Source organism: Patiria miniata, unplaced genomic scaffold (genome assembly GCF_015706575.1).
Source record: "Patiria miniata isolate m_02_andy unplaced genomic scaffold, ASM1570657v1 HiC_scaffold_29, whole genome shotgun sequence".
In the NCBI taxonomy this organism is placed as follows: Eukaryota; Metazoa; Echinodermata; class Asteroidea; order Valvatida; family Asterinidae; genus Patiria; species Patiria miniata.
Genome location: NW_024037068.1, coordinates 9887808 through 9948755, shown reverse-complemented (window position 1 = coordinate 9948755; position 60948 = coordinate 9887808). Strand labels below are relative to the sequence as shown.

Here is a 60948-nt window from a genome sequence, read left to right as displayed (position 1 = left end):
ATTACCAAAAACAAATATAGGGGTCATGATGAATCAGAGGTCCAAAAGAGTGACCTTTTTTTGGTGCCCCTGTTACACCTGACCTGTAATTTGTCACGCAAGTTAAAGTATATCATTAAAAAATTGACTTCGAACTATTTTTTTTGTTTGTTTGGAAGATACGTCGCTTTTTAGTCAGGTGGCATATGGTCGGAATCGTGACCGACTGGTCCAAAGCACCAAACTTGGCAGATAGATTCTTATAGCCCTAAAGAAGATATTTAGAAGTGTTGACACCTGAAATTATTTTGGGAAGGCTTCCTTATTTGCATAAGTCGTAAATAGCCTCCGTGTAATATATTTATTCCCATATTTTGGTATTAATGTATTTTTTATGTTTAAAAGTATATTTTTGGATTCTAATTATCCTTGCTTCAATAATAGTTTCTAAATCATATAAGAGAATGGATAATTATGAGGAATTAAAAATAGCTACCCGCCCTAAAATTGTGCTCATTTAACTTTTCCCTTGATATCATTAAGTAGTCTTGCCAAACCTCGATATTGATGAGCATGCAATTCACAAAGTTACTTAGGCCCCTATTGGCACAGTAAAACTATATGGAAAATCATGTGAACAATGATAAAATCATAATATTTAGCCCAGAAAACAAAAAAAGGGGGGGGGGGGAAAGAAGGTGTCCGTAAATTGCGCTTAACCTTAGGCAAAGGGTTGCCTAACAAAACAAACAAAAAAGGGGGGAAAATGAGGTGTCCGTAAATTGCGCTATAAACCTTAGGCGAAGGGTTGCCTAACGTGGGGGTCTTGAACAAGTTCAAAGAAATCCCCCAAATAATAGATTATATGGTTGTTAATAATTATGTTTTTGTCAAAATGTTTTTTCTGGCCTATTATGAAGAAACCTGTAGAGAGAAGACAATGACAAGAAGTGTACACTTTTAGATTTCGGAGGAAACCCCCCAGACTAATATTCTGGGGAAAATCCACGGAATCAGGCAGGGTGGAAAACCCAATCCACATACTGGCCCAGGCGGGAATCGAACCCGGATCACTGTGGTGGAAGACGAGAAAAATGTACTATACCGTATAGACTCACAGACTACTAGACTCAGTCGACAGTCATAGACTCCAAATAATAATAAGATTGTATAGCGCCGCCATGCGGCGAAACTTCAGTAAAATTATTTGCATGGACTAAACTCCGAGTAGGAACCGCGAAAGGGAGTAGATTTTGCCCTTTTCTTGAGTTCGAAATGGATGCACCACCAACCATCGAGACGGTTATTCAGGCCATTTCGGCCCTCTACCACAATCCTGATGCCTCAGAGAAGGAAAGGGCGTCCCGGTGGCTGCAGGAATTCCAACGATCCGTGAGTTTTTATATCAGTTCCGTATGACATGATGAGCGTGCATTGAATGAGTGTACAATTAACATGTGCCAGTTTCCGGACAGTAGGAATTAATCTAGGCAGTGGCTTTTTGGTCGATATTTTATTTTTAGTAAACTTTATTTTCACGGCGATTTTCTCATATTGCCTCATATATAAATATGTGATATTGGTTGCGCCGGCTTTTTTTGTTTTAGGGTAGGCCCTAGCCCCAAAATGTGGCCATTTATTTACCTCCGTAAAATAAAGGCCACACTTGTAGTACTTCCACCATGTACAAAAACGAAGCAGGTCGTTTCGTACCCAAGTCGTTTCGTACCCAAGTCGTTTCGTACCCAGCAATTATGATGCACAAAGGAGATTAAGCCAGTCATGCAAACCCGCTCCTGTGACGTCATCAACGCGCAGCATCATTATCAAGTTCCCAGGGATTTAGATTACGTCCTACATAACTGGCTGTCTGTTTCACTGCCAATCATTCTGCCTCAGAATGTGTATTAAAACTGATGAAGTCTCGACCAATGCGGTGGCATTCACGCACAGTAGCTACCTAGCTACCGAATGTGGGCCCTCTAGCGGCGAAAAATCCTTTGGAAAACACATTTGGTTCCCGTTTTTATGAACGTAATCATCTTCCGATTCGCCCTTAAAGGTAGAGTCCATCATTTGTAATTTGTGCATTTTGTTCGTTTGAAGCAACAAAAAAGTTCAAAATCTAATGAAGGATACTGAGCAACTAACCTGATGAAGTTTCAGCTAAGCTTCAGCTGTACATTCTGAGAAAAACAGCATTCTAAGATCTCAATTTCAAATCAAAAGTTGCTGAATCATGTTTTTGAATTGTTTTGAATTGCAACTATACGCGACGTCGCACACTGATCCGACGAATTATAACAACCGCGCGCGCGTGTGCGTCGTTCGAATACTTGTGCGCGCTGCGCTGAATAACAAAACGAACTACTAATTTAAATTTTCCTACGGTGCTTCTTAAGAATCACCGTTGGAAATGCCTTCTTTCGTTGATTACTTCAAAATGACAGCTTCCCAGAAAGAACAATTCACAGGGAGTTTAGTCTCCTTACTATCTTTCAACCAAGTTAGTTTTTCAACAATAATTACGCCAGTTACTTTTCGGATGGCTGCAAATGATGGACTCTACCTTTAAAGATTGTTTTCCCTTTTTGAATTTTTAAAACTCATATTGAAAGAACATATTACACTGGAATAACACAATAAACCAATTTAAAATCTATTGTATTGGGATCTACAAATTTTTTTTTTTCATTTCAAAGGAAAAGCCTTATCCCTTTGAAAACCCGGGTAACTGGAGAATATATACATTAATAGATACATATTTTGTCCCTTTTATTTCAATAGAAAAGGATTTGGAACCCTTTGTCACGTGTGCAATGAATCTTGGGTACGAAACGACCTGGGTAACCAAACGACCTGGGTACGAAACAAATTGGGTACGAAACGACCGACACCGTACAAAAACATGTTGACCTTTGTCAAATTTTGATTTTCACATTTAGGCTTGGTTTGTAGTTTATTGTTGCTTTAGAAGCATACTCACCCTCTATGGGCTAATCAGAAAGTGCTGCCTTTTTCAGATGTCTATTTTTCGTGAAATTTCCATATTCGTTTGCACACGTTTGTGTATCAAAATCTCAACATGAAATTTCGCGTAAATTAAGACATCTGAAAAAGGCAGCACTTTCTGATTAGCCAATAAAGAGGGTGAGTATGCTTCTAAAGCAAAAATAAACTACAAACTAAGCCTAAATGTGAAAATCAACATTTGACAAAGTTCGACATGTTTTTGTACATGGTGGAAGTGTGGCCTTCATTTACGGAGGTAGTCCAGTAAATTGGCCAAATTTATGGGGCTATGTACATGTAGGCCCTAATCATGTAGTTTAGGCAGTCTACTTAACTTAGCAGTCTAGGCCCCTATGAGGCTATGTCATGATTAACAAACTTTCCATTCATAATCAAAACCCTGCCCTCTTTCGGAATGAGTTCCATACTCGACTGCCACCTATCGGCCGCAAAACACATCAATGCTCACCTTACCTTATGATTTCATTGAAGTCTGCAGACAAATCCAGGAAGCTCTGGAAATGTGAATAAATTTCATGAAGAATGTTTTTTTTAGAGCACATTTTGGTACTGTTGCCCGAATGCATCCGGCCGTATGCTTTCACAAGCTCTGTAGTACAGCAAGAACAGCAAACGTCCCCTGGATGCCTGAAACTGAATTAGCGAATTTGCTAATGATTTTGAGCGAGATTAACTTCTCATCCAGGACTAGCTTTAGAGTAACTCCAGCTGACATTCTCATGTCAGGAATTTAACATGTAACACTGGAGACAAACACTGGAGAACGTTGTTGGCGTGACGTCAGAGACTTTTGGTCTGGGAACCGACCACAGACACTGTCGTTATAGTGCATATCGCGGGCGGCGTCAGACGGGCACTCCTCATGTCCGGATCGTAAGTGCGATTCCAAATTATCCGCAGCGTTTATCATGTGGCCTCGTGATTGGCCCGTCTGACGCCACCCGCACCGCGCGCCCGACAACACAAAATATTGAGACTCGTTATACATGTTTGAGTGTAACTAAATTCCAACATGGCGAGGTAACTGCAATGCATGCTGGTAGCTTGACCTGCAGATCAACAGCTGTCAGTCACATGGCGCGCAGCAGGCTCGGTGGCTGTTGCTTGACTCTAGTAATGCTCGGTGTATAGTGCGCCCTCATGCTGCTGATGGCAGCCATGTTGAATGTGAGAACTTGATAACCCAAAAGCTGTGATGTCATGTTATGCAAATCGATCTTGCTGCTGCTGTATACTCACTGATGCTACCATCCTTCTCAAGATCAAAATATTTATTTAATCATTCAAGCTTCAGCCTTTCAGTTTGAAGTAAAGTGTAACTGGTACCAAACTGGGACCTTGAGGGCTGAAAAACATGCAAAACGAAATCAGGCCAACTTTACTCACTCTTTAGCCAGCAAAATTCTCCCAAATTTTCATTGGGCAAAGAAAAGGTTCTCAGTATTTCACCAACCAAGTTTGAAGACTCAACTTAATTTGTACAGGAGACTTTTCTTCAATATTTTGCACCTGAGAGGGAAGTCAAGTGACGAGGCTAAAGACTAAACTGGTACAATGTACATTGTGTACATGTCCAATTATGATCCTACTGTTTCAAAATACTGACCTCTTCATGCATTGTCATTAGTCTGGTGGCTGATTATGGAAAAATGTGTAGAAATAGAGACTAGTACCAGATATGGCAGATGTTTCTTTTGGCAAAGTTGATTGATGCAGTTGCTAGACTGGTTGTTTTAGGTGCCAGTCTATTTTCTTGTTTTGCATGTTTTCAATACCTTAAGTTTTGGGACTCTCAAACACAGTATTGAGAGTCTGAAATTTTTGGACTAAACTGGTACATGTACGTGTATCTAGAGAAAGCCGTGGGTTAAAAAAACCCCACAATTTTTCATGGACTTCCATGGTCCAAAGATTAGAGGTTCACATGTGCAGAGCCACACTCCCTACATGTACATGCAAATTTCATGCGACCTCGTGTGCCAGCCAATCGGAGCTCTGCTTTTAGAAGTTGTGACGTCATTTAGAGCAGAAAGCTGTTGATTGGTCAATGGCTGCCATTGCTTTTTGTTGTCATAATCTGCTTGAATATGTGGAGTGCTGTGGCCTCGTGGTTAAGGGCACTGGATTCGTGGTCTGTGGGTAAAGCTGCAGGTTGTGGGTTCGAGTCCAGCCGGGGTCATGGTGCGTGTGCCCTTGAGCAAGGCACTTTGTCACTCATTGCTTCTCTCCACCCAGAAGTAAATGGGTAGGCCTACCTGTGAGGGCAGAGATGGTTATTGTGATTGAATAAGCTTGCTTGCGCCTAACAGGCAGCATCCAGCTGTATACTCCCCAGGGAGCTGAGATGGTATTTAGAATGTTTAATTGGCCCAATGATCAGGGGTAATAATAATACTGTAAGCGCTGTGATTTAGTTTACTAATAAGAGCGTTCTTAAATGTCGATTATTGTTATATCATAGACGCTTGCTCGGGCATATCTACATGTAGATTCCATAGGCTAGGAGTTCCATGCTTTCTTTAAAAAAAAATGTGTACATTTGGTACACATGCAGAAGCAGTAGAAGATTGAGCCAGACTTTGAAGCAACGAAGGTCAAGTCTTGCCCCAATTTCCTGTCAGTAAATAGAGGCTCATAATTCAAGGAAATACTTGATTTGTAAACAACTAGGGACTGGCTTATCTTCTCCTGTAATCTTGCCAAACTCACTTGAGAGTTCTGAGTATTCCCAGCCCCAATTAAAAATTACTCCAAAATTTGTCTGCGTCTGTGACTAAGGAGTATTTCAGGAAGTGTTTTTTTTTTCTTTTTAATATTTTGATAACTTCTTTTTCAATTCACATGGGATCGGTAAGTTTTGTGTAATCACGGGCAAGTTGCACGCAATTATTGAGCTGCCAAATATTTTGAAAATGGAAGTTAGAGTTCTTCCATGTGTAAAACCCAAGATACATGTAGTTTCAGCAACACTTCACTATAAGATTATGGGAGTTTTTTCTTGTGGCCCTGAAACTTTGCTGTTAATTTTAGAATAAAAAATATCATCTATCATCATTCAATTTTAACACTGTTACATGTAAATGGGGAGTGACATTTCAAAGTAATGTATTAAAGCAAATAAGGCCAAGTAAAAAAATAAACCAGTTTATCGTCCCTGACTGCTTCCTTTTTCCTGCCGGCCTCCTTTTTTTCTTCTTTTTTTCTTCTCTTGGATGACCTTGCTACTAAGCTCCCATCTGAGGATTTGACTTATAAAATAGGTATATTACTAAATTACGAAAGTCAACAACTTTTTGACTAAAACACAAGCTTAAGCAGCAGCGTGAAATTGTCTCTTTTCCGTCATGAATCAAGTTGAACAAACAATGTAGGGCCTACTGTTTCTGTTTTTCGTTTTGTACTCCCCCCCCCCCCCATGCATCAAGTTGTCAAAAATTCAACATCGTTGCTGGAACCAGTAATTGACTGTCTTTGCTTTTGTTTTGTATTCTTGGTCACAGGTGCATTCCTGGCAGATCTCAGACCAGCTGTTGAGGATGAAGCAAGACGTGGAGGTGTGTTACTTTGCTGCACAGACAATGCGATCCAAGGTGTGTGTACATCCATGGGCTTTCACAAGCAGTGTGCTGAAGGGTAGAGGGGGTTAATGCCAGTAATGTTCATTTATGGGTAGTACTTGAACTAGGTGCCCTATTGAAGTAAAACACGGGTATCAGGGTACCCGTAAAAGAAACTCAACACCCAAAATTCAAATCCTGGAAGTTGTCGAAAGAGCTTTATACATTTACGATGTAAACTGCAACTTTTGCGAGCGTCATCTGTTACACGTTAAAATGCACATAAACGTGAAATATGTTTTAGTTTTCAATGTATCCCAGTTTTCGTGTTGAAAATTCCCCACAAGTGGCATTCAAAACCTTTCAATAAATTCAGAAAGCAAACCTGTATCTCAATTTTGTGTCTAATTATATTAACTGTTTACCTTTAGAGGGTGGAATTATTTGATCTGTTTATTAAATTACACTGACAAGATTGCCTCAGGATACAGGTTTTACATGTATGCACATTGTTGTTTATGAGACACTCTGTAAAAGAAAAAACGTGCGGGCTAGTGAAAATGCCTGCGGGCTAGTTAAGAGTCTGTTTCAGTAGCCCGGCTGGCTAGTGAACAAAAAAGTTAAGGTCGAACCCTGCTGAAAAGTCCTAAGTAATTTGTAAAGTTGGTTACGGATGTACTCTTTTCCATAATCTGGAACTGGTTCCTGACATCAGCGGTTGGGTACCATGTTCCAATGCACAGCCCTAGTCTGTGTGTGCTCCTCATCAAACAGGGTCACTGTGCTGTATCTTGGCGTAGAATAAATTTTGTTATTTTATGAGGAGTCATGGAAAATTGATGTTCCAAGTAAAAAGTCATGGAATCCTGCACAACCAATAAGTGATGATGCGTACTGTAGAATGCCATGGTCCAGTGGTTACGGTGTTTGACTCATGTATGAAGGTGCGTGGGTTTGAACCCTGCCAGGAACATGGTGTTTAATAGGCAAGACACTTAACTACAATTGCCTCTCTCCACCCAGGAGTATAAATGGGTACCTGTAAGGGTCGAGGACCGATTGAGCGCTGATATCGGCTGCCGCGTGGTCCCATGGCCTGATGAACGGGGTAATAGTTGTAAAGTGCTTTGAGATCGTTGATACGATGGAAAGCGCTACATAAGCACGTTATTATTATTATTTACTATGTGTTAATTCCTATATACTTCATGTGCTTTTAGTAGTGTTCAGCACTTTGTAGTACCATGAACTGCTACGGTAGGAAGGCAGTGACAGAATGCCTTAAGATTTTTGGGTGACATGCAAGACTGACCTAAAAAAAAGTGGGCGGATCGGATGGCTGTGAGGGGAGGTGCAGGCCATCTTGTTGATGGTAATGCACACTACACGGACCATTGTTTTCGATATGATGACTGTATTGTAAATACACCGGATGCCGAAACACATAGGAACTGGTGATGGAAAGCCCAAATTCACGAAATTTCATTCAAAGATTTCTGTGGGAACCTTGTTTATACATCAGTGAAAATGGCTGAATGCATTGCTGAATGAACTTGGTATACATTTTGTGTCCAGAAATGAAGAACTTTTTTTAAAATGAAGATAAAAAAGCCTACTTTCCAAAAGTGTCAAGTCAATCAGTTCTTCCCAAAACCATGTGCGACTCATACAAACAACCTTCCATAAAAAAAAATCTCACACTGGACACATGAAGTACTGATACTATATGTGATGCGATCAAGCTAAATGAGTCGTTTGTCGGCCCTTATCGATTTTTTTTTTTTTTTTTACATTATTGAATAGAGCTATCTTTCAGTTTATATTTGATGAAAACCCCATGTGAATACGACCTTCCGTTCAGAAGTAATGGAACTAAGAACACAGGCAGATCAGAAAGAAGAAAACAGAGAAATCAACGATTCAAAATTGAAGTGTTTATTAAGCAACGATAAACAGGCTTTATTTCAGGTTATTGAATATGAACTCCTTATCAAAAATGTCACATTTTAACTACTTCATCGTGAGCTTTTCTCATTAAAAAAAATAGTTGTCATGAAAGAGGACATATGTGACCTTCTGATTTTACGAAAAAGTGAATTTTGGAATGTCCATCTTAAAATCATAATTTCAGACAAACGACTCATTTATTGCATCTTGATCTTGCATCTTTTTTTTGCAGCTTGATTGCATCACATATTTCACCTGCGTTTTTGTTCTGATCATTCCCCAGATCCAATACTCTTTCCACGAGCTACCACCGGACTCCCACCAAGCCCTGAGGGACTCCCTCATCATCCACATTGAGAGCCTCAACGATCCCAACTACCAGATCATCCTGACCCAGCTATGCCTGGCCCTGTCCGACCTGGCACTGCAGATGGTTATGTGGAAGAACTCTCCAAATTATCTGATTCAGAGGTGCGTTGGTAGATCTTATATATTTTCATCTACTTCAAACCATATTTTTTAGGGTAACCCTGTCGGCCGCCATCATTCTAGGGGAGGCTGTGTAGAAGATTGACGTGAAGAAGATTGAAACTGAAGTTGGATCTGAACAAGTGTATTTCTCAGGCAATATCGTTTTCCGATTTTAATAGGATTTCCTATTTTTTTCTTCTTTAATTTCCTATTGTTTGCTCCATTTTCAGCATTCCATACTGCAGGACACTTTTGCTTATTTTTTGACCGAGGGTCAAATGCCATGCCTGATTTGTGAAAACCTGACAGAAGATTTTAGCAGTTTCTGAATATTTCAGTTCAAATTGTTGCAATCTCAAACTTTAGTGGAGTGCCATGGCCTCATGGTTAAGGGCATTGAATTCTTGGTCTGTGGGTAATTCTGCAGGTTGTGGGTTCGAGTCCTGGCGGGGTCATGGTGCATGTGCCCTTGAGCAAGGCACTTTGTCACTCATTGCTTCTCCCCAGCCAGGAGTAAATGGGTACCTGTGAGGGCAGAGATGGTTATTGTGATTGATTTAGCTTCCTTGCGCCTAACAGGCAGCATCGAGCTGTATACTCCCCAGGGAGCTGAGATGGTATTTGGAATGTTTAATTGGTCCAATGATCAGGGGTAATAATACTGTAAGCGCTGTGATTTAGTTTACTAATAAGAGCATTCTTAAGTGCCGATTACTATTATCATTATTTAATTCTTAACTTCTTCCAGGAGGTTCTTGTGTTATTTTATTTTTAGTTTACTTTTTGAGGAAATGGTTTAATTAATACTTGATCCTTGTTTGTAGGTTTGCTGCTGGTACCTCCCAGATTCCGATCCTCCTTGAGTTACTGACGGTCTTACCAGAAGAGGTCCATAGCCGGTCCCTACGTCTCGGCATGAACAGGAGAGAAGAATTCACTCACGAGTTGGCCCAGGTCGCTCCGACGGTCGTCCGAATCATGGTAAGTGTTTACCACAAATGATAAATGGTATTGTGTTGAGGTCCACTTGGGTAATCAGAACTAAAGGTTTAGAACGTACCCAGATGTAGGCTGGGTCATGTGCGTCAGTGCCAACTTCAACTTCGAAAATTAAAGGTCGGTGCACCATCAAAAAGCGGAGGGGGTGGGGGCGCTAAAATTATGTTTGGGGCGCTTTTTGCAGTCATACATTTCTTTATGCTAAAGGGCAGATGAACATGTAATTTATGTACAGAAAACAGCTTTTCTAACACAGTAACTCTAACAATTTAGTGCAATACTGGCTCACCATCATCTTTTTTAACACATCAGTGACCAGGGACTCTGAGGCAATTTGGCCTTGAGATTTTTGACCTGATTGATTGCTACAATGGGCAGGCTTGTCAGTTTGACAAGTATTGCATGTTACTGCTTTTGGTAGAGTTTCTGGCCAAGATATACCCTGGAGGGAAAGGGTAGTGGCACTTGTTTGTCTTTTTAATTACTTTTTCCTTTTTTAAGCATGGCGGGCAAACTTTTTAAGCTTGGCAGCAACTTTTGAAGCTTGGCGGGTGCCTCAGAAAGCTTGGCGGGGCACCAGGTTATTTTTACAGGTTGGAGAACACAGTGGGAGATCCCTATTGGTGGTGTAAATTGCACAGTGTTAGAATTTGAAGGATTCAGGAAGATTCTTGTCCACCTTTGATTTCTCAGGGAGCCTGCTGTGAGACGTCCATGGGAGATCACCGTCTTCTAGGCCGGATCTTCAAGTGTCTCTCTAGCTGGTTCTATCCCGGCATCTTACCCAGCAATGACGTGGCTGGCAGCTCGCTTGTCAACTTGCTCCTTGATGTCCTGGTGAGTTGCTCAAGCCTTTACACCCATTTGTTATCCCCAATCTTCCCAAGTCCTTCAAAAATTTACCTTGAGGTTTTGAAAGGTAGCGCAAGATTGAGGACGGTAGAGCTCTACAAATTGTTCTTAAAGGGAATGTACAACATTCGCTTTTGCTGCAGTGTTCAGAATAAATGGATTTGGAGGATTTAGAATGTTATAGCAAATACTGTTAAACTGACTTGTTTCACGTTTTGGGCTTGTACATGCTGGAAAAACCAAGAAAACCAATCCTGTTCTTGAAGACTGGTTCCCTGGCCCCACTTATGATGAAACAGAGCAGTTTATAGACTTTGGGGAATTGTATGGTCAGAGAATCAGTCTGGCAGGCTTGTACCTCTTCACAGGTGTATATCCATTGCAAAGAAAATGCGGAATAACTCAATATGAATAAGTAGGAGCAGTTTTTAAAAATAAGCCAGTTTTCTCCAACGCTGGTCGGCCGACCAGCGCTGGAAAAATAAAGTTTCTCTTGAAAATGTCAGCACACCAGGAGCCACGATTTTACAGGATGCTTCTGACCGTCATTCCCTAACAATCCAGTAAGATTTTTTGTGATAATTTGATCATTTCGTTTTTTGATGTTTGCAGATGTTGTATCTTCCCTTTAAATTAAACTTGATGTCCAAAGGGAGTTAGGGTTTATAGCTATTTCGCTTTCCCATCCCTGCGTGCCACAAGTAGGACCCTCAGTTTGTGATGAATTCTGTACTGCCTTCTGGCGAATAAGGAATTCCATGGGATACGTTCGCGCATTCGCAAAGCCAGTCAGGAACGCATGCTCGCAGACCAAATGTCCAGCGAACAGAACTGGGCACAGAAGTGGTAGAAATTTACTGGTTTTTTTGTTACAAACTTGACAAAATCCCTAATCACGAATGGTGAAGGGTGGCATTGACAAAAGTGACGCCACTTTTTTGAGTTGCATTCTTAGCAACAGAATCCAGATAAGAAACACTTTAAAAATTGTTGCATATCTTTTCTTTTTTTCCCCTCAAAAATGTATTATAATACCCACTGAACTAAAAGTTCAAAAAGATTAGTTATTTATGCAACCTTCTTTAAGATTTCGTGCAATTTTGTTGTTTTAAACGAAAAAAATATTGAACAAAGTGGAAACGATCCTATGTACCTTTAAATTCCAGCAATTGGGATCCGGGATGTCCATCCTTCCCACAGATCCTACTCTTCAAAAATGGCCTCTCTGTAGTAACCTCTCGGTGGTACAGCAAGATGTATCGAATAAATGCTAGTATTTTTGTCAAACTTATTTTTTTTCTGATTTTGTTTTTCATTTTTCCAGAAGAAGCCCGACACCCCTTCTATGCTGCACGAAGCAGCCAGCGACTGTATCTGCTCAGCGCTGTATGCCATGGAGGATATAGAGGAGCATCTATCCCTAGCGGAGACGCTCTACAGGGGTATCATGCAGCTACCTGAATCCTATGCACTGGTTGTCGCTGGTGAAGATGTGGATAAGTAAGCACTCCATTTGGTCAGTCATTCTTGATTCCCTCAGCATTTATGATGGCAGCCTTCGTGGCTCTCCCAAATCCACAAATACCCGTAGGCTTGAAACCAATGGTACATTTTTTGTACTTGTACATGTATGTAGTAAATCTTAGCAGGGTTATTAATCCTAAGCCTCCCTTTTCCTCGAACAGCACTAAGTATGCAGTACTTTAAGCCTTGTATGATAATACGCCAGGGAAAGGCAAGAACCAGATGTTGAATTAAAATCTCCCAACGAAATAATACCATCAAGAGTTTGGTTGTGGTACTCACTGCTACATCAGGTTTGAACCATTCCTGACGAGCTGGATTGTTGATTGGTAAGACATGTGCACTTGTATGCTGAAGGTCGTTGGTTGGTGTCCCACAGGAGTAAGCTCGTCCTTGTTTTTCTGGCAAGGCCCCCCACCCCACAGGACTGAGTATACAAAGCTTAGGCCAAAAAAAAAAGTCTCCGGTTTCTGGTATGGAGCTTGCCCATACTGATTTTTTTGCTTCAAATGTCGGCTGATTACTGCAAATGGTGCCCGACTAAACTTAGTGCAAATATATGGGAGTCCAGAGAGGCCACATAAAGCTTATTCTCGACCATAACCCAATCTAAAAACACGTTAAAATTGTGCAGCAGCAGGATTCCAGTCAAACCAGTGAGTTTGGCGGTTTTGAGACATCATCTCTCATTGAAAAAAAAATTTTTCATTTTGCCGACGCGCATGGCTACGGCGACACGCGCGCATACCAGAAACCGGAGACTTTTTTTTTTGGCCTAATGGAATTACACAGGTGAAGGTAAAAACCCCAATATTGAATTCATTGAAAAATCATAAGAGCCAGAAGCCAATACTAAGGATATACTTGAGGTTTGAAACCCCCCCCCCCTCCCAAATACTTAAATCACTCTGACTTGCTATTAACATGTGGAATCTAATGAAACCTATTCTGAAAATTTGCAGGGCGATCAACTACAGCAGGATATTCACAGAACTGGCTGAAGCGTTCATGGAAGTCATGGTGGAAACACCAAATCAGGTACGTACGTTATCAGATAGCGACAAAAAAAAAATCATCTGAAAGATTGCTGAATTGTTGCCTTTGAGAAAGTGAGTTTGCTTGTTTTCTTTGTTCGCACTCAAGTGAAGAAAACCCACAGAAAAATGATGGTAAACTGAGTAATGGCTAAAAAATAAAGGGCATCTTACATGTATGCTCTTCCACCGTATGAAAAAAACAAGTACAAAATTGTTCTTGAGAATCATATGGGGGACTTAGTTACAAATTGTTAAATGTCGGACAATATTTCTTGGTTGTGCCTTCTCAGGGTCTGGGAGATTTGAGCATTCTGGATGCTGTGCTGACCTGCGTAGGTCACTGCCAGTACGAGGTGGCGGAAATCACCTTCAACTTCTTCTACCGCCTCTCCGAGATCCTCTACAAGAGGCGACAGGACAAACTGAACGAGATCTACCGGCCCTACATCGAGCGGCTCGTCAATGCCTTGAGCACGCACTGCCAGATGGATTCAGATCATGTGAGTTTCGTCCAGAGATATTGCCGGTGTTGTCTTAATTGGTTGAATTGCACGCACCTCAGAGGACAGAATTTGAACATTGACAAGTCAGGTGTGAGGGTTATTGTCTGTAAGCTAAAAGAGATCAGATTTCATCGCAGTCCAAATTTCATATGACACCAGTTCTTACACGGCGCGTAAAGCCAATGCTGGTGTGAACTAGTGACCTTATTACAGGCATTCATGCTGCACATTTGCTTGCAATACTAACCACATTTACAACTAAGGCAAAATATGTCATGAATATTGCTTGGTTTGAAACTCTCTTCAGATTGATATTTTGTTATACTTCCGCATGCTTGTCAATTTTTTACTTTGATTTGTCTAAGCTGACATTTAAACTTCTTCGTATTCGCCTCGGTAGCCATTTTGAAAATTTCTACCTATATTTTTTCAAAGTGCAAATCTGCGATGGCCCTAAAGTTTCTCTAGGGCATGTTCTTACTGCATGCCAACTTTCATGCTTTAATCATCAAATGAGCAATTCTGTCGTATTTTGCACCAATCTGCCTGACTGTCCCTTTGTGTCGACCCTTATCGACCCTTTATTTCGTTACAGGAAGGTGTCCCAGACGAGAACGATGATTTTGGTGACTTCAGGATCAGGGTCTCAGAACTCATCAAAGATGTCATCTTCCTGGTCGGGTCAACCACCTGCTTCTCACAGGTACGCTGCCTTACGCGGGAGAGTGTTACATTACAGGGACAAAGGGAACCACAAAGCATTGTCCTCGGGCGTATAGAAATTCACAACTGTGTGCATGCATTGGTTCGTGTGTGTATAGCGGGAAGTACGTGCGACTGATTTTATTCTGTATCTGCATAAATCGGAAAGCGTCTCTGCGTGAGCGTCAGGCGCCGTCGGGAGAGTGTTACATTACAGGGACAAAGAGAACCACAAAGCATTGTCCTCGGGCGTATAGAAATTCACGACTGTGTGCATGCATTGGTTCGTGTGTGTATAGCGGGAAGTACGTGCAACTGGTTTTATTCTGAATCTGCATAAATCGGAAAGCGTCTCTGCGTGAGCGTCAGGCGCCGTCGGGAGAGTGTTACATTACAGGGACAAAGGGAACCACAAAGCATTGTCCTCGAGCGTATAGAAATTCACGACTGTGTGCATGCATTGGTTCGTGTGTGTATAGCGGGAAGTACGTGCAACTGATTTTATTCTGAATCTGCATAAATCGGAAAGCGTCTCTGCGTGAGCGTCGGGCGCCGTCGGCAGTGCGTTCCAGTGTCTCTCCCATTGGTCTCCCCCAACTCTCCCTTTGTGAACATTGAGGGGGTACTTTTGCGCAGAGTCCAGATTTGTTGATTTGTCACTTTCATATTTTTGATTTTATTTGTACAGATGTTCCGAAACTTAGCTAGTCAGGGCTCGACTGTCACGTGGTACGTCACGGAGGCCTCACTGTTTGTCATGTCGTCAGTTGCTAAGAATGTTTTGCCGTAAGTTTCATTCCATTTTTTTCTCAACGCAAATTATGGCCAATACACCAAATGTTCAGTTCTTCTACTGAAAAGTGCAAGAAATTTTTTAGTTTTTTTGAAATATCGTGTTTGAATCAAATCTTTGCGGGAAAAATTACTTTCAATTTTAGAATAATGTTAATCTCAATTAAAATAACCAAATTTGTGGATTACCACCTTTTGGTCATTAGGCCAAATTTACTGTAAGTCTTGGTCAAAAATTCAAACTTATAGTGCCTTGAACGTACTCAGTTATTGCGATATTAGCTAAAAAAGGCAACCTTTCTAGCGAAAAGTTTGGTTTAATGTTTATACAACGGTTACATGTCTTTGCAATTGCACTTCATCTAGTTTTTATCAAAAAATAACCCTTCATTTGTTGAAATGTTGACTGTATATTTCTGGTGGATGTTGTTTCAGTGATGAGAACGGCGTGGTTCCGCAAGTCATCCAAGCAATCCTTGCCCTACCAGATGAGACCCACGTTGCGGTCAAGCACACCAGCATCCAGATGCTGGGAGAATTATCGGAGTGGATCGATACTCACCCACAGACCATCGGTAAGGCCAAAAAAAAAAATAAGTCGGTCTCTGGTCAGCGCGCGTGTCGATTTTAATCATGCGCGTTGATCTTTTTTTTTTCCAAAATGTTCCGCGGTAGCTCCAACAGTGCCCTCTATTTCTGCACCTCCTCAATTTTTTTTTACCAAAGAGCACCAAGGAATGGGAAATTGCACCAAGGCAAATGATCGAAAGCACCAAGGCATATTATGGAGGACACCAATGTACATAAGGACACCAAAAAAGCAAAATAGTACCCCACCTTGTCTGTACAATCCAAGCTTGTAGAAAAAAAAAAAAGCCCCCCCCAAAAAAACGCTGCGTGGCCACGTCAATTCCAGAACTTTGGTCTGACCAGAGACCGAATATATTTTTTTTGGGCCTAAATCAGTGTTGATGAGATGACCTTTGTCCGTAAAAAGCATCCTTGGGCTAGTGTGGATGGAGTAAAAAAATCTAAATTTATTTTTAGGTTGGATAAGCAAGAAACAAAATGTGCTTTAGGGTGTCGCTTAACGACATGTACAATGGAACGTCGCTGTACCGAACACTGCTATACCGAACATTCGGCTATACCGAACATCTTCTTCGGCTCCCGATGTTTGTGTACAATACGTTCTGAATATTGTTGTTGAAAAATATAAACAGAAAGTGACAAGTGGCTAACATTTCCCCAAGGAATAGTGGGGGAAAGCCACCTTTCGCTGTGGGAAGTAAGCTCAAAAATGGTGAAATTACATAATTCAACTGTCGGCATGAGTTCAAAGTCATCTTTGAGTACTTACATGTACATGTACCAGGGCATGCTGGGTGAGGTTCTGAAGAGCGCTATTTATTTAAAAGTGAGTACCGGAGCATTGCCACTTTAAAATGGCTATACCGAACTATCGTTAGTACGAACAATTTGTGTGGATCCCGCGGTGTTCGTTATAGTGGCGTTCCACTGTACTGGTCTCGGTTCCCCAGGAAGAGAAATCCAGAGGCAACAGTTTAAGCTAGGAATAAACGCAAAACACCTTAGACAGGCTCTGGTATCTTGACGCTCTGTAACTCTTTTCACGCAGAGCCCATTCTCAACTTCCTAACCAACGGTCTGAGGAACAGCCAGCTGTCTTCGGTAGCAGCGACCGCCATCCAGAGCATCTGCAAGACCTGCCAGGACCACCTGGCCTCGCACCTGGAGGGCCTCCTGCAGATTGCCCAGGCTGTGGATGCCTTCAACCTGTCGCAAGAGGCTGCCATAGGGCTGATAGAAGGTAAGGGTCGGAGGTCACAGGTCAAAGGGTGGTCTGAGGTCATGGGTTGTAAGTCTACCACTTATGGTTCCGGTCCAATCACTGCCTCAATGTCTCATTCCAATACAGACTTAACCTGTAATCAGAATAAGAACCCATAACAGAGGTGCTACCAAGGTAACACTTGGGTAGTACATGCAACCTCGTTGCGCTTTCGACAAGTGGACAGCACGTGTGTGTATCCATTCCGTTCACAAGTACCCCCTCACCAGCAAACAAAGTACAGTTGGGGGTGACCGACCGACGCCATCTTGCCTGACTGCAAATTTGCCGCGACGCACAGCCGTACCACTTCGTGCTCATAGTACAAATCCCCTGGTGTAACTGCGTCACACACAAGGAACGGTGCGCGTCAACCAGCTAAATGTCCCGCCCATGGGACGTCTTAACTAGGTAACAGGGTGCCCTCTTTCGTTGGCGCACAGAGCCCATTGGTTCGTAGTCATACAATTCTGTGCTAACTGAGCAGAAAAAAAATAAAAACTACGTGAAATCCAAACATATGTGCTTATTGTGATGGACTTTATTAAATTCATCAAAATCCAACACTGTCAAAGGGGATGTCAATTAGACCTCACATACTCAATGTTGTTCCTTTCTGATTGATGTTCCATGTTTATGTTGTCTTGTAGGTACAGCGTTAGTTCTGACCAGGATGCCACTAGAGAAGATACAGGAAGGCCTCAAGCAGTTGATGTTGGCTCAGGTCACTCCGCTTAGCCAGGCAAGATAGAAAAACAATAATGTCCTTTGTCATGAAATTACAGTTGTTTGTCCCCATGCTTTTTTTTCGGGGTTCACCCCAAAATCTGGCATTTTTCTTGCTATACAAAATTTCAGTGTTGGTGTCACAAGTCCAGTCACAAGTCCAGTCACAAGTCCAGTCACAAGTCCAGTCACAAGTCCAGTCACAAGTCCAGTCACAAGTCCAGTCACAAGTCCAGTCACAAGTCCAGTCACAAGTCCAGTCACAAGTCCAGTCACAAGTCCAGTCACAAGTCCAGTCACAAGTCCAGCCACAAGTCCAGCCACAAGTCCAGTCACAAGTCCAGTCACAAGTCCAGTCCCAAGTCCAGTCACATGTCCAGTCACAAGTCCAGTCACAAGTCCAGTCACAAGTCCAGTCACAAATCCAGTCACAAGTCCTTTCACAAGTCCAGTCACAAGTCCAGTCACAAGTCCAGTCACAAGTCCATCACAAGTCCAGTCACAAGTCCAGTCACAAGTCCATCACAAGTCCAGTCACAAGTCCAGTCACAAGTCCAGTCACAAGTTCAGTCACAAGTCCAGTCACAAGTCCAGTCACAAGTCCATCACAAGTCCAGTCACAAGTCCAGTCACAAGTCCATCACAAGTCCAGTCACAAGTCCAGTCACAAGTCCAGTCACAAGTTCAGTCACAAGTCCAGTCACAAGTCCAGTCACAAGCCCAGTCACAAGTCCAGTCACAAGTCTAGTCACAAGTCCAGTCACAAGTCTAGTCACAAGTTCAGTCACAAGTCCAACACAAGCCCATCACAAGTCCAGTCACAAGTCCAGTCACAAGTCCAGTCACAAGTCCAGTCACAAGTCCATCACAAGTCCAGTCACAAGAAACGGGCTGATCAATGGCAAAGGAATGCTTTTGTCACAGTTCATTTGAATAGCTAGCGACTTGACTTGAGACTGAAGGACTTGTGATGGACATGTGATGGACATGTGATGGACTTGTGATGGACATGTGATGGACATGTGATGGACATGTGATGGACTTGCAGGGACTTGCAGGGACTTGTGATGGGCTCGACTACAACACTGCAAAATTTTTGTACTTTAGAAGGAAACATCCAACAAAAAATCCGTCAATTTTTTTTGTCACAGATCAGATTCTTCACAAATTTCAAGTGAATTGTGGTCCAAGAAAAATGAAGGTGGGGTGGTTTTTGTGTGCGCGTGTTAAAGGTACAAAAACAACTCCAAATTAGTTAATTTTACAATTCGGAAAATTTGTGAGGAGAAGAAAATAAAATTTGTTGAAGAGCACGGGGAGAGCCATATTAACAATAAAAACTATAATTCTGTTGGAATGTCTGACTGCTCTGACATACCTACTGACGGACACCCCACCTACATAATGTACAACAAAATGTAATTTGTTTGCTACTGCTGTTTGAAAGAATTTAAATTGTCAAAAAAAGTCAGGAAGATGCACTGTCCAATATATGTTGACTTAGACATTTTAGCCCTGGGCAAAGTGTAAGTTTTACAAACAAAATCTGAGATTTTGGCTTTTCTTTATATCTTAAATGTGTGTGACACCCTGTTCAGTCTCGGACCCAGTGACATAACTCAGAAATGTCATAAAGAATCTGGAAAAAGAAAGCTGTGAGATTCTCTTCAAAATAAATCTGTTTTTCATTCGTCAACAGGTGTTAAAGGGAGATACTGAACGGAAGTCAAGTTTGTCTAGTGATCCGACTGTTTGGCTCGATAGAATAGCTGCAATATTTAAGTATGTCTGCTGTATTCTTAAAATTCCCCTAAGTCTTGAGCCTGGTTGGACCAGACCCTCCATTAAAACCAAAATAATGCAATATTTTTATCTGGAACGTGCCTCTGGAACCCCTAGCAACACATGCCTTTGGAATGCCTGAACTCAACCCCCTTCAAATCACCCCCCCCCCATTTCCTGAAAGCTAGATCCACTCCTGACAGGGGTAAGTGGGCATTTGTTAGGGCAGAAATTGGGATTGATTGCAGCTGCTTTTTGCCGAAATGTCAGCGTTGTGCTGTATGCTTCCTCTGTGCAGAAAACCTCAAATTGTGATGCCTTATGACAAAGTCGTGTATTTATCAGCTAACATGGACCCGCTCCAACTCATCGACATGCTTGCGACTTTAGGGGGTTCGGGTTGGGGGTTATTTGTTGCTTCATCCATTTCTTGCTAAGTTATGCAATGATTTAATTTAAAAATCATATAAGGAAGTCTAAAAGTTGGCAAATCTGTTAAAAGTTTTGACAATAAAATGAATTCGTAAAATTTGCACACTAGTTGAAGGCTATAACACCAAAAACCAGGAACAGCCTAGCTTTTGCCATGGGCCATGATGATACATGAAATACTTAAAGCTTTAAATTAAATGTATCGACTTTTCTACACTTTACTTTTTACTGAGTTTACATTAGGCCAAAAAAAAAAAGTCTCTGGTTTCTGGTATGCGCGCGCGTTGCCGTAGCCATGCGCGTCGGCAAAATGAAAAAGTTTTTTTTTCAATGAAAGATGATGTCTCAAAACCGCCAAACTCACTGGTTTGACTGGAATCCTGCTGCTGCACAATTTTAACGTGTTTTTAGATTGGGTTATGGTCGAGAATAAGCTTTATGTGGCCTCACTGGACTCCCATATATTTGCACTAAGTTTAGTCGGGCACCATTTGCAGTCATCGGCCGACATTTGAAGCAAAAAATCAGGTAAAAAAAAAAAGCCGCGTCGCCACACCACTTTTTGGGCAAGCTCCATACCACAAAACGGAGACTTTTTTTTTTTGGCCTTACAGATGTTTTTTTTTTATACTTATTTTGCAGAAATACAAACCCCGCCATCACCAACGGGCAGACCCATCCCTGCCAAGCCATCCTGCAGGAAATCTGGCCAGTACTATCCAACACGTGCAATACATATCAGGGTGATATCCGCATCATCGAGCGCTGCTGTCGCTGCATACGCTTTGCTATCCGCTGCGTGGGTAAAGGCTCGGCGCTGCTTCTAACTCCACTAGTTACGCAGGTGGGAAACTTACAGAAGCTCTTCTCAGACTGTGTGGACTCTGTACTGGAATTGGCCTGGAATACATTGTGTTACACTGTATTACATTGTATTACATTGTATGACATTGTATTACATTGTATTACATTGTATGACATTGTATTGATCAGTGTTGTAGTACTTGTGCTCCAGTAATAAGCCTTTTCAGAGTTCCAACTGCGCGCATTCGTAACCTGTGACAACGCACATTGTTTGTCTCCAATGCCCTTTGACAGTACCCACAATGCACAAACAGCCTTTTTGTAAAGTCAGTGGCGCGATGTTGTCAAAGGCCATTTGAGACAAATAATGCGCGTTGTCACAGGTTACGAATGCGCAGTTGGAACTCCGAAAAGGCTTATACTTGAATACTTTTTGAGAATACTCATACTCGCACTGGTACTCTAATATATCAAAATACTCGGACTCGAATTCATGGTACTTATATTCGAGAGGCAAAGTAGTTGAACTCAACAACTCGTACTCGTACTCAATTATAAGGACTCGGGTGAAAAAATCGAGTAATTTAGTTTTGAATGGAAAATCGCGTTATTGGAAATGCACATGCTTTGTTTCATCAATACTGAATAGTACTGGGCTTTGGGGAGGATCAATTTCCTTTGTGTTGGTCTTAGCACAGACTACATGCTTCGTCTTTATGTACAATGTGCGACCAGTGTCTGCGTAGGATCTCATTACTTCAGATGTTAATTGTTTTCACGTGGGGTCAAATGTCAAACAATATTTCAGCGCTCCATGTCATTTTTGTCGTTGAGGGAGATACATATGTATGGTCTCCAAAACGTTTGAGAATGAAGTTTTGGGAACAAGTTATATTTTTGTCTGTCTTGACAATCAAATTCTCTTCAATTCTTTCAGTTTTTTGTTGTTGATAAATCGACAAAGTACACATTGAGTATTTCAAACCTTTTTGATCTACGTGTATGTGTTTTCTCCTAGATGGTAACAATATACCAGGCCCATCAGCATTCGTGTTTCCTGTACCTTGGTAGTATATTAGTCCATGAATATGGGGACGATCCTGGCTGTATACCTGGCATCATAGACATGCTGCAAGTAAGTCATGTACATCTCACATTGAAGAAAAAATTATATTTTGCCAGATAACCCTAACACCGTAGGCATTTTTGCTAGGAGTGTAAACTCAGTCCTGCAAAATCCTCCAACTGCCTCCGTGTAAAAATAATACTTAGCCTCAATCCTGCCAAATCCTCTTTTATTTCTTGAATGTGGTCTTTGGAGGGGTGACCACTGCCTCAATCCTGCAAAATCCTCCAGCAATCACTGTCAATATGTTGAGGCAGAGCCAGTGACATCCTGGAGCAGTGCGGAGGATTTCAAGTACATGTATAATATAGTCATAAATTTGTACACGGCTGAGCATAAACTACACATGGTCTGGCCAAAGACCTTGACACAGTGCGTCCTCCGAAATCAGCCACACTCTTTTGCCATATAGCCTCAGTCCTCAGTCCTGTCAATATATAGCCTCAGTACTGTCAATATGTTCAGGCAGAGCCAGTGACATCCTGGAGCAGTGCGGAGAATTTCAAGTATAATATAAGCATAAATTTATACACGGCTGAGCATAAACTACATAAGGTCTGGCACAAGACCTCGACACAGTGCGCCCTCTGAAATCAGCCAACACACTTTTGCCATATAGCCTCAATCCTGTAAAATCATCCATTTTGCAAAGAGGATTTTGGAAGATTTGGGAAGGTTAGGGTTAAAGTTACTATTTGCTTGAGAAATTTCTGGTCAAAGGAGAGCAGGGAAAATTTTAAAGAATAGTTGTCTCTAGAATCATTTTTCCTTTATTCCTGTTTTCTTTTCTCTGTTTTCAGGTACACAAAAACTATACTGAATATGTATTTTATTGTATCAAAACATAGCAAGGTTGATTTCACGAAACAGTGTGTAACAAATTTATTGCGCAGCTGTGCAATATACTTATGGTCAATTTCACGAAACTTGGCATAGCTGCGCAACATTTTAAATAATATTGACATCTTGGATGAGGATAATAACAGCATTAACGACGGCTGTTTGTGTATGATTTTGTTTGCAAGTGGACAAGTGGACTGATGTCTATTATAAGATTGAATTTTGCGTCGGGGTGATATAAATCAAATTAGGTTTTGCCCTTCACCGACGTTTTAACACTGTATACTCAGGTAACACACTGAGTATAACACACTGAGTATACAGTGTTTAAATGTCGGGGCAGGGCAAAACCTAATTTGATTTATATCACCCCGACGCAAAATTCAATCTTATAATACTTTATACGGTACCCGCTGCTATGTACATCAGATTCGAACCAGCCAACCGATCCTGTTAGCTCGGTAGTCGAGTGGTAAGACATCTGCACTAGAAAGCAGGAGGTCGTAAGTTCGAGTCCCACCCGAGTGATGTTTTCCAACTTTCACTCAGGAGGTAACACACTGAGTATACAGTGTTTAAACGTCGGTGCAGGGCAAAACCTAATTTGATCGACGGACTCATGTCATTGCGTAAAGTTTTGTGAAATCGGCTGCAGTTCCAGTGTACACAAAACTCAGTTCAGTTGATTCAAAATAGGTCAAAAGTTTGTAAAATTATCGAAAATGGTAACGTGATGGGAATGACAACTCCACTTTCACCGTTAGCATGGAGACTCAACTTTAATGCCTACACATGTACCATGAAACAAGTGGTGCTGCAGTAATGTACATGTGGTGTAGTGCTACTACACAGACATGAATGGGCAAGTCATGTTAAAGGGAATGTACATCATTGGCTTTTGCTGTAATTTTCAGAAATGAACTATTTGGGGGGTTAGTATAATAGATCAAATATTGTTACACTGACATGTTTGAAGTTTTGTGTTTCAAAATGCTGGAAAAACCAAGAAAAACAAAAATATTCAAGTAGTCTGGTTCCCTGACTCCACTGAAGATGAAATGGATCAAAAATACCGGGAAATTGTACGGTAAGGGAACCAGTCTAGCTGGCCTACACCCGTTCATGAACATGGAACCAATAGCTAGCAAAACAAAATTTAGACTAAAAAAAAAAAGGGTAAATTTGGAGCAGTGATTGAAAAATAGTTAGGTTTTCCCAACGGTGGTCGGCCGACCAGCTTTGGAAATGTATACAAATATACCGTTTTCTTGAAAATGGCTTCACATCAGGTGCCATTATTTTACAGGTTGCTTAAACATGTCATTTACCAACATCCTAGTAAGGTATTTCGTAACAACTTATTTATTTCGATGTTTGCAAATGTTGTATTTTCCCTTTAAGCTGCTCCCATATGGGTCGATCTAAACAATTTGGGGTCCACTTTTTTTTCCTGTCCCTGTTACATCTGACGTCTATGATTTTACAGTTCTGATGCACTCCTAAATGCAGTCGTCCTCCAAGAGTGATTATGAATAGCAAACTACCCAACAAATGAAAAAAAAATTGCTTGAAGTCAGTGATACTTGAATGGTAAATTACAAAGTACCAAGATAACAGGGACAGGAAAGATGTCACGCTTTAGACCCCAGATTTATAGACTGTGTGGCCTCTGTGCTGGAATTGGCCTGGAATACATTGTGTTACACTGTATTACATTGTATTACATTGTATAACATTGTATTTATCAATGTTTAGATTTATAGAATGACCCAGATGAGTGTGAGTCACAAGTGACAGTCAGTCGGGGAGTCAGTCAGTCGGGTAGTCAGTTAGTGAGATAGGTACAAAGAGAACTGTAGGCTGGCCCTCTTGGAGCAGCTAAAAGATAAATCCCTTGGTTCTTGCATGCCTGTGTGGACTCACAGAACATAAATTTGTTTGTTAAAGGGAATATACATCATTTGCTTTTGCTGTAATTTTCAGAAATGGATGGAATTGGGGGGTTGGAAATATATAGCAAATTATAGTTACACTGACTTTTTTGAGGTTTTGGGTTCGAAAATGCTATAAAAACCAAGAAAAACAATCATTTTCCTGTAGTCTGGTTCCCTGACTCCATATAGGAAGAAACAGAGCAGTTTACATACATTGGGGGAATTGTAAGGTCAGGGAACCAGTCTAGCTGGCTTGTACCCGTTCATAGGTGTGTATTAAATCGATTGCAAACAAGTGCGATGGTCAATTGGGGCCAGTATTTGAAAAAAGCCAGTGTTTTCCAACGCTGGTCGGCCGACCAGCATTGGAACTTGATACAAAAATAGCACTTTTCTTGAAAATGACAGTATACCAGGTGCCGTGATTTTACAGGATGCTTTACACTGTCATTCACTAACAGTCCAGCAAGGTATTTCAAAACGATTTGGTAGTTTTATTTTTTGATGTTTGTAAATGTTGTATTTTCCCTTTAACTGATCTAGATTGTCTTGTTTGTTTTGTTGTCCATCCAGGCTTTCATAGTACCAACCTTCCAGATTCTACAGCAACCCCAGGGCCTGAGGAATCACCCAGATGTAGTGGATGACTTCTTCAGACTCTGCTCAAGGTATTTATCATCCCCACTGACCTGCTAACAATGGAGTGCTGTGGCATCATGGTCTAGAGCATTGGACTCGTAATCTGCGGGTAATTCTGCAGGTTGTGGGTTCCAGTCCAGCCTGGGGTCGTGGTGCATGTGTGCCCTTGTACAAGGCACGTTGTCACTCATTGCTTCTCTCCACCCAGGAGTAAATGGGTACCTGTGAGGGCAGAGATGGTTATTGTGATTGATTTTAGCTGCTTTACACTAAAATGGCAGCATTGAGCTGTATACTCTCCAAGGAGCTGAAGTTTTGGAATGTTTCATTGGCCCAATAAGCAGACGTAATTATGATGCCTTGAGCACCAATAATAGTGGATGCGTGCCATGAAGGGCAGGCTACAGGCAGGCGACGGGCAGGCGACGGGCAGGCGATGGGGAGGCGATGGGCAGGCGATGGGCAGGCGACGGGCAGGCGAGGGGCAGGCGACGGGTGGCAAAGCCACCTTTGCAAAGCGGGCTAGGGGAAGCCTTTTCGTTTAAAAACATTGCCTTTTTTTTGCTAATTTGCAAGCCAACAAATAGTCTTATACTCAGAAAAGAAAGTTATGTGCTGAAATATGAGCTCATTGAATGTGGAAAATATTTACACATTATAACCTGGTGCCCCGCCAAGCTTTCTGAGGTACTTGCCAAGCTTCAAAAGCTGCCGCCAACCTTAAAAAGTTGCCTGCCTTGCTTAAAAAAAAGGAAAAAAATTATAAAAAAAGACAAACAAGTGGGACTACCCTTACCCTCCAGGGTATATTTGGCCAGAAACTCTGCCAAAAGTAATAACATGCAACACTTGTCAAACTGACAAGCCTGCCCATTGTAGCAATCAATCAGGTCAAAAGTCTCAAGGCCAAACTGCCTCAGAGTCCCTGGTCACCGATGTGCTAAAAAAAGATGATGCTGAGCCAGTATTGTACTTAACTGTTACTGTGTTAGAAATGGCCTAAAAGCTTTTATTGGCACATAAATTGCATGTTCATCTGCAAATAGCGCCCCCTAGCATAAAGAAATGTATGACTGCAAATAGTGCCCCTAACATAATTATAGCGCCCCCCTCCTCTGCTTTTTGACGGTACACCGACCTTTGATTTTCAAAGTTGGAGAACACTGACCCCACATCCTTATAGATGGCCGAAAAACCCAGTGCTCTTTAGAAATGTCCACTGAGAACTTCTACTGTGACTCTAACTTGCTAGTGCCACACGAAATTTGTCAAGAAATCCTGAGATTTCCAGCGGCGTTTAAAGTTTTGGATCCCTACATCTGCGTTTTTCAGGTTACTCCAGAAGTGTCCCGTAGCGTTTCTACAGTGTTCATCTGTGGAACCCATCATGGAGTGTGCATTGGCTGCCATGTCGCTGGATCACAGGGAAGCTAACGCCTCCGTCTGCAAATTCTTTCATGAGCTCACGCTGGGCGCCGTATCAAAATGGGTGAGTTTATAATAATTGGTTTACTTTAGGGCCCGTGACCATTCAGCCTCGGTATGAAAAGGGCCCCCCGGTTAGCTCGTCCCCTCCCAGCTACTGGCCCAGGAGCTTGTCCTGTTGATAATCAGGAACTCCTCTATCCTGGGGTCTTTTGTTTGCAAGTATTGACACATGTCCCAGAAGAAACCCGCTTGTGGTTTTCATCTCTCAGCGCGAAACAATAGAACACTTTCGTCGGCACAGATCAAAACCCCTGCCATGCGGTTTCGCGCACAATGGGACCGTAAATTACCAAGGCATTATGGAAGGATTTTATCTTTAATCCGGTAAGTCTGCTATTGTTCTGCTCTGGACGTTCTCTGAAGGGCAATAAATTGATGCGCCTGACTGACTTCAAAACTTCTGGTCAGACAGGACCATGTACCGGACTAGACTGGGCTGAAGACCGGTGCTGCTGGTTACCTGTGCAGTAACCATGGTAACAGATGTTGAGGATCCCAGAAAGCTCCCAGCAAAGAATGCTGAGGGAGTCATAGTTAGTGTTTGGCCAACTCAGCTTCCCTTTGTCTGAAAGGGAAATTACAACATTTGCAAACATCAAAAAACGAAATGATCAAATTATCATGAAATACCTTACTCAATTGTTAGGGAATGACGGTCTAAAGCATCCTTTAAAATCGTGGCTCCTGGTGTGCTGACATTTTCAAGAAAAACCTGTATTTTTCCAACGCTGGTCGTCCGACCAGCGTTGGAGAAAACTGGCTTTTTTCAAAAACTGTTCTTAATTTTTCATATTTAGTTATTCTGACTTTTGCAAATGATCACACACCTGTGAAGGGGTACAAGCCTGCTAGACTGATTCTCTTACCTTACAATTCGCTAAAGTGTATTAATTGCTTCGTTTCATCTTATGTGGGGTCAGGGAACCAGACTACAAGAACATGATAGGTTTTCTTGGTTTTTCCAGCATCTACAAGCCCAAAACATGAAACAAGTCAGTTTAACAATATTTTATATAACATACTAATCCTCCAAATCCATTTATTTCAGAAAATTGCAGCAAAAGCATATGTTGTACATTCCCTTTAATTGCTAAACTTACCCTTCCCCCCCCCTTTTTTCCTTCAAAGGAGAGTCAAGACTATGACACAAGAAAAAACTTGATCTTGAGTCTTCTGGAGAAACACGGTCCGGCCATCACCACTCGGATCATCAATGCCTGTGTCTTCTATCTTCCTTCCTACATGATGCCAGACATCTCAGAGGTCCTCTTTGAGTTGATCCGAGTCAACAGAGAGGTATGTTCAAGACGTCCGTGTTTGATAGATCTCAGGACACCTTATACAGGCATGCAACTTTCCATCGGATCCGTTGATATCCTTGTTTTTTACTTCTCATGAATGTCATTAAAAAATAATTGAAGAACACTGTACAAAGTCTTGTGTGGTTTGGAATTTCCTCGTTTTTGTTTCAAAACAGTCTTTGTAAATGAACAATACAAACGGGCTGCTCGCCATTTGCAAATGTGCCCCAGGAACTATATCATCATATAATAATAACTGTATTTATATAGCGCTTTTTGCCAGAGGATACATTGCGCTGGGGGAGAATGCAACCAAAGCCAGGTAAATGAAGTATATGAACATATGAGACCCATTATGAAGCACCTTTTTGCTAGGTGCTGCGGCGCATAATTGCTGCCACTGCCAGAAACACCAGGGCAAACCCCTCCTCTTAGCGACAAGTGTTACTGGGTTCTTTAATGTGCATTACACAACACACGGGACCTACGGCTTTACGTCCCATCCGAAGGACGAAGCAATAATGGTAAAGTGCCTTGCTCAAGAGCACAAGCACCATGTTCCCACGGTCAGGATTCGAACCCATGTACCACGGCACACGAGTCGAACACCGTAACCATTGGACTACAGCACCCCACAATCATATCAAGAAGAAATAATTATTACGTGTAGATGAAGCTATGACGACAAACAATTTGCTTCATTACAAGTGCCTGTAGCAACAGGTACATGTGAAAAAACAGTGGATTTTTTTTAAAGCAATGTTGGTGTTCATGTCAGAGATTTTAATAGTGTAAAACTTAAATAAACCGTAAAGACAATAACCAAAGTTGAAAACTACATGTATAGTTTCTTCTTTCGGGATTGTTTTTGCAGTTAATTTTTTTTATATCAAATTGATTGTCGTCTTTTGCAAATATACAACCTTTCAAAAATTTATTTGAAATCTTGCAGGAGTGTGTGATAAACCATCATGAATGGTAACTTGACTCGGTTTGAAATTTCTTTCAACGGAAATGTGTTTTAGGATAAGATCCTTATCTATTGATACGATCTGACTGCTCTTGGCTTTCGCCTAGCAAACCACTTGAATATTAGCGATAAGAGTTAAAACGTTTTTCGAGTCGCACGACTTTCACTTTTCTCTGTGTAAATGCTGTGTGACGCAAATTGGCCAAAGTCGAAACAATGTTTTGACAAATGGATTTGCTTTAGTCTTATCAATGTTTTGACAAATTGTACTTTTGAGGAAGAACAGTTGATAATCGTGTGATCTTATAAGATATGATCAGTCAAATGGCTGCAACAGGAAAAAGGGGTGAATGACCTTTGAAGGAAGTGGATGTAGAATATCAAAATTTAAAAAAAAAATCAGAAAACTTTCATTGCGAAATATATATAAAGTTTGAAAAGTTCTGCTTCCGATTACATGCCTTTGCAAAAATAAGGTAGGTAGGTCGGAAAATGATTTTAGTTTGCCAAATTTTTCGTGCCGATGGAATTGGGTATTCACTTTAAGTGCAAATTTTTAGCCTGAACTATTTTCATTTGCGCCACAGAAGCTATCAAAAATGGCCACAAACAGGATTAAAGATCTTGCCTTAATTAGTGTAAATAGTCTTTATGGTCGATGATTCTTAAAAATAATGGAGAATTCAGGTCGTGCATACCACTATGCACAACAACAGTCATGACGGGAAACTGGCCAACACTGTCCGTATATTGCGCGGTATACTATCAGTGAAAAGCGAAGGGAACTTGCTGATTGCAAAACAACGGTGGTTTCTTTTCGAAAATAGCGAATAAATGCAGGCAAATAAATGGGGACAGCAGAAATGTTGCAAGGGTTTTTGACGTATAAAGGTTTTTGAGAAGCGTTTTCGTGAAGACAGAAAATATAACATGAATTTTTTTTTAACTTGCCGATAAATAGGGTCACGCCATAAAATTAGAAAGCAGAACTCTTTTTTGGGGGGGCCAATCGTGAATGCGATTCATCCTAATAATTATGAACCTCTAAAGTTTATGCCGTTTTTGAAAAAAATGATAATGTGATTCTGATCAAGTCTCTAATTTTCATCTCCCATTGACTCGCACATCTTTAGCCAAAAAACTATTAGATATGAGGGACCCAGGCTGTGGAACTCATTTACCGAGAACCTGAAAACATCTAAAAATGTGTCTACTTTCAAACGGAAATATCAATCGACCCTGTTGTATAATTATTGTAATCCCGAGTAACCCATTAACTTCCAGATTGCTCATGCTACAAATCTTATCCTGTTTGTTAACTGGCATGTAAAGTTTGTGTATTGTCCTTGTCTATTGTTTGTCCTGTGTTTTATGTATTAAAAGCAACTTTAAATTTCTATAAAAGGAGCCTGCGATTACAAGCTTAGCTTCTTAGTAGATTCCTCTACAGTTTCACCATCTGTCTATAAAGTACCTTTTTTATTAATTACTGTAATTAAAAAATGTGACATTGTGGTAAATAAATGAACAATGAACAATGAACAACAATGAGCAATGGCTGATCTCTCTCATTGTATCTGTTTTGCAGACAACATCGACTTGGCTTGAGGCCGCTCTCAAGTCCCTCCCGGTAGAGACACAAGACGGTAGAATCAATGCAACGCAGAAACAGCTGACGGACTTCCACAAGACTGTCACAAGGTGGGTCCTGGTTCTTCTGTACTTGCAAGTTCTTGTACGAACACGTGCAGTACTCAAAACATCAGAGATCTTACATCGCACCAAATTATTTGTTTTTGCAACGCCTACATTAAAGGTGCCCTGTCTGTGCTCTTCAGCATATAATTGAACCCTCCTATGCAAATCTACATTCTGTGCCAAGTTGTCCTTGCAGTCCAAATTAATCAAGTGACTGTTTTCAACCCATGGGCCTTAATCAGGAGTCGGCCATATTGAATTGAAAGTTACGTAAAATCGTAATTTTTGGAACTTGCGAAGAGAAATGAAAGCAAGTTTTGAACAGGGCTTGCGAGTGACGATATGTGAGGCCTGTAGCTTCGCCTGTAGTTACATGGTGTCATCTGCAAAAGTAAAAAAAAAAGTAAAGTCTGTAATGAGCCAATGTGGCCCATCAGGCCGGTGTTTATCTCCGGTTTCAGTAGCATAAAACGACTGAGAATATTTCTTTTCCCCCTGGATGGGATGCTAGTCCATCGCAGGTTACTCCCCAGCTAATGCCGGTACCCATTTATACTCCTGGGTGGAGAGAGGCAAGTGGGGGCGAAGTGGCTTGCCCAAGGACACAACATATGATTAGCATCTGGATTCGAACCCTCTGATCATGAGTCATGAACCCTAACCACTAGGCCACACTCCCCTCATCTGCAAAGCTCCTTTAAAAAGTAATTATATTTCTATCTTTTAATTTTGTTAGTGCTGAGGAGCTCATCACAGTCACCTATGCCATGAGGGACTTCACTCGCCTCTTCAGATGATCAACGCCGGCCACCTCGGCCATTTCATTAGCCAAACCTTCTGGGAGGATTCTACTCGCCCAGTTAGCCGATCTATCCGAGGGAAGATGGAGCATTTCTGACCCACTGTTTGCCCTTGCTTTGACCCTGGTACCTTGTGAGAACCTACATAAGTCCTTTTGCACGGTTGGCTTGAACGAGAAGCTTCACGACGAGCTTCTACTTACATTATAAAGATACGAAAGGTTTGTTAAGTAAGTTCAGCTTAGTCTTAGCTCAAGATTGGATTTGTCGTTTTGTTTTCCTAATTCCAAGTTACGAACCCTGGTAAGCTTGATCAAGCTGCCGTTGTGGTAGAGGGCGCTATAACAAACAGATGAATCAGGTCCAGTCTTGGGTAACTTTGGCATACCGGCCCAAGAATTTTGAGCCTAACTCACCCGTGTCCATTAGCATGAATACAGCATGCGTGAGGTATGCTTTGAATTTCTCAGGTCGACACGGATTCCCAAAACTGCACGGTGATTCATCCTGTTGATAGCGCCCTGCATAGGGCTGTCTGCATTAGGAGAACAACATCAAAGTACAGTCTTGGAGCGAAACTAAGTTCCGCCCAGCTTTTGTTCCAATATATGCAAAAATTAAGCAACTAATGTACAAGATTTCTTTTGACATGTTTGAAGTTTTACATGTTGCTAAGGCCAGTAAAAGTAATCACCTTCGCGCGTACACAGGTTTGATTTGTATAATTATGTTGATGTATCGCTTCTGTTTTTAATTTTTTTATTATTTTAAAATGAAATGTTCCAATTCTTTCTGTATCAGTTTCAGAGTCGGTTACCCCCATAGTCCGACATTCAAAATGAAATGGTCTTATTTCCCCATTTCGGCAAAGAGACCATTTAATTGTGGATTGGACACCATCTTTTTTTTCTAATCAAAAAAATATATTTGTAAGTTTGCGCAAAAAGTATACTTATAGCAAATGTAAATGTAATACAAGTCTGGTTATCTTTAACCTTTGCCGCCTTACTTGAAAAAATGCCATAGAAGACAAGTAGTTATTTTCCAATTAGGCCGTGAAAATTGCAGTTTTCCCCCTTTTTAACTTCTATTTTTTTTTCAGCTGGCATTTCTTTGACATATTCCCTGTGTCTACAATACCCAAATGGGAGACTTTTGAGACGCGTGGTGGCAGCAAACTCACCGTTCCTGTTCTGTTGTTAACGTCATGTTTAAGCTAAGGCCAAGTTCGGGCAAGGACCATTAGTCGACTAGTGGTTGATTTGTGACTTACCTTATGCCTGCGCACTAATAGCAACGTGCAAACGTCTCTAGTCAAACGCTGGTCAAAATGTCATCGCAAAACTTCTGGGTCCTGGCTCCCTGCTGTACGTTATTAATGCGCGCGGCTATTGGTTACCAGCGAAGCAACCATGCCCAGTAGGCTGGTTCCAAATAGTCGACTAGCGTCGTCAACCACCGTCGACTAGACAGAGTTTGGGCTAGCTTTAGTCGAACTATGGTTAACCAATGGTCAACAATAGTTCTTGGGCGAACTTGCCCTTATGTGCGCATGTTCAAAATGACTAGACAATTGAAAAGGACCAGTGCGTTTGCTGCCACCAACGTCCCAAAAGTCTCCCATTGAAGAACATTCTTCATGCACAGGTTAAGGTGAACTAAGCATGACATTGGAACTGTAACATGTTATCTGACGAGCAATGCATTCGGATTGGTCTATTCAAGCTTTTCCGAATCCAACCATGATGCCACACTGGTAGTTAAAGGCTTGCATACACAAAGAAGTAGCAAGGAATGCTATCCGCCCATCTCAATAAATTTGTTTTGGTCTAAATTGAGTCTGAATATTAAGGAAAATTTCCTTTAGCTATTAAGATAGTACATTCTTAGTGTGATTAGTTTTCTCCCGCTTCTTCTTTTAGAAGAATCCCAGAAGAAAAATGCAACGATCATGCAAATAATCAGTGGTTTTGAAATCTTTGTTGCTGCTCTGAGGTCTGTGGAACTGTTTCATGTCTGATTTTTTATTTTAAACTTTGAAAAAATCATGAAACAGTAGCAGTATCCTATTTCATCTGACAGAAAAAAAGGTCATTATTTTGTTGGTGTAATTTCCAGTCAGATGTGCACTTTTTATGATACACAACAAGTTCTATTGTTTTATTTTTGTTATTTTTATTATGTAAATAATTCCTGTCATTTGATGTTAGACATGACTGCGCGCCTTCCCCCAAAAAATCCTTTGAAATATCCACATTTATTTTTGTTCATAATTTATCCATTCAGGAACCTACTGAGTCCTCTAAAATCTACCACTGTTCCTGGAATACAAATAAAACAGACTTTGTACTTCTTCTTTCCATTAGAATCAAGACAAATACCAAAGTTATTCCTCCAAACCCACTTGAATTTTTTATCAAAAACTTGTAGGGTCAAGTGAAGATGCCATTCCAGGTTTGTATGGTACACAGAATAGGCACAAGGTTTTGTTCCATCCTTTGTGAATTCTTCCTTTATTCCGCAGATTTTTTTTTTTTTTTTTAAATATTCAATATAATGAATATCTGAGTATATACATGTATACACAATGAAATTTCCGTTCTTTTCCTCAAATGATTATCCACAACTGATTGCAAGCAACCAAAGAAACATTTTACATCGTCATGAAACATTTTGCCTCGTCATTGACATAGTCACAAGCATGCATATTTTAAAAATAAGTATCTCCATTTTTTTTTTTTTTTTTTTAAATAATACCTCACATCATGATGATAAATTTGTGCATGAAGAGGTGCTTCACAAATGTGTGATAACACAATCGCTGTTGATAAAGCAAATTGATGTCAAATGGAAATTATGCTGGGGGATTTTTTTATCATTATGGTCTTCAAACTTCACTTTTTTCACACCGAATCCCAGTTCTCCAAATATCACGTGAATCATTATAACAGAAAATAATACATTAGGGATTGGTTGGGTTTGAAATAAATGAATTGACCCTTGACGGGTCCAACAATGCCAAGTTTAAGAGTTCTCAATTAATCTTTGTTTTCCAAATATAATCATGATTATAGAAAACGACTAGATAACAGAAAAAAAATCCAGTAATAAATTAGCCTCTAAATTTTAAAACATCATTCAAACATTAATTTGATTGTTATATTGTGCCATAGAGATACACCAAGAGGATTTTCTGATCTTTTAAAAACCTGTCTCAAAACGCGAGAATTTAAACAAAAATATAAACTAAGCAGTTTTGTTGCGGGCTTTAAAATGTAGTGACCTCAACGCGTGCAAAATTACGTAAAAAAACAATACATAACTGCCATTTTTGTGGCTTAATAGACTGCACAAAAATAATGACTTGAATTTAATAAATCTATACTGTTGATTTCTTAGTCTTTCTCTGATATTATGAATTAATTTTTTTTTTAAAGAAAATGTTGACACCCTGGCAATCTGCAACAAGATTATTTGTAAATTTCTAACTGTGTTCATTTTTTTTTAAACTTGTGTTTGTTTTTCATAATTGTTTTTGTTTGATCTGTGTCTCAATGGAAAAAGCAATCATCTTTCATTTGATGCATCCGTTGTATAATGTGGTATTTTGTAATCAATAACAACTGTTGGATTGTGCCCAAGTGATAATCGTATGGGAAGTTTCCCAGCGAAATAAATACAGGGTGTCTAAAAAACATTAGGCAGTCAATCCATAAATATTAAAAATACCAGCACTCTCTTTTTGCAAAACCTATCAGAGTCTGAAGGTGTAGTAAATACTCTACACAATGGTCTTGATCCCATCTCATTTGGACACCCCAGTCCAGAGATACAGCTAATCAAATGAAAGGACTTGAATTCCAAGTTGGGCCACTTGGTATCTAATCAAAGGCATCCACATACTAAGAAGGTGAAGAAAGTGGCCCAAACAGATTTTGACAGTCTTTACAAGCTTTGCCGCAACTTTTTAACAAAAATTCCAAATCACACAGAACAAAAATCCTGTCAAGGTAAAGAAACACTCTATCATCTCATGGTAATGTTGTTTTACCAACAAAAAAAAGGTTTGAGTTTTCTCAGAAAAAAACATGTTGTTTGACTGCTACATTTGTTTTTAGACATCCTGTATAAGGTCCAATGCCTTTGAGCTACACAAAAAAGTTGGCAGACGGTTCGCTGTTCGTGACTAATGATTTCAAAACAGTAATTTCTTTACACCAGAAACTACCCTCTGAAATTGCGGTACAATTCATGGTTATTTTGACGAATCTTTGCAATATTTTAAACTTGTTTTCACCTCTATCAGATTCGAATATTCATTTGTCACAGCTAATTGAAACAGGTACGTGTATGGGTCATTTTACATGTATCTGATGTGGTTGTTGATTTTTGTGTTATCCAGAAATACAAATCAAGTTGTTACCTAAATCATGAATTTTAATTACGCCCGATGCAATGTCACCTCTAAGAATGTCTAGTTTTCCCAAGTGACTTACTGAAGTTTGTGTAGAATCAGGGCAAAACCATTTGTTTTGGTAAGTCTTATTTCTCGATACTTGTGACCCTTTATAGAATTTTGTACTAACATACAATTTTCAGCATTGTTTCTAATGTGACTTTCAGCTTCAGTTTCAACTTCATTTTCAGTGGGCAATTCCCAGCGTTATCAAAGGCAATCAGCCTTGATGTCTTATTGATGATTCAGAAATTTTAGAGAAATGATCCCAAAAACGTATAGTCTGTAATCTCCTTGACCATTACCACAGATGGATGTATTAACAGTCGAACTCTGGCATAAGGTACCTGTTATAACAAGGTAATTTGTAAAGTCCCAAGGACCTTGTTACAAAGGTGTTCAACTGTATAAGATGTGAACAAAACCCACACATTTTCAGCTGTATTCACTGAGCTCTTAAAAGCTCTGTCGCGGACTTTACAAAAAGCTGGAATTGCCTGAATGTCTCTTTGTTTTATCCAAATTAACAAAGTTTTCGACAAATCCTTATGACTAAAACTTGCAAGGGAACCTGACCCAATTGTAGTATCATGTGCTTATGCGTCTACCAATAAATACATTTTCATTTCGTTCTTCCTTTCTTGATAGACTTGCCATTGTTTCTGTAGTGAAATTGTAAAATTACATTTTGTTAATATACTGTCTTGTTTGGTACAAAATTGAACGTTTTTACTACCTTGTAAAATATTGACGCTTTACTGATGACGGCAGAAAAGTGTACTAAATGTTGCCCTCTGTGGGGAGCACGCAGGAAATAAAATGGCGAGGGTTGGAAATATATATAAAAAAGTGTGATTTTGTCAAGATTAATTTATCGAGTTGCGTATAAAACAATGTAAACTCTTAATTCTTCAACAACCGTTAGGCTACTTTGTTTTTTGGGTTTATTTCACGTACTGGCTTTATATAAATTTATTTTTATTTGTTAACACGGCTGGCAAAGTATAGATTGTGTAAAAGTCATTTTTTATTTATTATGTATCTATATCGAGCAACCTAATAACTGCATTTTAGAGCGGTCTTCATAATTGTCTCATGCATGTAATTGGAATAGATTTACTGTAGGGATACCATATCAGTCAGCCCGCATGCAATATCGTGGCGTGACGCTGCGCCAAATCGTTCCCGTCAAGTACCATAAAGAAATCTGAGCTCACTTCACAAAATGCTGGCATATATTGGATGTGATGGAGAGCACGGCTAGAGTTTCTCACAAGGTGCTCATAATTTCCGCTTGGAGGACTTTTTTTCATCAGGAGCATCTTATCGGACAGGACGTCCTGTAATGTTTCCCATGACACCCCACCTTGATTTTTCTTCTTCGTTTGGACGAGAAATATAGACACAGGCGCCTATCTGTCTGAGCACGACGCCCTCAGGGGCTTTCCCGTGCCCACCATTCATCTCCGACTTGAATGACGGAAGGGTTTTATTTTGTCCCTCTCTTAAGCTGGGGAAGCCGTTTTACGCAGCTCTATAGTCGTCGTTGAGTGCACGCTTCAGCTTCCTCACACGAGTGTTTTAACTGCCTACGGGATGTTTTCAGTTTATTGTGCTTCCGAGAAAGGAGGGGTTGTCTAGGGAACGCACATGGGTAGCACCCGGCCCCACAGCTGCTTGCAAAACAAAGATGGGCCGCCGGGAATGTCCTTGTCCTCTGAAAGTGTTACCAAGGTGCTTCGTTGCTTGGTAAACATCGTGCTCAGTAAACAACTCGACCTGTGTTCCAAGAATGGTCTAATGACTCCCCAAGCATGATTCCCCGCTCATATATAATGCATTTTGTTAAACCTCTGTCTTGAATTCTTTATTTTCATTGGCCTAGAACGATCACGTGTTGAGTTTATAAAACGTCCTTGGCACACGCCCTTTGGGATATCACGTGTACGTATACGTACAACGCTTGCATCGTTGGTACCCACGCTATTTTCACCGTGTTCTCACACATGAGTGGGAGCAGCGAACCAGCAGACGATCAGCTGTTTCGAGCACTCGACATGCATGTGAGTTGACGTTCGAATGTCATGATTGTTGTGTTTACTGCCGTTTGTTTTCGTGATTTTTACATCAAAATCCAACAAAATCAGAGACAGAGGTATAACAAAAACAGTTGTTGACTGCTGAGATGTGGGATATGGGTGTTCAAAACGTCATAAGTGATATCCCACATCACAGCAGTCAACAATTGTTAACTGTACATGCTGTACCCTATTAGAAATTGCTAGAACTTGAAACACGCTCGCTGATCATTTTGCTAGCTGTTCGTGCATTTGGTTTATTTCCAATAATAACCGCCACTCAAAATCCAGGAAACAATGTTGAAAACATAACCTGTTGAAGTTTCAGCTCATTTTGGTATCACTTTTCGAGATAACGGTGAAAAATTAACGCACAACTTTTTGATGGTGTCAAGTCAACTCGACCGTTTGCCAACTGAACTCAGACCAACTCGACCGTTACCAACTCAACTCGGACCAACTCGACCGTTACCAACTCAACCTTTGAACCAACTCGACCGTTGTGCGTTTAACAGGAAAAGTCAACTCGACCGTTTGCCAACTCGACTCGGACCAACTCGACCGTTACCAACTCGACTCGGACCAACTCGACCATTACCAACTCAACCGTTGAACCAACTCGACCGTTGTGCGTTTAACAGGAAAAGTCAACTCGACCGTTTATCAACTCGTCCGTTGTCCAACTCGACCGTTGTGCATTAAACTGGAAAAGTCAACTCGAGTGTTGTCCAACTCGTCCGCCGTTGTCCAATTTTTTTGTGTTTTATCACAAAACACGATTTATATCGTCATTATAACTCTTTCTTCGAAAAGATTCATCGTTGGAAATCTAAATGGCAGCAAACCAGATACGACGTGATAATTTCATGTTTAGCAGTACGATCCTTAATCCGTGTAAGCTAAGCTTTTTGATAATAATTTGGTAGGTTACTTTGGGGTAAATGCAAATGGTCATATATGCCTTTAATGTTGGCACTGTGGTAAGCGGAGATTATTCGCTTAGGCCTACGGTATTAAAGCAGCGATTAGAAAATTGGACGAACAGCGTAAATTTCAGAAAGTCATATTCAAACTTTTTTGAGTTAAACGAAATGAGGTGATGTCATGTCGCTGACTTCCATCCAACGCACAAGTTTTGTTATTGGACCTGTCTCAAAACAGGACTTCAGGTGTTTTAACTTTCTATCGGGTCCGTGTGAGACTGTGGAGGGCGCTATATATATGTGATTTACTCACTATTGTCAGCTAAGGTCATGCAGTTAATTGCGTGCCCCAAAGCCATTTTCTCGTCAGTCAAGTGGAAATAACATACTTTGAGTGATCTAATTTAAGCTGTGCACAACGCCAGTTTATAAATCTGAAATACGTCTTGATCATCATTTGACTAGACTATGATGATTTTTCATAAAATATTAGGCCTACTAGGATAATAAACCTCGACAGTAAAGGAACATTCAAAAGAACTATAACCTGAAAAGGCACGAATATTTGGAATGTAAAATAATGAAGAGGTTGTGTAAAACAGTCATTTAACGTGTCCTCCAAACCACAGATAGTGAAAAGGTTTATCAGTACCAAGGGAGATTTTTGTTTTTCAGCAATCCCAGGCATTCGTCCGTATACTGTCATGATATTTTCCTGGTAACTTGACACCTGTAACGCCGCCGATCGCCAAGCGTTCATCCTGTGGTGTTCAGGTGCATGGAGAGACGTTAATGTATCCGCCCCGCCAGACATTCATGCACCTGCATCAAGCTATCGATCGCTGATCTCATTTTCAGGTTCGCTGCTGCCTCCATTTTCTCCTTGTCTAAATACAAGTTTTTTTCCTTTAAGAAAAAAAAATGTTCATACGAGGGTGTTTCGAATTTGATGGTTTGGCCACTAAGACATATAGCAGGTGCATATTGAAGTCTATCTGCTGCGTTTCAAAAGCCGAGTAATAGCGGTGAAGGCAAGGTGCTCTGTTTCTGCCTCTATTTGGTATCTCTGAAGATGACAAGAGAAATCCGTCCGAAACGTTGATGGAACCAAAACATATGATATTGCGGCACGGCGTGTTTTCAGTTTCCTGTAAAGCACACTGACATACTGCATTCTTGTGATGATCAAAAAAAGCTGTGTTAATAGTAAACTCTTTTCATAGTCAACTGTTCTTTCTACAGTACATGTACATTCATGCGTTAAACAAATGGCGTTTTTAAAGCTTGACCACTGGCCCACTTTCAATCGATAAATTCTTAAAATGTATTTAGACTTTCATGAGTTAACATCCGTATTTGCTTTGGCCCAGGTTTTTTTCCTACTAATCCAGGGCAAACGATGATGCTTGAGCGCGCATTACAAGTCAGTTGTGGAATCGGCCGGGCATCTTGCAGACGAACTCGAAATTTCGTGCACAATCGATGTCATTCCAGTGATCGACGTTCCACAGCACAACACAGTCCTCGCTATTACTACCATTGGGCTCTCCGGGGTTGAAGTCACAGTAGGGGGTGCTACTCCCATCGGTCCACACGAAGATGCCCGGCTGGGCCCGGTCATTCAGTCCGATCCACAATGCCTGGTGCCCCTCTCCTAAGACGTCTGCGGTGTAGTTCCTCAGGAACGCGCTCTCTTCCGGACTGGTCACGGACATCAAGTGCGACTGCATTCCAAGTTTCGATGAGCGATCTTGGCAGTGGTTCTCGGCCGCCTGAAAGCTCATCTTTTCGGTGACCATCCAGTAGCAGTGACCGCTGAACTCTTTCCATTGAAAAGGACAGTTTGAACATGCGGTGTTCAAAGGAGCAAGGTGGTTGATGACCAATATAGCGTAAAAAGCCACTCGTCCTGTCAAAGTAGCAGGCATTTTGATGCTTCTAATATAATACCAATTACAAAACTGGTCAGAAGGATCCACTTATATTGGCTCAGAACTTGAAAGGTAAAACGCGTGGTTGGAACGGAAAGATGACCCTCTTCCTTTTGAAGTCCTATTTTTCGATCTGAGCATTGCACGTATTGCAAACTGAGTGTCATATGAAAATTTGCTCCTACGACATAAGATCTTTTCACTCTCGGGAGCGCACGTTCCTGTGCCAGTTCCCATTGTTTTGTACGCTGAAATTCTGCGCAATACCATTCCCCTTGGCCGCGCCCATAATCACTGTCAAATACTGCTCCTGATGAAATAAGCTGCTCGAATTTGAATGATGGGCTACACGTACGCACTATTCATCTGGAGGAGTGCTGACTTTCCTAATCAAGAGAACGAGCTCAAAAGACTTGAATGTCCTTTGTTATTTATTGACGTAATAACGTGGATATAGTTAATTGGTAATCAGTGTAAAGCGCAATATATTTAAAGGTCGCAATTTGTTTTCTCGCACAATATGCGAGTCTGAAATCGAGGTCGTTATCAAGATTCTAATTAACGGTCTTTGTGTTTAAAATTCCGTGAATTGAAAAGTACATGAGTGATTTGAATGATTCTTGTACTAAAAGAAAAGTTATTAATTGGGCTTCCATTATCCTAAATTTTCGAAATTTCTACAAGCAGAACGTCATTTAAAATGGCCCTGACAGTTGGGTTTCCTTTTGACTCATTCTGTGTAGAAGTTGCATGATGGTCATACGTGCGAAAATATATTTCTAAAAGGAATACGCGACATTTTACATAAATAATAAACAACTTCCATCATAAGAACACTCAAAGTAATCATGAATACGGAATTGACAAAAGACTACATGACTTGTATACATTGCAATAAAAGACAATATCCTCATGACACTAACATTGTCACACTACTGTTTTTACGCATAAAGAAAGGATATTGTTATATTGCTACACTAGTAGATGATAGAATTTCGATATTTGATAACATTGAAATAACGTGCATAATATAGATCGTCAATATATGTGCCAACGGAATTATTGATGGACAGAGCGTCATAGAATTTCATTACAGGAAGATACATGTATCCATTTCTCATGCATTTCATGAAATAGAAAAAAATCCTTGGGAAAAATATTCGACTGCCGAGAACAAGTTCTTGCAAGAAATGTGACGAAGAGGAACTCGAATAATTCGACGGACCGACGGGGAAAAAACTATGGAATTCATCTTGGCTCCAGTACGCATGCGCACCGACGTTACAACGTGTTCGTTCTCGATCTGTAAATATGGCGGTCGGTGAAGTTCTTAATGGTCTGGCGCAGTTGTAGCCGGGCCGATATCTTCTTGACTTTTGCCCTCTTCTCTGCCCGGTAAATCTCCCGGCACAGGTCGTGTAGAGCATCGCCAATGTCGATGTAACTCTCGCTGGCGGACAGTTCGTAGTAAGGACAGCCCAGCTCTTTGGCGAAGTCAGCGCCCTCTGTCGGCGACACGGTGCGCAGGTGGCAGAGGTCCGACTTGTTGGCGATGATGATGGCGGGAATTTTTTCGGAGTCACGCCCGGGCACTCTGGAGATGAATTGCTGGATGTAGGAAAGGTAATCGAAGCTGTCCCTGTCCACCAGGGAGTAGACTAGCACCAGTCCGTCGGAGGTACGGATCTGCTCCTGCCTCGCTGGACTTTCAAAATCCTGCAGGAAAACGGCGAGCAAGATATGGAGAAAAATTGTGGCATTTGTAACCAATCAGCGGGCTACCTTATTAACTAAATTCCCACTCACATTTTTCCTCGACCTCTTGAGACAAGTTTCCGTGCACAAGTATGTCCATGGAAATAATTCTTTGCTTTTCGAATATCGAAAACGTTTTGCCTTGTTCAGGTACTTGTCACGCCTGTGCGTTGATAGAGCGATTCTGTTTTAAGAGGCCACTGATAATTTCACTTTACATTACAGCTACCTGTTATGTTTATGTTTCTTAAGAAATCAACTCCAAAGCATGGAATAGTCATAGAATACTAAAAACAAAACAAACCAAAACCAATGGAAATGCCAACTTTGGTCGTGTACTTACAAATTCCCCGGCGGTGTCTACCAAGTTGATATTGATGTGCTGATCGTCAATCTTCGCTGACTGGGTGTATATGGATTCTAAAATTAACCAAAAATGTGATTTATTGTCTTTTTTTTTGTTGGGGAGGGGGATGGGGTAGGAGGGGGACTTCATGCAAAATATGTTTTGGTCATTTCCTTGCTCGTCGTAGACTGTATTTTATGGTGCTAATGACGATCACAATGTTATTAACAAAAATATATTGAAACACTTGGAATGAAGTGACAAACATGCAATTCAAGAAAAGGCTTGTGGGTTAAAAAGTTTTCCAATTAAAATGTAGACGCCTTAAATATAATTTGAGCAACCATGCATCATTAATGTTCAAAAGTATAAATTGTCCTTTTTTTTAGTATTTATCAATACTAATTAAACATACCGTACATTAACACAAAGATTAGAAATGTGTACGCACAATTATGATTATACTGCCAACATGCAGGGTGAAAAGTGAAGCTGAATATTTTGAGCCTCTTTCCATATTATGCGACAGGACAAAAACGTAAAGCAAAAAGACAATAGACTATTAAATTAAAGGAACCGGGCTATTCAAATATTTGATAGAATCAAAAATCTTCAAAATTAGAGTTTGCATTTGGAAAACAACAACAAAATCCTGAAGTAGTCGGCTTTTGGCAAACGGTACGCCTGGCTTTCAGGGCACGATCATTGTGTGTCATTACTGGTTTGCAGTGTTGAGTTTACCCATGGTAAGCTGATATCATTGATGAGTTTTTTTTCATTATTATGAACGCCACCAGAAATGTACCTTCGTCATGAGATATTTTCCAATTAGAGGTCTCTAGAGATTACCGCAAAAAGGTTAATAATTAAATTAAAAAAAATATTGCAAGGAAAAAGTTACCTAAATTAGCATCGTAGTCACCGATGAAGCGATGCGTCAAGTATCGAACAACGAGAGCTGCAACGAAACAGAAAAACACAAACATTCGTGAATGTGACCTTCTTACAACCTGTGAATATTTATCAGATGTGTGTGTCCCCGGCACAAAGTATTTTTTGCTTTTGAATATGAAATTTCAGAACGACAAATATTTTTTTGAGCTTTTTGTACCACGCACGGAGTCGCCACACATTTACACATGACGTCACCTAGTCTTAGTATCACCCGTTTGTTGCTGTCTAACGGAGCCCTCTCCGTATTAACCAACGTCTGATATTAAGTGAGCAATGCAAATTGTATGAGACCCCACGCGCCAGCCAATCGGAGTCGACTTTGTGACGTCATTTCGATCAGAAGTGTGGACTAAGGAGTTGATTGGTTAAACTGTATGCCATGTTTTTGTAATACAACGACGGGTTACGGAAAACCCGATAGAAGGCGACCGCTGAATGGTCAGAATCTCGAAGTCAAGACGCAGTCTCGTTTTGCATAATATTAATCGCCGAATCTGTTCGCATTATCATAGACCTTTGCTGTGCAGTTACCTTAAAAGTCTTATCAAGATGACAGACAAGAGTGTCGTTTTCCTGTCTGATTTAACGTCATACTCCCAAATTGCTTCTGGCTGACGAAATACATTACTACAACCCGTCCCCATCTATATCTCTATTTGATGGTTCGTTCAACATGCCCCAATCAAAATCAGATAGAAAGAAAAACAAAACAAAAAATCAGCAATACCGCCAGATCTTTGCCATAATATGATTCATAAATAGCGCTCCGAGCCAAATCTCGGTCATGCGTGCGCCGAGGCAAAAAATAACATAAATGCCGACTCCGTATGGAATAGGCTTTTCTTCCTCCATCACGCGCCTATTGCTCCCGGCTGGAGCCATCGTGTTCAGCTCCCCCCTCCGGGGGACTGGAATACTTTGGAGCATCCGCCCACCGTCATCAAATATTAAATACGCATTGAGCTGAGTCAGTCACGAGCCCAATATCTGCAGGGGATTCATCACATGCGACCAATCGCCAGAATACAACAGCTGCTTATTTTGCTGCTTTTATTCATGTTTTTTCTTCTTCTTCTTTTTTTAATTTAGCGGGGAAAAAAACATGCCATGCTAAAAAAAAGTCCTATACAAATTTACAAACGTGACCGGATCCTGCGATCTGGGGACTTGACTTTGTTGTATAGTCACTTATTTTAAGTCTTTTATTGTCACTGAAAGAAGCATCATGGCTTTGCCTTCTTTGTTACATCTATCGCTCACTGTGGTGTCGTTATATTCCGATATCAATTACGTGGGTAACTGGTGCTGACTGTTCCTACAAACCAATCTGAGTTGCCCACTTTTTGTGATTACCGGTTTATTTCACCGTTACTGGGACGCTCCACAGCTTGCTTTTGGTATTTCTTGCAATGCCATCCTCTTTTAATAGTGACGTGGTCAGAGCTATAGAACTATATGTAGAACGCACGTGATGGGCCCTCAAGCATGGCGTCCCAGAATGGCTACAAGAACCGTCACCTTAATTTCAAAATCGGATCAATGTATACACATTGCCATTGGACAATATCTGTTCAAGGCCAAATACTTTTGCTCAAAAAGCCCTATTACTCTATCACTGAAAATAAGCTCAGGCGACTCCTATTGTTTTAGTGGGACATGACAAAGGCCTAGTCGACATGGGCAAAGCTTCACCAATAATTCTCGTACAGCTCTCTGTACCACATATCGACATTAAGTTAAATTAAGTGATTTAACCGAAAACGTGCCACCTTATTTGACATTTTGGTTGAAATTTATAAAAAAAAAAAGGAAAAGAAGAGGAAGTGCGCATTGGTTCACTGTCTCCAGTGCCCATGCTATTTCCCGACACTTGAGGGCGCTGTTCTTGTCATTATTTAGACGTTTTGGCACTTTTAAGTGTAGAAGTTCAAAAAGAAATCATAACCCTGCAACGAAGTTTGCTCATTGTCTGCATGGCTGTCTTGAGGAAACACGCGGCAATATACGACTTCAAGTTATCACATCGAAAAAGTTTGGCATGTATACTATAGTGCTATAAAACCAAAGTGTTCTTGCCCACATTAGCACTGTTTACCCATGAACGGAAAGTTTCATTATCATAAATCAATAAGAATAAGGCAATTAGAGATGATATTTACAGACACCGACATGGGACACAGAGGTAAAAGTCGAGCAGTGGTGGCGCTAGACTCTACAAAGGGGGGGGGGGGGTGAGGGGCAAAGAATTTGTTTATTTTTGGGGGGTGGGGGAACATAGCAATCACCGTTTTTTCTCCTTTTTTCCTGTTCTTTTACCTTAATTGTTTCCTTATTTTCGCTTTTTTTGGGGGGGGGGAGGAGGAGGGGCGGAGAGGCGGAGAGTTGGAAATGTCGGTAGGAATCTGTTGTCGCTTCAATCTGTTTCATACATTCAGAAATCAAAAATTACAATTTCATAATTTGTTAAAACACAACAAATCTGAAAGTGTGTCAGGCTTGTTTTGCCAAGTGTTGCCAAGAGCTAAAATAGCTTTATGACCGTGATCTATCGACCTTTTTAACGCAGAAATATTGTTGTCGCTTTGACTTCCGCCCTTCCACCCCATTCCGTTGATTCGTTTTCACGCCTAATATAAAGCAGGTCTCGATTGCGGCCCGCAATTTGGCTGCCCCTATAGTCTCCAAGGAATTGCACCAAAAACGGGACGGTTGAGGACTCTCTATAATTCGAGAATTTCACGCTGAATGACTGCTCAATTTAACGGTCTGCGCATATAGAGAGGGGATAAAAACGCCCCGGGATAAACCGGGAATTCAAGCCAGAAAAATGGTCGACCTTGTGAGATCTCACACGGGCTTGTGCAAATTAGCGACATGGTTTAATTGGTTGATGAAAACGCCAGAGGGCGGAATCTATATTCGGACTGAATTATCCTAGCTGCATTTTGTTCCTGCCGCTGGTTTTTCAAGCTCCATCTGGCGTTCCGTTGAATAAATTATCCGAATAAACAGCCATGATCAGACGGAGCTTTCAGTATCAAAATGGATGAAATTCTGGGTTATATCCTTTAAACAGATATGCAATTTTTTTTCAATAGATAGTCCTCAGCACATGCATTATAAACATGCGTTGACCATTTCTCTAGTGGTCATAAATGGGCTACTTGAAGTTTTCCACTATTCAATCTACACGTTCCGCCATGGCGACAGTAATTGATTTATCAAAAAAAATGCAGTGAAGTTTTGGTAATTATGTTGATTATTATGTTTAGTGTATTATGTCGATGCATAATTTGCTCGTAACAACCGTCTTCCGAATTAACGCGTTGGTGGCGGCTATTATCGTTCACAAGAAAACAAAGCTTTGAGGGTAAATCGCACTGTCATAGGCACTTTTAAAATAGCCGCCATACAGTGAAGTTATATAATTATTACTCTGGATTCTAGGACATGATATTTTGCACTGCACAACAACCCCGTTGGTTGCTCTAGCTGTCCCAGGATGCAACGCGCAGCATACTATCACTTCACATTTCCGATCGATCCGTAAAAATGTCCTTGCACGTATACACTCCGTGCAAAAGCGTCGTGCGCACGCGCAGGTGTTGACCCGGGTTCCGTAAAAGTGATACCTATCCAAACGCTTGCAGTTCACAGACCGAACGATCTGCTGAAATCTCTTAATATAGGCCTATCACAGCTAGGGTGTAACTGTCAAATTAAAGAAAATAGAACGTGATGCAGCAACGTCTGCCCTCGTCCGACCGAGTGCAGTACTTCAGGCACAACGCCTAAATGGGTTTTGAAAAGCTGGGCAACGTCTGGCATCAAATTTCGGAAATGTGAGCTTCGCGAATTCAAAATGTCCAGGACGGGTAACAAGCAGGCATTTGTTTGGTTAATAAAACCGTCTTTCAGAAACGAGGGAAATACAGCTCAGTTTTTGGTGACGTGATATTAACGCCTACTGCACCTATAGGTTCGTCAATAATATTTATGTTGCGGAACCAGACTTCTATACGCTTAGAACTCAAATTATTAGAATCCTTGGATGGGGCAGAGGGCACAGGGCACGAGCGCCCTCTAGAGGCCGCAAACACATGGACGGCTCATTACTTTTTGTCTGACATAATTGCGTCAGTTGAAAGTCAAGTTAACAGTGACAGATACTATGACAAACAGAACATTTTTCCAGAAGACATTTTCATAACAGCATCAGATGGAAGGAAGGTTTCTGTCGAGAAAAAATGGATACCACAGCAGTGCACATCATCGATGTCTCCCAGCCTCATGCATGCAATGCAATTCATCGTTAAACTTGCTAACTCAAAATAAGTCACTTTCCTTTCAGTAACTTTTCTTTTCCATTTTCAAAGAATTTGAAGTCATTTTGCAGATATAGAACAGAACAAACTCATATATGTTGTCAGGACGATGACCGGCATCTTGTAAATATCAAGCCGTAAACACCCCAATCCAATCTCGCTCCCGTGAGTCGAGTTGCACCGGGCGCTATTAGGAGAACACGGAGCGTGAATCTAGGAACGGATATGTGGGGCGACGCCGGGCCCTCCGTGTCGCTCAATTAACCTCCTGCCTATCCTTCGGGGGAATCGGTTCGCTCTGTCAGGACGATTACACCCCGAGGGGGAACAAGCTGCAGATATCGAGACAGACGAACACACGACACGAATATAAGCATTCGTCTGGACACAACAGTCGTCATCCAGGACCTTTTTTTTCCAGGTTGCTTGCGATTAATGAGTCTCCAGATATATCTACAACCCTGCAGCCCTGATTCGAGCTGGATTCCCGAAGAAACACGTCGATATCTTTTGATCAGGCTTTCAATCGCCATCTTTTAAGCAGCTGCGCACTCGAACGCACTCCACATTACGCAGAGCTGATATCGTGTCGCCTTTCAAGATCGATCTGATTTTTACTTGTGGATCATAATAGTCTCCAAATGCCACACGGCGTATACAGGGCCCAATTTCATAGCACTGCTTAATGGTTAGCAGAAAAGTTGTGCTTATGTTACCGTAGCAGAAAATTGTGCTGCACTATGTCATGGCTGCGAAGTGTTTCAAAACGCGACATATCCATTTGAAAACAGGTGAAGAGTTTGCACGGTTATGAAACTTTAAAGAATAAAAAAAAATATAAATACTTTTTCTATTAAACTTAATTTTTTTCGCCTTATTGTATTCTTAAGTCCTGTTTAAGTTTATAACAACCTTCGAAATTGATTTTGGGCAGCCAAGAGAGAGCAGGATTCTAAAAAGAAACAAAATGGCGTATATCGCGTTCTGCATGCGATACAGCTTGTGTTGTAGTTGTTAAATCATGAGCCTTACCTAAGATATTTCTTATCAAAAATATGATAAAAAACAATTCATACAATCGAACAGTCTTCCAAGTTTATAAGCCTAAACATTTTCTTTAATAACAGAAGTGTTTCTTGCCACACTGATAAGGCCGAATTACCCCTCCCCGTTGTGTTACTGTGTTACAACTGGCGCATGCGCAGATTAGATAACCGCCGCCATCTTTACTTAGTGCACCGTTCTATTATCGTTAGTGTTTTTCAGAACCGTATCTTCTTGTCAGTTTGCCTTCGTTGCTGCTTCCAACACGCGCCACCATGTCAAAGTACGTTGCCTGACAAGTTGCAAGAATACGTGCCTCGTGTTGATATTTGCAGAAGATTGGACGTCTCTTAAGAAACTATGCTAGTCATTGTTGACATAATGATCGTTGCCTCGGCCGTCTTCATCAGGAAGAAAACAAACCTTCTTGAACTCTATTTCTTTTTAGCCATCTTGTGATCGAGCTGTGATTCAGAACGCAATTACGTCGTTTCCCTCCTTCATCACAAGTCACAGCAAAACACTAATATCATTATTCCCCTGCTGTGATGGGATGCCTCATAGATGTTTATCTGCTACCCCAAGTCTAATTAGATTTTATTTGGTTGGCCGTTTGTTGCAGGAATCACGCTGAAAATCGAATCTACCGGAACGAGATTCGTGACGTTACAGTTTAAACTAGTAATCCGTGCCCCGCGTTCGGATGCACGTAGGCCTACACACTTGGTCTTTGATTAAAATTTACATTTGTCCTAAGGTATTCTGATACTAGAACTGCCTCCATTTTGTTCTTTTCTCTTACTTTAGGGCTATATCTGCATGGTGCTTGGGAGTAAATAATGACCACGTATTGCTTTTTACGACAAGGTGGAGAACGATATCATATTACTGTCTATAGCCTTGCCTCTAGTGGAAAGGCCCCGAAGTTCTTAAGAAACTTTCCTATACTGCATTGGTAACAGTAACCCTAGATTTCTATCTGCGTGTTCGCCTCTAAGACCTAGCCGTCGTAAATGTCATCACCCAGGCACAATCAATACGAGTACATCATCTCTAGCACTTATCGAATTATACTCCACATGATTTCTGATTCAGGAGGGTTAAAGTTACGCATTTCCATAATACGATTTTGTTTTCTCTTATACCCGAGCGTTGAATTTCCATGCAATTCTGACCAAAAAAAGTCACAAATTTTGTTCAGTGGGAAAAAAATAATCAAATACGCAGTTAACATGGCAAGAAAATTGTGTAAACAATCTGAAGATGTTTTTGTCCGAAGAGTCGCTGGCCGAAGAACATATCCCCCGAAGGAACTTTGCACTTAACACGAACAGCCGGCGATCGATGCGTTTTGTTTTACCGCGTATCTCAGTCCTGCTCTGTTCATATCAACGAAACACGGACAGAAATACCAGAGAGCGAACTCTTCTTCATCTTGGGGAGAAAGAAAACATTGTCAAGTACCCTTGTGGAGTTCGGCATATCTGAGCATAGCTGAGCCCGAGTACGAATTCCCACAGGGTCTTTCAGTTCCAAGTCAAGATTCTTGTGCAAAGGCACACGGCTACTATTAGGTAGCCCTCGAATACTACAGAGTACACACAAAAATGCATTGTTAAAGGTGCAGATGCGTCGATCCGGGTATACACCATGTTGAGTGCTTTATTGTAATTTATCTCGACAACATCCAACAGCGCAAGCGCCAGAACATGAGCGGTAGCTCTTATTTCCAGTGGGGTCCTTTGGCAGAAGATGTGGAAGGAAATTACAGTTTGGGAAGAAAACCCCAGAATGATATTCCAGGGAAAACCCACGGAATCAGGGACTGAACACCCAATCCATATATTGGCCCAGGCGGAATGCGAACCCGGGTTAAGCCCGGTTCATACTTCATGCAGATGCGAAGCGAATTTGACGTCATGTAACATTCGCTGCGAAATTCGCCCGAGTTGAAATGTGTAGAGCTTTTACGAATTCGCAGCGCGAATACTCCCCATGACGTCACAAATTCGCGTTCGCTTTCGGGCTTCACAGCGGTGGGAGGCGAGGAAAGTGCCGAATACTCTAAACTGACCCCCTTGTTTAACAACAACATTGTTTAACAGCAGTATTTGTTTGAACTTCAAAAACAGTGAAGGTCATGCTAATTATAACAGGAAATCCCCATAATGTCTTTTATTTTCGTGGAAACTGTCGAAAAACCCTGTCTGAACCTTACCTATACACGTTTGCAGCAGCGAATGAAGCTATATAATTATGATCAAGAAACGTCAACTAACGTCAGACCGGTGGCGCATATAATGAATTCCACGAAGTCGACAGACAATTCACTGCGCGAAATCGGGTGTAGACATAATGAGAGCATAATGGTTTCAAGCAACCTTTTCGAAAAGAAACATTTTTGACTTGAGTCGAGACTAGCATTCTAACGGCTCGATTTTCGAGAACAAATATTTGAACAACACGTATTATACTCTACCTATTAATAAGCATTCCAACTGCACATGTGTTGTCATTTCTGTGGTAGACGCGTTTTACAGCCAGATAGAGCTCACTTCAGATCGAAAGGGTCCTTTAATTCATAACCCATAACCGTATGTGTAAATTAAAAATAATAATTAATGTAAAGTTATGCTGTAAATTAAGCGATTTCTGCAGTGTAACGGTCCATAAAAGGAGTAGGAGGATACAGAAATTATTTACCATTTAGAATAATATGATCATGTATTTGGCTAAAATAATGTACTCTTTTGGAAGCCTAAAGGGATGTTCGTTATAGACAAATGTTCGTTATAGCGGTGTTCGTTATAGCGGCGTTTCACTGTACATCAATCTTCCTTTGCAGGTGCAGCACAAGTCTTACTTGGTGCAGGGTATCATGCCTTGAAAGAAGTCTACCCTTCACGTGCCTTTAAGCGTCTCGTCCATTGATTGACTACTTCCCGGCAACTAGACTCCCCCAATTCCACTTTGTTTTCGCGCGCATTTTTTGTTGTTGATGGCAGTTCCACGAGTGTTATACAATCAATCAATCTCTGCTACTCGATAGACACTTTACATTGATCGTTGGACGTTTAATGGGTGCCCGTACACGGGCCGATATGAGACGGGGAAAAAGGCGATAAACAGAATGTTTTTTAAACCTAAATCAAGTTATGTTTTGCTTATTATAAAACCATGACTTATGGTCTTTGTCTTTGGAACATTGTTGGTCACAGAAATATATAACGTGATCACATGGGCGTAAATCTTGGGGGTGATGGGGTTGGTATCCCCCACACTTTCTGACTGCGGGCATGGGCCATGAATCACCCCCCCCCTCTGGGTTTTGAGGTGAGAAATAAAAAAAAGTCCAAATGTATGGAATAGCTTTGAAAAACGGAGAACAAACAGTACAAGAGCTTTCGATGCCCTGTTTTTATGTAAGGTTAAGGGACGTAAGCGCGCGTTTCCATTACATGCACATTTGTATCAAAAAGGGCGCCCCTTAGCGCCCCCCCCTCGCTTTTCGAATTTCCACGGCTGGGTAATTTTAGGATTTTGCCTAATGGTAATCCCTCATCTCCCCCCCCCCTAGCCGACATGAATTTACGCCACTGCAAAAACCGGTATGATTTTCACTTTAATGGTTTAAGCCTATGGGCTCCGTGCGCCAACAAAGAGGGCGACCTTTTACATAGCAACGACGTCCCATGGGCAGGACACATACATTTCGCTGGTTGACGCGCGCGCACCGTTCCTAGTGTGTGACGCATGTACACCAGGGGATGTGTACTATGTACACGTGGTGGCCTCGCTCGACGCTCCGCGGCAAAATTTTGCAGTCAGGCAAGATGGCGTCGTTCGGTCACCCCCAATTGTCCTTTCCTTGCCGGTGAGGGGGTACTTATGAACGGAGCGGATAGTCGTGAAATGTGATGACTGTCACAAGAACAAGGGAATCCGACTCACTTTTCCACCATTTGAAGCCAGTCTTGCTACCTTAAAAGGCCTATAAATAATGACGGTGCAAACATTCGAAGAACTGTACTGATTATACGCCGACTAAATATTCACACATGTGATTGAATGCGCACGAAACATCTGCAAAAGCTTTTATCGATACAATTTCTAGAGGCGATGATAAAATTCCCGCATCAGAAATTCAATTTTATCTCGTATGGACCGTGACACATTTTGAAAGTGATAGGAAGCCGGCGCGAGTCATCTAGAAGGAAAGTGGTCACGGGCAATGCAGAAATAACTCAGTCGTGTGAAAAGGCCGCGAACATTTCGCAACGGCGTCTGTATCCCATTTCATAAGGCCTGCTTTTAGCGACAATATTACCTTGAATTATTCTGTGCATCACTGGTCATATATCACTTCTATGCTGAAATCAAATGTCCGCATGGGGCTGAAACAACAGCCTCATAACTTTTCACCAGAGAGTGAATATCGTGACGACACAAATGGACGGCCTTGAATGACGCCTTATACCACCTCCCATTTTGCTGTTCATTTTAATTTGTTCAGCAAGGGTGATTTTCATTCTAGTTTCGAGATGGGGTTCCGTTTCATTACGGGGCCTGGCTGCTAGGATCTGTAATAATATGTTATAGATACCAAGGTATTGAGTTAAAAATAGACTTTCAACCAAATGCTATGTGATCCTTGGGGGGGGGGGGGCAGGTTAAGAGTTGATGCAAATTGCACATTGATTGTGATACTAGTCGTAGGGGCGGATCAATGTTTTGCTCAATGGGGTGGGGTGGGGTGTTTGTTATGTTATTTTCCTTTTTGAGGCCCGTGTGGGGTGGAGCTTTTAACACCCCGTTTATCTCGTCCTTGCTATTTGCTACGTGCACAAAATCTCAGTCATCACTGTGTAGGTTTTTGGCATTACCTGCTCATTTGAAGTCATTTTACATGTAATATTTATTGCTACCTTAACTTTCGAAAACAGTTTTCTTTTAGTAAATGCTTACTTTGCATATTCCCTTATAACGACTTCTAAATAAAGGACATTTTAAAAAGGGGTAAGACTTCCCAGTTCTGCTTCACTATCAAATATACCAAATCAACCGTGCAAGCTTAATGTGAATCCAACTATACATGTTTGATCGGCAGTGCAGTTGATGACATGTCCAGTACATTGCCGTAGTGCATTCATCACATGCATCCAAGCCCTTAGGATGCTTCAGCCAATTGAATTTCCACGTGCTCAAATCTTTCTTCGTTTTCTTCTTCAGTTTCCATTTTCTTTACAAAATGGAATAGTTTTTTGTAACTGAACGACCTTCCAACTCTTAACTCTCTGCCTTGATAATCAATCCGAAAGGACAAGGGCTGAAGTTTCACCCTTCACCGAACGAACATTGCACCGAAGGGCACGAAGCAGCCACGTTTCGTCCTACGTGTCCGCGGAGAGCCAATAACGGGCTTGTCCGCTGAAATCGAACTCTCCCCCCCCCCCAAAAAAAAAATTCAATGATGACCCAATATTCCGGATGGAAATGGGGCCAAAGTAAACCAGATCTTAAGACTGAAAAGGATTTGGGCCATCATCACTACTAATTGTTTTTTCGAAGTATAGATATCAAGTTATTTTGTCGGCGCTAGACAAAACTTATTCTTCATGCAACGTACTGCGTGGAGGGGCAAACGAAGAATCGAAAACATTTTCAATTCGTACATTTTCAATAAAGAAGAGTAAAGGGAACATTAACTTATGTTTGGTGTCCAGCCCCCAATCCTTTGCAAAGTATACGCACCCCATTCTCGATTCCTATATAACTGTCATGTTACGAGTGGACTTTAAAACCTATAGTATTTACTTAGCTTCACCTATGCTCGATTAAAGAAACACTATCACCCAACGGCACTACAGTTAGGGCCTGTTATCTGGCGTTTGCCAACTATCGATTGGACACCTTTAAACTCTGCAAATACCACTCAGATGGAGAACCGGGGGGGGGGGGGGGGGAGGGGGGGGGGGGACCGATGGTAGAGAAAAACAGGAACACGAGAAGTTGAAAAATGAATAGAGGTATCCTGTCAATGGCTGTCCACTGCGTAATCAGATCCCTTGTTTTTCACCACGCCCATTGACGTGTTTGTGTGTTGGCTTCTGAGAATCAGAGCACGTGGATAGCACACGATTATCGTGATGTTTGTTTCCCTTCTTTTCGAGGTCTTTACTACGACCATTAATAATGGTAGAAATAAGACGATCTTGCAAAATGACGACCAAAAGGGCCAAACATTGCTTTACTTTACCAAAAGTCTAGGTGTTATCACTTTTTGGTTTGTTCCATGTGTTCTTGTCATTGAATTAAATGGCTCTTCAAGACGTGTAAGTAAAACCCATGAAAACATTCAGGGTCGGCGGGGATTGAAGGTATATAGTACGGACTGGAACCAAGTCCGCGTAACGGCCTTGGTGGGGATTCGAACTCCGATAATTGAGGTCTAGGGCCAGGCAACTCAGCGTCAACCCTATACTATCCAACTACAAATACATTTCACTTAGTCAAAACGACATTTCATTTGCTACGTCAATGGGTGGAAATAATCCAAGTTATACCAGTCTAAAAGCCCATGTAAGCAGATAGCGCCCTTTATGCCGACTTATGCGTCATTGATTCAGATTTAAGACGTCACTTCCCATTCCTAATTCCTCAGAGCAGAAATACTATTGACGTATGTTTCTATTTCATTGTATATGTGATTAAAGGAATTTTCAAAGATCAAACGTCTCTCTACACAGTGCGGAGAACAATGCAGACAAACGAATGCATCTTTGTTAAAAGTATGCAACACTAACGAGCAGTCATTTCATTGACAATAATGCCGTGATGGCGCGATGAACTTGGGAACACGTCTGAAAGATCTTCGTGTCTCCAACAATGATTCCAAGAATTGTACTGAATTGCAGAAAGTGAAAGTACAGATAGGGGCTGGATGCTGATGATAGCGATCCTACAGCGGCCGATCGCCTACTCAGCCGAGGCAATCACCCGAATGACCCGCCAGAAAAAAAAAGTACCGCTCGTTCGGTGTCGCTTCCCTGTTTGCCTAGCACTCGGATATCCGCGACGCTTCGTATCGTTTTACGACCGAGAATGGCATCGCTGTAAAACCCCCGCCTGGGCACTTTTTCCTCCCTCCACACCCAAGCACGCTCGGCGGTGCTTAGCTCTCACTCGTGTGTTGACATATCATATCATTAAAGAATACAACAAGGATCACTTGCACTCGTAATGGAAATGATGCATCTAGTCACACAAACTGCAAGGCCTGACGTATACACTTGTTTACAGTCTAGACGCCCTCTATCCATTCCGATTATGCACTGGCAGGCTAAAACAAGTGTATGCATATCTGTATTTTCTGGTGTACATTTTGAAACACAAAGGCATAATCAGTAGCGTGTGCAAAATAAATTCGTTAATTATTTACAGGAACTAGTACATGTAACAGGGCTATGTCTAAATTGACTGATTAGTCAATGTGTACACAGTGATTGATGAATAACTGATGAGGCCCGAGTAATATGTTTCTACACACCTCATATCATGCCATGAAATAAAGAAGCACTCCAGGGCCGCCGTGGCGCGTCTCACCTCACCAACACCTGCCCATCATATAGCTTCAAGTGACTGCCATGCACCTGCACCATGGAATGCCACTGCTATCTACTGACGATAGCAGCACCGTGGACAGTTTACCAAGCCCATGATTTGAGAAATGCGTTCAGTATACGATTTATCGTCAGTGACTAAATAGGCTTTACAGAATGCGGCAGCGGGCCAGATTAAATTCTTGCTTAGAGCTTGTTCGCCAAAAGATCGCAGCATCATATGCCACTTTTCACAATCATCGTATGCTCCCGTATACCCGAATCGAGCTCATCTTACACGAACTCAAGGGTTTAAAAAAAAATCCGTCTCCTTCAATTTTGGCCACTGCCTGTCTTGGAACTGATGAACATTGGAATTGATGAACTCGCTGGAGATATTAAAAAAGCAGTAAAACTATCCATGACCGATTGTTGACTCGGTTTCTATGTCTATCAATATGCGATAGAATGTGATACGACGGCTTACCCTTTCAATTTATGAAGGAACATGCATGGAAGGTATGTTAACACATGTAAACGGATGATGGAAGGTATGTTAATGCATGTAAACGGATGAAGTAAGAAAAAAAAAAACCTGTTGTAATGAAAACATCCAACATCTAACAGAACGATCTTTGCCTACTTCATGTGCAAGTATGCCTAGCTTGTCAACCATCCTCGTCCCCAGTGCTTACTTTATTTCCAACCGCGTTTCCAATAGTAAGCCCTGGATAGGAAACTTTCTTCCTGTATCCTGATTCGATACCGCAATTGGCTACAAATGGATTTTTATCGTGTATTTGGTGTTGTTATTCAAAACGTGCAGTACGTGTTTTCGCGATCATTCGTCCACGCCCTCTCGAAATTACTCATTTCCTTCCCAATTAGTTCATATTAATATGAAATGTGATACTGCATGTTGTTTCGATATAAGATCGTAACAGTTTAATTCAATAAAATCGTGTTTTCGTAACTCACGCCATGCTCGCGCTGCGACGAATTGACTCTGTTTTACCCCAGACACCGCATACAAAACAAGCGCTAATGTAACGCACATGCAGGCACCAGACTATTCCTCATTTGCATACATGTTCATGCAAATGATCCAATACCAGGGTGAGAGAGAGCAGGTAGTGATGGGCGCGTACTGCTCGACACCCTGGGGACGAGGTTGCTTGTCAACGGTACTAGATAGAGAGAAATTAGACGGACGAGTGAGCGCCATTTCCACCAGGTGTTGGTGCCCACCTTTAAAACGATGTGGGTTTCTGCACGCCCGCAAGCTATATCCCATATAGGTATCTTTTTTGAGGGTGTGTATTTTTTTTAAAGATTATTTTCCCTCCTTTATCACTTTCAACAATTTTTTGTATGCAAATTTTTGGAGGATTTTTTTTTCAGAGAATAAAAGTCCATATTTGAAACAACTTTCGTCACAGTTTGAACCAGAGCCAATTTTTTTTACTTTAATAACTCCAACGTCCGGGCTCTGCACTCTCATGACACCGTCTCATTTCGGCATGAGACCGCGTGCGTATCTCCTCTTCACGCTCATGTCAAGAATGCCCCGGCCACTCGGCAAACCCGGCCCCGATCCTGGCACTTTTTTTTGGACGGGGCGGAGTGATGAATGCGCGGGATGAGATGACATAAGCCAATCTCGTTAATGTAACAAGATGATGGTTACACCCGGGCAGCTCCTTCAGACATTGTTTACTCTTCGTATCGAGATGCGTTGCGACTGCTGCGTGCGTGCGCATCAAACGATATCCTAGCGGATAGAATATACGTGGTATAAACAGACAGGCACTTATTGCGTGTGTGTATACATAGTTTTTCAATCGTGCGATACGTTGCTGCTCATATAAAGTGCCATCTTTACTCAACACTCGCCGCTATGGTGCAAATACTGTGCAATATGGGATCCCGATGAAAATAAGCCCATGGAGCTATAAGCCTCTGTAATTGGCTTTTTGGGATATCCCAGACGATATCAACTGTTCTTTATTTCTATATAATTATTTTTGTATTGTCAGGCCTATGTGTTTATGTAACAAGACGATGGTTATCACCCTGTGTGCTTATACATTGTTGTTGATATCTGAATAAAATTGAAATTAATTGAATGTTTCATTTGAGGCTTAGACATTGTCCTCTGTCTATTTTCTCTAATTGCTGTTATTATTCTACACCTGTTGTATTATTGTACAGCATTTACTTAACTACAATGCACCAGTTTAAAGGCCATTTATCGAAAGTGAATGCAATTTTCTCATGCTATGAGGTATTTTATTATACATAACCCTCCTTTAAGAATGAAGAAAAACACTGACTGGGCCAAATGTCTCCAGCATGATATAACGAGGTCCATCATATAAAATTATACCACACGAATTAATAGCTCCCACACTAAAAGCGAGCACACTAAAAGCGGAATCTAATGTTACTCAGATTGGTACCCCGTTCTCAATTATGTATTGACAGTAATGACTTCCATGTATGGCAATGTACTATATTAGATTAAGGCGCCCGATTTAGCCTGTCGTGGTGTTCATTTCGCTTTTACCGCCATTTCTCTCCACCGTCCATCACAACGATCGTCCAGACACGTACGTCGGCAATCAACACATCGGCGATGATTGTAGATCCGCGAGTACAAAACGCAGCCTGGTGCCATTATTGGTAATTATATTCTCCTATGGTGTTGTTATCAACTGTCTAGAGTAGACTCATCAATCTTCAAAATAAAACATTCAGGCAAAAAATAGAAGAAGAAGATAATGGCCTCGTTATGCCGACGTTTGTCTAGGTTTATTAGGCAATTAGCCTACTGTTCCATGTATGAGAGTTATAATGAGGCCCACTATCCCCATTGACGCAGTCTGGGCTGGTTGAAGCCTATACGTAAAATTAGGACAGTCAAAGTGAATAGGCGTTTAGGCCCAGGTAATGCAACTGAAAATGAGGGAAAATATCAATTTTTTTCGGGACTGTAGACTAGAAATTCTTGTCGACAGCTACAGAGATCAGTGTTTTTTTAGCGACTAGACCAGTCGGTTTCAAGAATGAGAGAAACCAGTCAATAGGACTATGCTACATGTATATGTTGCTAAACAGTCGTGTTAAGAATGTATCATTCTTAATTTTTTCGTGTCTGTATTTCACTATTAAGCCTAACTAGTTTCTTTATCAGCTCTTCCATTTGTTCTATTTGTTCATCAACTTGTTCATGCTATGTGAGGCTCCATATTGCCGTGAAAGTAACTGCAATTTTTGTTGAACATAAGTCCATTGCATTGTATATTAGGTACAGTCACCAACGCTTTACAGTCGGCCGCACAGGCCAAAGCTAGTCATAAGCGGTGAACGTAGGTCGCATATTATATCGACAGTTGCACCTGGGGCCAATTTCTTAGCGATGCTCAACAGTTAGCAGAAAATGTATGCTTAGTGTATCAAAAAAAACCCCAAACAAACAAAAAATATTAAAAGATCCTACGCTGTCTGTCTGTCTGTCTGATGTCTGATGTCTGTCTGACTGTCTGACGGTGTGTCACTTTTTTTTAAAAAAGGCATATAGAGTGTGCGCAGCACAGAATGCAATGGTTAATTGAGAGGCTTGGTTATTGTATGCAAGTCCTTAATTGGTATAAATTTGCTCCGATTTCACTGTCCCCTGAAGTCACGGTTGATGGTAAAAAAATTGTTTTGTTTTGCTTTTTTGGCACATTTGTTTCGTTCAGACTTATT

The 60948-nt window shown here is 41.2% G+C and overlaps 3 protein-coding genes across 3 annotated transcripts; 1 reads left to right on the top strand and 2 right to left on the bottom strand.

Moving 5' to 3' along the window:
* Nucleotides 1-1182: 1182 nt before the first annotated feature.
* LOC119735780 (transportin-3-like) lies at nucleotides 1183-32390 on the top strand. The gene is made up of 21 exons (XM_038209708.1): nucleotides 1183-1371; nucleotides 6513-6602; nucleotides 8800-8987; nucleotides 9812-9968; nucleotides 10680-10823; nucleotides 12163-12338; nucleotides 13325-13400; nucleotides 13690-13899; nucleotides 14498-14605; nucleotides 15293-15390; nucleotides 15832-15971; nucleotides 17036-17227; nucleotides 17899-17990; nucleotides 19674-19756; nucleotides 20831-21032; nucleotides 22011-22127; nucleotides 25466-25560; nucleotides 26864-27020; nucleotides 28148-28315; nucleotides 30879-30991; nucleotides 31725-32390. Exons 1-21 carry the CDS (start codon nucleotides 1255-1257, stop codon nucleotides 31783-31785), a joined length of 2784 nt encoding a protein of 927 aa, XP_038065636.1. The 5' UTR covers nucleotides 1183-1254; the 3' UTR covers nucleotides 31786-32390.
* Nucleotides 32391-38461: 6071 nt separating this feature from the next.
* On the bottom strand, nucleotides 38462-41497 carry LOC119735795 (alpha-N-acetylgalactosamine-specific lectin-like). The gene has a single exon (XM_038209730.1). The coding sequence runs from the start codon at nucleotides 41171-41173 to the stop codon at nucleotides 40670-40672; it is 504 nt and encodes a 167-aa protein (XP_038065658.1). The 5' UTR covers nucleotides 41174-41497; the 3' UTR covers nucleotides 38462-40669.
* A 92-nt stretch (nucleotides 41498-41589) lies between these two features.
* LOC119735794 (ras-like protein family member 11B) lies at nucleotides 41590-44544 on the bottom strand. The gene is made up of 3 exons (XM_038209729.1): nucleotides 44179-44544; nucleotides 43275-43351; nucleotides 41590-42892 (listed from the first exon to the last, which is right to left on the bottom strand). Exons 1-3 carry the CDS (start codon nucleotides 44261-44263, stop codon nucleotides 42458-42460), a joined length of 597 nt encoding a protein of 198 aa, XP_038065657.1. The 5' UTR covers nucleotides 44264-44544; the 3' UTR covers nucleotides 41590-42457.
* Between the last annotated feature and the right edge of the window lie 16404 nt (nucleotides 44545-60948).

What these genes read in the sequence shown, in the direction of transcription:
- LOC119735780 (XM_038209708.1), top strand. Translation starts at nt 1,255, where the DNA reads ATGGATGCACCACCAACCATCGAGACGGTTATTCAGGCCATTTCGGCC. An exon ending in TGCAGGAATTCCAACGATCC is followed by an intron (nt 1,372 to 6,512) that starts GTGAGTTTTTAT and finishes TCTTGGTCACAG; the next exon opens with GTGCATTCCTGGCAGATCTC. An exon ending in TGATCCGAGTCAACAGAGAG is followed by an intron (nt 28,316 to 30,878) that starts GTATGTTCAAGA and finishes TCTGTTTTGCAG; the next exon opens with ACAACATCGACTTGGCTTGA.
- LOC119735795 (XM_038209730.1), bottom strand. Translation starts at nt 41,173, where the DNA reads ATGCCTGCTACTTTGACAGGACGAGTGGCTTTTTACGCTATATTGGTC.
- LOC119735794 (XM_038209729.1), bottom strand. Translation starts at nt 44,263, where the DNA reads ATGTTTGTGTTTTTCTGTTTCGTTGCAGCTCTCGTTGTTCGATACTTG. An exon ending in TGACTACGATGCTAATTTAG is followed by an intron (nt 43,352 to 44,178) that starts GTAACTTTTTCC and finishes GGTTAATTTTAG; the next exon opens with AATCCATATACACCCAGTCA. An exon ending in TAGACACCGCCGGGGAATTT is followed by an intron (nt 42,893 to 43,274) that starts GTAAGTACACGA and finishes GTTTTCCTGCAG; the next exon opens with GATTTTGAAAGTCCAGCGAG.